Below are 60,948 nucleotides of genomic sequence, written 5' to 3'. Positions count from 1 at the left end.
GAAATATGTTATATAACAGCATGCACACTTTTTGGGGATTCACTAGTGGGAAAATGATTGTGCACAATGAAATGTGATTAGAGCATTAAATCATTGAGAAAACTACTTTTTCCCCACTTTTTTTGTAGGCAGGTCGTAATTCTGTAACTCGTCAAGGCATATACATGCAGAATGAAGTCCCCAAGTTATGAACAAAGAACTTATTGACATAACTAAATTTGATTGCCAAATTTCCCCCTTCCCTTCATTTTTCTTTGTTGCGCTTTCAGTCCTACATGGTCATATAAAAAAATCAAGAGGCAATATACGGTATGATTTCACTACTCTTCTTCTTGTAATCATCTTTCAATGGGTCTTGTCAATAGCGGTGATTGGGTGCAAGCAAAGACATTTTACTTTCTCTTGGTATTCACGGTTTAATATTGAGGTGCCATAGTTGAGGCCCATAACTGGCAAGGAGTGGGGGGAACTGCCATAGTTTTCCTCCAAATTTAGGTCAATTGTAACGAGGATGATTACATGGAACTGATTTACAGAATGTGGGGAACACCCACATATGTGCCTTGGCTCTATGGTGATGCTAGAGCGCACCACTAAATGCCCTCGACCACTCAGACAACACGTTTCAGTATGTAACAACGTGGTCGATTGTCTGAGTTGTAAGCGGAAAGCTCTTCTTAGTACAAGACCTTCCACACGAATGATTTCAATCCCAGCAAACAGCTCCTTATATAGTTTCGATCACTTTGCATGCGCAAGCACAATCAATTCATTCAGTTCAAACCCACTCTTATTCCATAATCGCTTTAAAATCATTCATATTCCATAATTCACTTCAAAATCACCCATTTCCATAAAATCGTTCAGTTATATATTATTTTCTCTAACAATAATTGTATTTTGATTATTCAAATTCTATTATGCCCATCACTAGTTCAAAGTGCACACCCACCCTATTTATCTGACCTGGCACCAAGTTCCTATTCTGTGATATGAAGAACACATTCCCAGTTCATGAAACCTTACATGTTGTCCGGAAGAGGGCCAGACACACCCCCTGTGATTTTGTGAGGCAATGTGGAAATTACCAGAGATAGCAACAGTATATCAACCTCCAGGGAGAATATGTGGAACATGAGGGTACTTTGCAGGATAGTCTGAATCATTTGTATACGACCCTCTTATTCGCAGTTACTCTGACTGGTTGGCAGATGTATGTAGCATGTAATTATAGTTACAAACATTTAAGAACTCTACACTTGACAATGACTTTCAATGCTTCTTGCACCTTCATCCCAAATTTTGATCATGTTGATTTCAAGAACATGAGACATCCTATACCTCAAGTTTGGAGAAAAACACAATACAAAAGTAAAGAAATACAATAGTGTGGTTATGTATTTATTTTATTAAGCAATTAATCTACAAGTGTAGATCAGCAAGTGAAACACCACTGGGAAAATTTCATTTAGGAATTTCTACAAATATAACAAATAAGTTATTGATTTTCCAGGTTTAGTCCAGTTGTTTTCCACCTTTCTTTCACTTCAACTAAATTTTAAAATTACACTGAATGATAGAAAATGTTATTTGCAAGCTTAGACAATTGCAGAAGTTAACTGAAAAAAACAAAAACAGCAGCACGTTGGAATGAATAAGTTGATGAAACAGACAACACACTCCCAAGTGCAGCTGTGCATTACTGGAGTAAACAAAACACTTGCAGGTAGAGGCTTGCATCCCATGAATATTCCTACTACTGCATCCCTTCACAAGCCCATGGCATCTTCTGGAGATCTTATGTCGTCTATCTTCAATATCATTTTCACCAGCTGAGTTGCTAACAGGATTTGTTGCTTCTTGCTGTGGAGAGTTTCTATGACATGTTGCTCTTTCATATCTAAAAAGAAGAGAAGTATGTCAGTGGAAAAAGCCAAAAATAAATTAATTCAACAACTTTCAATTAACTTTTTGTTGTAATGTACTTACTGTTTGTTCCTTTGAGCATACAATCAATGCCTAGTGCTGGGTTGTTTTCCTTCACCTGACGAACTTTGATCTCGGTCACAGTATGAATTGGCGAGAGGCCAGAATTCTCAGCCAGTGCCAATGGAGTGCTCTCAAGGGCCTCGGCAAATGACCTGAATGCATACTGTTCCAAGGAAGAGATCTGAAACACAAATAATGACATTTACTTGTTACATGTTATTTTATGAGAAAGTTTGTTATGCAGTCAACTCTCAATTCTACGACTCCAGATATAATGACTAGGGAACGGAACTTTAGGTAAATGAATGTTTTTTCTGGGATAAGATAGAGACCCTCGTTTTTCCCAAAATTCTGATCATAGCCTTATATGTCAACACAGCAAATTTTATTTTACATAAAAACACATATTTTCCAATTTTCCGTATGTAAATACATATCTTGCGAATTTTCATTTTAATTAATCGCTCATCGACTTCAGCTACCTCGAAATTCTCGAAGGAAAAATTTTTATTCTCCGCACCTCTTTCATATTGAGAGTGCTAGGTTTGTTTTGTCTTCGAACACGCTCGCTGGCAGACTTCTGGCACCTCACCTACAATCCTATTGGGGAAAAATATTACCCAGATGAGGCAAGCGTACAACGTAATGCTTAGCTTCGAGAGAGTTTCTGCTTTTATCATGTTCTGATTCGGTGCTTGTGCAGCAGTGTGTGTTTTCTCGTGTGATATGCCAAAAGTTAAGGCAAGTGTTTTATCTCGTTTGCAACAGTTCTGTAAAGAATATAAGGATGTGTTTTCAACTGATGGCAAAGTGTTCTTTTGCCAACCGTGTGGTAAATCTATTGCAGCTCACCAACTTTTGCAAATTACGCAGCATTTAGATAGCAACAAGCATGTTGCTGCTGCTTCATGTTTAATCGGCAGACTGGCACTTATCGGGCAACAAACTCCCATCTACTTCTGTTGAACCGTCAAAATTGTCCGCTTTTTCAAAGGACTTGTGCAGAGCTTTTGCGTCCGCAGATATTCCACTGTTCAAATTAAAGAACCCTGATTTACGAAACTTTCTCACGAAATATAAGAACTTCGAACCGCCTGACAAATCAACGTTGCCAAAAACGTGTTACGAGCAGACCTTACAACATATTCGCTCACAATGTGCGCATCAAAATATTTGGGCATGTATTGACGAAACTACAGACCACCGGTAGAAAAGTGTAAATGTGATTGTGGGAGTGCTAAATAATGACGAAACTTTCTCAACAAAAAATTATTTGCTAGTGTGTAGAGAGCTAGCTGGGGCTACACATGTAACAATAACAAGGCTTTTTAATGAAGCAATGCAGCTATTGTGGCCGGAAGGCATAAAATTTGATGATGTTCTTCTCCCGTGACAGATGCTGCAGCTTACATGCAGCTCACATTCCCTGGTCCAAACATTACTTCTGCAAGTGACTAACAATATTTTCCAGCCTACAAAGAAAGTGATAATGGAACGGGCAGTTCCTTTTGGCATCACATGTCAGATAAAAAATGGAACAAGAGAGGAGGGTCTGAAAGTTCTTGGTGGTCTGTCAACTACACCTGCACTCTTACATATGTTTTTTTTCCCCTCCTTACAAGAAACTTGTCACTTCACATTCGAAATTATTTTTTTTCTGTAAGTATAAACAACAAATGTGTAATTCTTTCTACAAACATTCTATCATAGCCAGATTGGGGGATGGACAAATATCAAATTTTTGTTACAAAATCATTGCTTTTGAAATTTCTTCTCTAGTAGCATAGTTATAGTCTACTTTAGTATTCCCAAAGTGTGCACCATGGCACCCCGGGTCTGTTGCTAAATTACAGGGGTACTGCGAAATGTTCCAATTTTTAACTGAAATGACAATTACTTGTTAACCCTTAAACGACGGCCCATCACATATAGGTGACTAGATGCTTTTGAGTGTAGTATCTGACTTTTTGGACATACTGTGACACTGATTATGTTCGGATATACATGTTTTGAGTTCTGCATGAGTCATGAGGTATGTGATGAACAATGAGCAAGGTTTAATATCATTTCGGTTATATGGGGGATGGGGTCAGCTCTCCGAAAATCACGTTCTATTTTATTTTTTTCTGGGATATGCACAGGCTCCTCTAGCAAGGGAATGAACGCACTAAAATAATCTTCCGGTTTCCTTCCCTTTTCACATGTCAGTGATAATGGGCTGGCAGCCAAGTGGTGGAGGAGGGTTCAAAGTCACCGAGAGGAGTCACTTCGCTGGGACAAAATACAACCTCTGACAACAAAGTTCTGTGAATGATCCTAAATATCGAAAGTAGACGAATTCTTAATGAAACCTACCTTACTGTCCTTCGAAGTAGTCCCCTCCCACAGCTATGCACCGTTGAGAACGGCTGTACATGTCCTGGAAACTTTGAGAAAAGTCTTCTTTCGGGATGGTGTTCAAGACCCTCATCACGTTCCGTTGGATATCCGGAATATCCTCAAATCTCTGACCTTTCAAAGCAATTTTGAGGCGTGGGAAGAGTAAGAAATCTGGAGGATTCAGATCCAAATTTCTTGCAATGCATTCCTACAGAGGATGAGAGCTGGTGTGTGAGGTACGACCCTGAAAAGAAACGCCAAAGCATGGAATGGCGTTCTCCTGCATCACCCCATCGGAAGAAGGCCAAGGTGGAAAAATTGTTGTTCCCTCCGGCAGGAATTCCTTGTTGATCATGCCATCACTGTCAAAGAAAGTGATAAGCATCGTCTTGATGCGTGATTTTTACGACTTGACCTTCTTCCGACGGGGTGATGCAGGAGAACGCCATTCCATGCTTTGGCGTTTCGTTTCAGGGTCGTACCTCACACACCAGCTCTCATCCTCTGTAGCAATGCATTGTAGGAAATTTGGATCTGAATCCTCCAGATTTCTTTCTCTTCCCACGCCTCAGAATCGCTTTGAAAGGTCACAGATTTAAGGATATTCCGGACATCCAACGGAACGTGACGAGGGTCTTGAACACCATCCCGAAAGAAGACTATTTTCAAATTTGGTAAAAAAGATCAATTTTTCTTTCTTTATTCTTATTCTAATTGATGATGGAAAATTTTGCTTTTATGCCATAGCTTATAGCCCCTAAAAGTTTCCAGGACATGTACAGTCGTTCTCAATGGTGCATAGCCATGGGAGGGGACTACTTCGAAGGACATTAAGGCAGGTTTCATTAAGAATTTGTCTACTTTGAATATTCAGGATCATTCACCGAACTTTATTGTCAGAGGTTGTATTTACGATGTGCTTGTTCACTTCCAAACAGGCGTTAGCATGTGGGAAAAGGGTTTCCAGTCTCTCTTCAGCCATGCTATGCTATGCTATCTTTGGCTTCAATGACATGTTTATCCAGCTCACAGGAGTATGGGGGGAGTGGCTGGTGGCTGTCTTTTCAGTAAAGCTTTTTGAAGGGCGAATTCATGGATTCATGAATTCACTTTGCAGGGTTACAAGTGGTCGGGTGTACTTTTGCAGTGGCGAACTGTTTGTGGGGGTCTTGTGTCAGCTTTTTATATAGATTAGTGGAGGAGTGTTGTGCCGGTTTTCCATTTCTTTCCCCTCAGACTCGGAACCCGACAATGACAACAATCCTGACCTTAGGTGTTGAGTAACCACAACTCTGACGACGATACAGGGCTGGCTTCCGGCAGCGACAGTGACTCTGAACCTCATGACATGGCAAAAACCAACTGGACGGGACCGACAGATTACTGCTTTACAGTATACAGGTACGATAATGCCAAACATATCGGGGATCTGCAGGTATAATTTTGCACATTTACGTCCTGGCGCTGCTGAATAGGGGCACACGATTTTCAAATTTGGTAAAAAAGATCAATTTTTCTTTCTTTATTCTTATTCTAATTGATGATGGAAAATTTTGTTTTTATGCCATAGCTTATAGCCCCATGAGTACTGAATAAAACAAGCTATAATTTGTAACTCTAGCGTTCTTAGTTCCAGAGATTAAAAATTTATGTAAAGCATGCGGAAATTTAAAATTCCCGCTGAAAACACTTTCGTTGTTCGTGCATTTTCCGGCAAAACTCGCTTCTTCGTCATCTAAGGGTTAATCTACACGTAGTTTTATAGAGCAACCCACAAGGAAAAAATCTCAACTTTCCTTTCTTCCATTCTGCTCGGGCCATAAGGAAGCATGGTCCACTCTACCCCTCCCCTCCTCACCGGAGTACGGTGAGTACGGTGCACTGGTCTACTTAACAAAAGAAGGTATAACTCATAACATTACAATTAGTACCCAAGATATTAAACTTTCTTCATATACAGAGGTATGAAATTTCAAATTTCCCACTGTAAACAGATCTGTATTTGTCACAAATACCAGCTCCCTATTTTAAGCATTGAAGGGAGTTAATATCTTGGTAACCACAAATGAGAAGATTTACAAATGAAACCTACTTTTGTTCAGTACAGATCACAGTATATGTACAGTGGGATCCATGAGTATTACCGTGCAAATTGTCCATGACTACTTTCATTAATTTTTCTATTACATCCTATGTGTTTTTTAGCGATGAATTTTCGTGTATGCTGGTGCAGAAGTTGTCAACAGCTTGTTTTGAGTTTTATTTTAATTCTTGAAGCTCTTATTGGGTCAAATAGAGTGCATGAACGTGGTGATGGACAATTTGCACTGTAATACTCATGGATCCCACTGTACATGCTGATAAAAAACTGTGCATTAGTAATTGGAAAAAGATGGCAAGTTAATAAAAATATATACCTATATGTATATATCTGGAAATTTGAAGTTTGTCCATCTCACCAAGAGATAACACCGGAATGGGATGGCTGAAAAGGGATCCTGCATATTATATTCTACGTGCCACTCTCGTCACAAAAAAGCTTTTGTATACTTCTTGAAAAAAAGCATGAAGAAACACCTTGCATATATCAAGAAAGGATATATACATGAAGCAAAGACATGTCAAAGTCACCTGTTTCACCCACATCAGAGAGTGAAGTCCATGGAATATAGACTTCCCAATGGTTCAGAGTGAATTCCTATTGCACAGTATATGGTCATGTATTATTTTACAACAGTAAAATAATAATTTGACTGTGCCTTTTGAAACATCCCTGGGAGGCATGATCAAATCTGCCAAGTGAAATGATCAGCCTATGAATTCCCATCAGTCACATCTGCAACACAATTTATCTTCATCCTTGAAGCAATTTCATACCACTCAAAATGTTTTAACCCTTAGCAGACGGATGGGAGATTTATATCTTCCAGCATCACATAGCAGCAATTAATGTGCCATGTATTGAAAACTATAGATGATATTTCAGTTCTGTCTTTGTTCATTAGTGTACATATGAAGTTATGATATACTCGAATTACAAAACAATATATCCATTGTTACTTTTATTAACAAGCAGATTGAAAAAGTCCTTTGTTACTCCTTGTAATATTATTGGACAGATTTTCTTCTTAATATATTTCACTTTTACATGTAATAATGACACTTCCAACATGTGACAATTAAGGGTCTAGTTCTGGAAATTGTATCTGTTAAGTTGGCAACACTGCTGCTCTTTATACATTGTAATATTTATTTTCCCACAAGAGGTATGGCCTACTTTTAATGAAACTTTTTATGGTTGTAGGAATATACCACTGCTACATTTTGTTTGTTCACTTCGGCCCACTGTAAGAGGCCAATTTCTTTTTTTAAATTTTAATTTTCTTCTTCTTAACACTTATCATTGAGTGGGTATAACTTTTACCTCTTAAAGACCTGTCTTTAAGAAAACAAAACCAATTTCATCTCTCTACAGCTTGAAAAGGTTTGCTCTGGAGAGGCTATCCAGGTACAAAATGCTTCATCTGCTAAAGGTTAATGTTAACTTTAAGGATATATTATACATAGAGGTACTTTTACATTAACAAAGTCAACTGTTTCACTCACATCAGTGTGTGAAGTCCATGGAATATAGACTTCCCAATGGTTCAGAGTGATTTACTTTTGCACAGTATATGGTCATGTATTATTCTTACAACAGTAAAATAATAGTTTGACTGTGCTTTTTAAAACATCCCTGGAGAACGGAAAAAATCTGCCAAGTTAAATGGTTAGCTTATCAATTAGCCCCTCCCCTGTTCTAAACACATCTTTTCTTCCTCTTACATGCAAAATTCCAATTATTTCCACAAAGATGGGTTAATACAAAAAAATATTTAAAAAAAAAAATGCTCCCTCACATACTAGAAATTGAACAAATCTTCCACTACAACATTGTTGAAGTTACATAATGTAATCACTTTCACGAAAATAAAGAGAAATTGTAAAAAACAATTGTCGGATATCTGAAGAAAAAATAATTTTCCAACTTCAAATTGGAAGCTTCATTTAAAACTCTATATCCCAGTAATTCTTATTCATGGGAATGGACCTTGTTGATAAATTTTAATCTTGCAATTATCAATTTCACACCAATCAAATGTTTTAATGTTAACTTTCCTAGTTACTCTTACATGCCTAATATAACCTAAAAGAAGTAACACTGATTAATGTACTAGAAGGATATGTGAACACTTTCACATACAAGAAAGACAGTGCCCATGTCAACTGTTTCACCCACATCAGAGCGTGAAGTCCATGGAATATAGACTTCCCAATGGTTCAGAGTGATTTACTTTTGCACAGTATATGGTCATATTACTTTTACAATAACAGTAAAATAATACTTTGATTGTGCTTTTCTGAAACATCTCTGGAGAGCAGAGTCAAATATGCCAAGATGAATTGTCTGCATATCAATCAACAACTCCCTTTCCTCCCCTGTGTTCTGAATACATTCTTCTTCCTTCAAGCAACTTCCCCATATTTTCATAAAGCTAGGTTAAACCAAAAATTCAATACAGTACCGCTCACATCACAAGACAAAAGTGCTGATCCCCTGTTACCAAGAATATTTTCCCTCTTAGATTGAATATTGTGTTATAATACACATGCTACTCAACTTACCTTGTCAGCTTCCAGAGACACTGCCACAGCACATGAGATTTCAGAAGCTCCTCCACCATACACTATTCTGTTGTCTTGCACCAAATTCCGCACCACACACAATGCATCATGAATGCTGCGTTTTGCCTCTTCTATAATCTGAAATTTTCAAATTTATTTTATTTCCCAGACTTCAATTAGAAAATACAAACAAAGCAATACTTCTTACTAAACTTATGTTCTCTTTCACCTGCACTGAGAACACCACTATGAATAGGCTCGATTGATTGATTTGCTGTTTTAAGTCCACTTTATGCACACTAAGCTAATCGGGACTGTATCTACAGTTTAAAGTGGAATCCGAACCACTATGTGTCTTCCACCAGTTATCAAACCCGGGACCCCTTGATTACAGGGCAACGACGGTGCCACTGCACCATCGGGGAGGCCCCACTATTAATAGTAGGGATGGGCCGATATGAAATTTTGGCCGATACCGATAAAGTACCGATATAAAATTTACCGATACCGATAACAGATATTCTACCGATCCGATATAAAATTAGAAATGGTCCTTGAAAAACCTGAAATGTTCATTGATCTCCTTAATAAATGTGTGTTTCGAGGTTACTGCAGTGCAAAATAAGTTGAATATTTAGACATTTACTTTTTAGAAAGAAGAGCATGGAGATTATCCATAAAAATTTCAACAAAATGGCAGAATTTTGCACTAAATTATAAGATATTTATCGATATATCGGATTGGTAAAATAATCGGTAATTTTAGCGATAAACCGATATGCCTATATCGGCCGATACTGATAGAGTACCGATTAATCAGTCCCATCCCTAATTAATAGGTTAAAGACATTTCTCTTACATGGCACCCACATCATCACCCTTACATGTGACAGTAGAGTGAATCTGGAATAAACCATGTATGCATGCACAGACACACACAATATTATGTTTCTTTCACCCATGGTATACAAATTTAAGAATAAACTAATGCTAATGATGGGATATTATCCTATCACTTATTTACTATTAAACTGTACTTTTCAAGTCCTTTGTGTTGTCTTAATTTATTACAGCATATTTATGATTGTACACAGTAGTTGAATATACGTATATTCATAGGCTCTTTTAATACTATCCTAACCAAATAATGATAATTTACATATTACATTAGTTAGGATATATACAAACTTCATTGAATTACTAGGTTGTGATAAGCATTACATTCCTTCCACATGCTTAAAAGTATAACAAATATAACAAAAATAATTAGGGATGGGCCGATACCGATAAAGTACCGATATAAAATTTACCGATACCGATAACCGATATTCTACCGATCAGATATAAAATTGGAAATGGTCCTTGAAGAACCTGAAATGTTCATTGATCTCCTTAATAAATGTGTGTTTCGAGGTTACTGCAGTGCAAAATAAGTTGAATATTTAGACATTTACTTTTTAGAAAGAAGGGCATGGAGATTATCCATAAAAATTTCAACAAAATGGCAGAATTTTGCACTAAATTATAAGATATTTATCGATATATCGGATCGGTAAAATAATCGGTAATTTTACCGATTAACCGATATGCCTATATCGGCTGATACCGATAGAGTACCGATTAATCGGTCCCATCCCTAAAAATAATACAACAGATGAAGACTTTAAAATGTAAAATTTTGCATGTCCAATGCATAAAACACTTTACACAACTTTAACATCTTCAAGTTATCGAAAGTACTTTTCCTTAGTATTACTTCAAAAGAATGTTATCCTTCACCTCCACTGATGTGCAAGAACAGCAGTATTAACAGGCAAAAGAAATTTTCTTTTGAATGGCACCCACATTATCATTGACAGCAGAATGAATCCGGCACAAACCATGCACAAACAAACATACATACATACATCATATTATCATATCTTTTTATGAAACATCAGTTATGGCATCCAAAGTTAAAGTAACCTAATTGCATATTCTGATGTCAACATTATCCTATCGCTTCTTTTACTATTCAACTGTAATTCCCAAGCACTAGAAAAACAATAAATGTAGCAAACTGCAGATAACAAAAATTCCTGTTCTCTGTCCCTAATTGAAGAAAACCAACATTAGAGCAAATATAAATTTCTTCACCATTTTTACAACTACAACAATGTTTTTAAAGCTCATTTAACTGATAATAGTGCAGCAATTTCCATTTACAAAAGCAATATATTCTTCCATGGACTTTATAGAGAAATACGAAAACTTCCATATTTTTCCTCTCAGGATACTCAGACTGCACACTGATATCAGTGATAAAATTTGTATCAGTCAATTCTGGACCATGGGAGCAAGTTCACCCCTATTTAATTGCAACAAGAAATCTTTAAATACGGAGAAACTAGTACGGACTTTTATCCGTGAAGCTGTTTTTTCTTTTTCGATTAATTTCAGTGGCCACTGCCACCATCCTCGTTGGAACTTGCTGTACACTGAACTAGTAGGGATATAGGGGCTAAATACAGCAATACTTACCATTTTATTTCCTCCTCTTATGAATATTGTCACTGCACGAGAGTTCTTACACTCCTCAATCACCAACATTTTGTCTTTGGTTGTGCCAAATGAAAGTTCTCGAACTAATCCAGCATGGCCCAATTTATCAGGAGATAACTCCTCGAAGCGAGGAACAATGCGACCACCTGTAGCAATAGCTATTAACTGCAAATAAGGAAAATACATTAACACTTACTTCATACTGAGCTCAGGTACAGGTAAACAAATTGCACAAAACAAAATTTAAAAACATACTACTTGTTACAAATGGGATCAAAAGCAGTATATAAAATCCAATTTTGGAAATAAAAAGGGGAATATAATTCTAAATTTAAATTAAAAACCCTTTATTACAGAAAATTAACATTTCACTTCAAATAGCACATTTATGTGATTGTTAGAGTATCAAGTTTATACCTGTGTAAAGCAGTTACTTTTGGTTCTCAAATATTTACAGAAGAATTAATCAATTTTTCAGTGATTTCCATAACTCTCAGGATAATTAAGACTTCAGAAAGCGTCTTGTCAGTAAATAAACTCTAAATTTTGTGTTTAAGATATTATTTTGCAGTTCATTTGTGGCAATATATGGTAGGAAAATTCACCTTGTCAATAATGCTGACAGCACGAAGAATTTCTGAACATTTGTGGTTCACGACCAACCTTTATGTTAACCTCTAAGAAAAATGTCATAAGGTAGAGGATATTGGTTATGAAAAAAAAGCAAAATGTGATAATGAAGATATTGGTTTATTGAAAAAGGTAGTAATATTGAATGTAACAATTTATAAGTTACATAGTCAGTATTGTTCAGTGTTTCTATGCGATTAACGTTGATAAATCTTAATATTTGTGGAAATGTGTGTGTCTTAAGGATCGAGGAAGATAAAAATTGAAACATATCTGAAATTTTGTTATTTGTGAAAGTGAAACACATATTTTTCTCTGTACACGTAGAGGTTAGTGTAATCTAAGGAGTTGTGGTTCATTACAGTGTTAAGCAAAACCTGAGAAGTCCGATGATGGGAAATTAACTTAGAACATTTACACACAAATCTAAAAGTGCGTACCAGAGGAAATTTTGGTGACCGTAACAGGACCAGAAGAATAAACAAACCCGCTATTTCTTCAAGTTGTAAAACAAAACAATAATCATTTGCAATTGGGAATGCAAAAAAGAACTCTACACAGTGACAGTAGGAAACAAAAGATTGAATCTGTTAACTGTTGTAATAATAATAAGAAAGGTGAAGATGTAGTGCTTCAGTGCTCCAAATGCAAGGAACATTTTCATCAAGGATGTGCCAATTTGAAGGTAGTCACAGGAGAAGTGATATTTCTGCGGTGTCAGCAGAAAAAGTATTTCGAGTACTGAAATGCTATCATTTGCTGAAAGGATGTTCCAGATGTTTGAAGGAATGAATGAACAGCAGAAAGAAATGAAGATAAAGGAGAGCAGTAAAGATTAAGAAATGAAGAAAAAGAAAGAGCAGCAAAGACTAGATGAAAAACACAAGGAATTCCGAGAAAGTGTTTTGAAGAAGATAGATGTAATGGAAGACAGGATGTAATGTGAAAAGGAAGAAACTAAGTAGTAGTTTTGATCTACAACAAGATTCGAAGTGAAGAGAAGAACCTGAGAAAGAGGAAGCTGAGACTGAAGATTAATTTCTTCCCACATTGGAAAAGATGAAAGAAGGAAAGTCGGCTGTTACACAACAATCCTACACATTAGAAGTTCGTGATCAAGTGCTTAAGAAGAACCGTAAGCTAAGTTCAACCAAAGACAATGTGATTTCCAAGTTCTTTGAATATTATGTCGGTCCTTATGTCGTAATGAAAGTTGACCACAATGTAGCTACCATTCAAGACCCTTGGTCGAAGAAAGTTCGTACTTCGGAAATTTGAAGAAGCTCCGTTGCAGTAGTTCCTGCAAGGTGGAATTATTAGAGCGTTGGAAGAACCACGACCTGGTCAAATGTTAAAGCAGATGAGAAGTTGGAGCTCTGATATTGAACAAATTGAGAAAACTTTAATATTGGAAAGAAAATTTTATTTCTCTCAGCTACCTAAAATTTTCTTTTGGTAACTGGAAGGGACCATGTAATGGCCTTGTCAATAATCGTGACAGCATAGTATTTCTGAACATTTGTGGTTTACGACCAACCTTTATGTTAACCTGTAAGAAAAATATCATAAGCTAGAGGATTTTGGTTATGGAAAATAAAATAAAAAATAAAAAAAATATAAAAAGCAAAATGTGATAATGAAGATATTGGTTTATTGAAAAAGGTAGTAATATTGTATGTAACAATTTATAAGTTACATAGTAAGTATTTTTCAGTGTTTTTATGTGGTTAACGTTGATAAATCTTAATATTTGTGGAAATTTGTAGGTTTCTTAAGATCGAGGAAGAAAAAAATTGAAACATGTCTGAATTTTGTTATTTGTGAAAGTGAAACACACATATTTTTCTCTGCATGCGTAGAGGTTAGTGTAATCTAAGGAGTTGTGGTTCATTAACATGTTAAGCAAAACCTGAGAAGTCCGACGATGGGAAATTAGCTAACTTACATTTACACACAAATCTAAAGGGGCGTGTCAACCTCACACCTTTCAAAATCAAAATATGCATGTCTCTATGCATTAGCTTATCACTACACTTTCCTATTTCATGGATATGTTGTTTCTACAAATGGGCCATAATTTCTTACTGCCAATAACCCTCTTTCAGTTACTAGGTCACAACAAGCATTTGATTGATTGGAATTATTTTACTTTGCTTTTCTGGCACTTTTAGATAATTGCAAAGATGAAGATGAGTGATGAAATTGATAAAGGAACACTCAAAAAGAATGTCCATGCTAATGCTGTGCTACCCACTCTGTTATGGAGACATTACATTTCCTTCGACACTCTTGAAGACCACAAAAATAATTCAACAGATGAAGATTTTAAAGAGGAAAATTTTATATTGGTGCATGTCCAATACATACACACTTTTATTCTAAGAAAATTAGAGATATCTTAAGTTACTAAAAGTATTTTTTTAAGCATTAAATACCATTATTTCTTACTAAATTTGTGTACTCTTTTACCTGCACTGATTTCTGAGAACACCAGTATTAATAGGCAAAAGAAATTTATTTTGCATGGCACCCACATTGTCACCCTTACATAATTGACAGTAAGGTGAATCCGGCACAAACCATGCACATATACACAATACCATTTATTTGCTGCTTATCACTCCTGGCATTCAATTTTTAAAATAAACCTCCTTCATTCTCTGTCACTAATTCTGATATCAACAACTGCATATTATTCTATCACTTTTTTTTACTATTCAACTGTAATTCTCAGGCATTAAAAAGTAATAAACTATGAGGAACAAAAATTTCAGTGATCAGACTTAATTGATGAAAACCAATCATCATAGAAGTTGTATTTTTAACTTCTTATGTCATGTGCTGTAACAATCATGACAATATCATAGGACTTGTGGTATCTATGCTTTAAAAACAGTAGCTGAAATACCAAGCTCTTCATGGAACATATGCAATTGTAAGTCTGACAGGTACAAATGTTAGTTATTGATACTATAATTTTCACATCAATTTCAGCAAAAGCTTGTATCAATCCATTGTGTAACTTCTCTTTACAGTTTAACTTTGTGATTGCAAATTGTTGTTCACATGAAACAATGTCTAATGATGACATCCATTTAAAAATAATTGGAAGAAGACCTGTGGTAAGACTAGGTAAAGTTGTAACAAAAAAATGTGTTTAAAGTACCTCTATCTCTGGACCTCCAACCCATCTTACAGCTGGCAAATTTTTCTGAAGGAGTAAATGGTTCGCCTCATCATCAAAACCCCACTGGCAGATTGCAAGGGTTGCTCCTGCATCCTTGACCTAGACATGAAGAAGACGGATACATCTAAAAAATGAGGCAATGGACTAGGAAGACTACTTGATTTAGCTTGCAAATGAAGTTTCTCAGTTAAAAAAAAATGTCTAAATAGACAGGCAGGATGAATAGGTATAGATCTACGTTCATAAATAGAACTTTGATATGCAGGTTACAATCATTCGAAGAATACACAAAGGAGCCAAGTGAACAAAGAATGAATTTTAATGGTAAACTGGACTTGAGGCCGAACATTAACAGGCATACAATTTACAACTCCACAGTACAAGATAACAATATAATTAGAATATGTCTATATATGGTTTTTCTACTCTTCTATCTCAGAAGGCCAACCCAGTGGGCTGTATTACATTACAAATTAATTAGCACAAAATGTTAATCATTTTTATACTGCCCATGTTGTTTGTTTAACTCTATTTCAGTCCAACACACCTAACAAATTAAACAAGCAACATTTATAGACAGCAATTTTAGTGTAATTTTTACCAGGGTTTCCCACGTTAACATCATGAATGTTTCTTTATGTCATGAAAACCCTAACACAATTATTAAGAAATTTAAGTACACAGCAGTACTTTTATTATGTTGTTTTATTAGAAACTTGCAGCTTAAAAATTGAAGGAAAACTTCATGTGTCTTGCTTTATTGGGACCAGGTTGGTATAGTGCATAATGCATGAAAATGTACAATCCTCAATCCAGAAACAAAAATTAGGCCATCCACTTTACTTTAATTCTACAAAAACAACAAAAAGTTTGAAAATGATCAAACAATAACGATATTGATGAAATACAATGAAACCTTGATTTTACGTTTTTCAGGGCCTCAAAGGAGAAAAAATTGTAATGTAGAAAATTTTAAATCATTTTCCTACATAGGGATCATGAAGAATGAATATATAATGGAGATAAATGTAAAATTCAGGAAAGTAAAATCAGGGTTTCACTGTATTCTAAACAAATTGTACACACTACTACTACTACCAAAACACTATACACCACTTCAGTTCTCAATGCTAAAGTAAAATCTTATGGCATACCTGCTGCACCATATCACTGAACTTTTCTTGTTCATATGCTCTCAGTGCTTTGTAATCCTCTACAGATGTAACATCCAACTTATGCTTAGTTTTTGGCTTAGGGGGTTCAAATGGGCATGTAAGTATTGCCAACTTTACATCCTTCATCACCTGAAACAAAAGATTATCAACATTTCAAGTACATTATCTACTTCTTATATCATTCATCTAATCAACTAGCAGTGCGTATATTTTGATTTTTGTATGAATAGCTGAAGATTGTGCAAATGTTCTTCAGAGCATGTGTAGTAAATGTCACTACAGATACCAGATAAGACTTCGTTCATTCAGAATGATATCTTGTGATTAAACAAACAAAAACAATACAGAACCTTTATTTGGTTATTGTGCTGTTAAAGCACAGCCCGAGGGGTGAGGCACATCCAATTTCTCTGGCAAGCAGCCTGCTTCCAGCCACTAGTGTCATATTTGGGTCCCACAATAACCAAATGAAGGCAATGTATTAGCCCAACAGTTATGCTTTTCACACATTTACACCACGTTATGTGCACCCATCTTCCATTGTTCGACAACAATAAGACTTCCTGTGCCAATTGTCTATAGACAGAAAGAGACAAATGGAAACCAGAGGAGCATCGCTTAAACACACCTTGTTGCCACTTTGTAGTTAAGTAACCACTTTTCTATGTCTTAAGAAAGCTAAATTGCCCAGTTTTTGTGGTTGTGCATTGTACATACATTTGGGCATCCCTGTGCAGCTTAGCCTTAGCGTGGGTTTCCCCCAACTTAGGGGGATAGTGACATTGCCATGTGGTTTCTGTTAGAAGGGTCATTGTGAAAATTGCCAACAGCTGAAACAAAAAAGCAGTTTAGTAGTGCTAAGTTTTGCAAATTGTCCATTCATTTCAGATAATGTGAGTGCTACTAGTGGCTCCCAGAAAGGGATTTCGAGTAAATAACCCTTTCTCTCCTAATTGTGCCTCTTATCAAGGAAAAAAATACTGCCATTTCCATTTTTTGGAAAGTAATATGTTAATTGCTGTAATGTGGTAGTGGGGCAATTTAATCCAACCCACCTGCCAGAGGTTAAAATATGATGATATATTTCTAATAGAAGAACACAGGCCAACTTCTAGACTTTAAACTGCGTAGTGCTGCTGAACACTAATCCAAAACTTTGTTTCAATATCTGTAAAACTTACCTTGGGCATCTGGGGATGTGAGAAGTCTTTGTCCACAACCACCCCTTTCACTAACACAGTATCTTCTAGTCTCCCGCCAACCTTTCCCTCTACTTTGATTAACTCGAAATTGACATCCTTCTTCTCCATGTCTGCTACTGCCATAACTGCATTGACAGCAATCTCTGCCATCTGCCGGTGGCATTTATTTACACTGAAAAGGGAAAAATTCTAAATAGCACACCTGGCAGTATGTAGTCCTGCCTTCGATTCAAAAGCAGCATTTGCGAAACTGCAAAATAAATACACATATATATTATAGTTATATGAAAAGGCATGAAAACTCTAATTTGCACAAAGAAAAACAAGAAGAAAAAAACAGTAAAAATTTAGTAGCTGTGCATTGACGACATAAGTAAATCAAGAGTATTCTCACCGATACATTACGCATTGGACTCCCATGCAGCTGAATGGTCAGCTCTCTTGCTTTTAATGTGTGTGGTTCCAAGTTCATCCTAGTAGACATTTGTAATTGCAACTGGCTAGATGCTGCGGCAACAGGCAATTGAAAAAATAACAGAAAAAGGTGCATTTGTGTTTATTAATATCTACGAATGTTTCCTTGGTAATGAGATTTGTAGACGACAGATGTGATTAGCTGATAACGAAATTTTTACTATTACAAAAGTATTAAATATTTGACATTTTTATTGATTTTTTTAATAGCCTAAGAATCTCCCAAGTTCATTAAAAGCAAAAGCTGGTTGAGTACACCTTGACTGCCAAATTTTCTTTTGAGCAAATTTCTGGCACATGTTTTAATTTTATTTTTTGTCATTTTAAGGAAAATTGCAGCAGTAGCTGTTCTTGTACAATGTCATTCCTCAAGTCTCTAGTCTGTGCCTTGTGCAACTACCGAACAAGTACAGCAACGAGTGTTGTGCGAGGCAAAAACTAACTGATGAGCAAGTACCACTTGAAAATCCAGTAGGATATCTAGCCACAATACACCCAATTGAAGGCTGTGTAGATCTTGACCCTCAAAAAGGCTGCAGTATGGAATTTTATATTTTCCCATTGTTGTCGCAGAATGGAGTTTTATATTTTTCCATTGTTGTTTTTATATAAGTTATTTACGTAGAGCATGCAACAATATTGGATGTAATTCATTCTCACTGTATTCTTAGTAGCTGGTACAGAGCTCTTCGTGCTACAGCCTGGGATTCAAACCAATAATCTTCAGCAACGAGATCATGAGTTTAGCACAGAACTTGCTCTTCACCCAAGGCAGCATCCTTTCAAACAGAATGGGGAGTGAAATTACCGATTAGGACGAACAAGTCAATGAAGATTTTAAACCCTCAATATTATTACATTTATGGCTGAAATTCTACTAGGGTAGGAGCAGGGTGCCATAAAATATGGATGGAATACCCACTTTCTGGCATGCACAATTACTCACATTTTTGATCCCAGAGTGGTCATAGCTGTTTCAATGAGTGGTTCCAAATTATTCACATCTATTGGAAAACTCTCAGCAATGCGATCCAAATTCTGTATTGCACATTGAGCAGCCAATTCAAAGCCATCTGCAATCCTTATAGGATGAATGCCTTTATCCAGAAGTTGCTCAGCCTGTTCCAACAACGATCCTGCAAGAACTGAAAGCACAAACATAAAACTTGGATGAGAAAATGTAACAAAAATATGGCTTCACATAATTATCTTGTATGGTACATGTACATCCAACCCCTATAAAAGCAATCGAATATCAAATTACTGTATGTACAGTTCGTAGTAATTCTGAATCTGCCATAGCAAGTCATTTAGGGAGGTTTAAATTAACTCTCCAATTTTCGGCTTCACATTATTTTCTACAAGGTAAAAATCTAAAATGAATGTGTTCAATACAATTTCACAAAATATGAAAGAGTGATTTAGTACATACACCAAGTCCCTAAAGTATCCATTTATTTCAATCAAAATGTTTGCATTTAATTGTTTGTTAGTTAATACCACGCTATTTGGAACATGGATAGGTACAGGTTCCCACGACTTCAGTCACCCAACCTAACCCTTTTGTGATTCATCAAATAAAAGATTTACAACAAACCATTCAAGTTATGTAAATAGCATCAAGAACCTTAGCAGACCTTATCAGTCCACGTTTCACATCTCCACTGAATGACTGAGTATGTTCTTGGCATGGGTCAGTCATTTCAAGTTACACTGGACTGTACTAAAAGTATTTGATTAATGAAATTTTAGTATGGTTGTGTTGAATTACACTTCCTTATACCTTATTTAGGAAGAGATTGAATACTATTTTCATTTTTGAATCTGATTTTGGTGATCAAATGCTGTATATCGGATGCATCCAAGTCCAGTTTAATACTGGTTTCATGGACATTTGGGCAAAAAACATATCCAAGTTTATGCCCTTATGTAAAAATTAGTTTCAATTAAATTCTGCAAACTATACATAAAAATACATACCAACAACGCCAGTAGTGCCATCGCCTATTTCATCATCTTGTGATTGTGACAACTGAACCATCAATTTTGCTATTTCATGATCTACATCCATCATTTTCAATATAGTGGCTCCATCGTTGGTTACAGTCACATCACCATCTGGTGATACCATCATCTTGTCCAGTCCCTTGGGTCCCAGAGAAGTCTTCAATGTGTTGGCAATTGAACGACCAGCTAGGATGTGGGACTGAAATAGTGTTGTTTTTCTTTAATACACAGAACAAACCTTGCAAGTAAGGACAAAATTATCAAATGCCTTATCAGGGTGGCTACATACAAGCAGAAATGAAATTCCCTGACTTTGCAGGTTTACCAGGGCAAATTTTGCCATTTTCCCTTGACAATTATAAATTAAATCCAAATTTTTGCAAATGAAAATAATAAACTCTCAGGCTCCAGGTATGGATTGTTTTAAGTACCTATATTAGTTCACAAGAAATTGATTTAATTTTGTCCATTATTTATATTCAGACTTATAGCTATATGAAATTAGAGTGAATTAGTTGCCTTCAATGTGCACAACAAATTTTGTAATTTTTCACTCGCTTTGCTTTTCTCATTATTATATTGATACTAGCTGATTGCCCAGCATTGCCTGGGTATTTATTTATCCAAATCTTCTATTAGACAGGAATACAATGAATTCTAACTATAGTGTAAAATGAACTTGGGAGTGTCACTACTCATCTCAGCGGACCCAAAAACTATGGATTCCACACTAATATAGATCGTTTTACGTCACCCCCTTCCCAACCCCACTCCTAGGGGTGTCTTTGAGTTGAGTGGCATTGGGAGTGTCACTATTAATCTTAGAGACCCCAAAAACTATCTATTCCACACTAATACCTGTCGTTTTACATGTCACCCCTTCCCACCCTCACCCTACGGGTGCCTGGGGTGTCTTGGAGTTGAACGGCATTGGGAGTGTCACTATTCATCTTAGCGACCCCGACACCTATGGATTCCAGACTAATATTGATCATTTTCAATTATTTTACATGTCCCACCTCCCCACCCCTAGGGGTGCCAGGGATGTCTGACCCCCCACAGTATTTCTTTCCAGATAGTAAGTCATATGTGTACCACGTTTGGTTATCGTGAATGTCACCAATTAGATTAGCAACTGTGAAGACTATGGATTCGATACTAATCTTGGTCATTTTTGACATTTTAATTTTCACCCCCACTCACCTCCATCCCGATAGGTGATGAACTTGAGAGTTGAACAGCACTCTGATTATTACTATTGATCTTAGCACCCCGAAAACTATGGATTCAACACTAATATCAGTCGCTTTAGATTATTTTTACATGCCACCCCCTCCTTCCCCCCTAGCGTTGCTAGATGTGTCTTATCCCCACAGTATTGCTTTCCAGGTTGCAAGTCATACGTGTACCAAGTTTGGTTGAAATCGCTCCAGGCATTCGAAAGTTATGCCGGAACAAACAAATACACATATACATTATATATATTGAAACTTTGTTTGGATATTTCTATGTTCCTGTTACACCCAAATTCAAGACCCATGATTGTACACTCATTTTTCGATGCATTAACAATTGTATCCTACTTTTCTTTCCTCTGTAGAGCGAACAACTTAACCATTGCACACACGGCAACATACGATAGCTGCTTGGTGCCAAAAACCCTTAAATCTCTAAAGCTGCTTGTGACTGCATGTTCTAAACATGAAACAAAGGATCATATTTCTTTACATTAACAATGAGACTTTCCTTCAGAACACACATTCACAGAATATCTCAGTACTGGTCACTAGTACTAGTCACTTTTTTTAATGTTTACACAAGCAAGTTTTTGTTTCACTTTGTCCTGATATTATTCACTATTGATAACTGATTTGTTGGCTCCAGCTGGGCTACAAAGAACCAGTATTACAACGGGGTAAGATTCATGTGCATTGTTACTTTAATATGGTGTCAAAAAATTCCAGAAACATCTTTGCAGTTGTGCAGCAGTCTATGGCTCCATTTATGCATGCTATTTTTGTTGAATGTCACATCAACAAACATTGAATACAGCAAAAAATGTCATACTGGAATGACATGCCTAACTGCAATGTGCAACAAAAATTTCAAACAAACAAAACCTAAACATTCACTCAACAAAACATCACACCACCAGGTGCTCTGAAACAGAAGATTTTAACATATTGGAACAACATATTATTTATGTGATGAAAATTCCATAAATTAAGCGATGATTCTAGATGAAAACATTTTAGGTCCTTAGATATTTCCTCAACTTCTAATTCGAATTATTTCTTCTATTTATGATTATAAAACTTTTGCATGCAGGAACTTGGCCTGCAAAGGAACAGGAAATTACACAGGATTCTCTTCTGAAGTGGGAATATCAAGATGATGTGGAGTGCAGGGCTCGAAAAATCCCGGTTGACTAAAAATTTCAGCTTGGCGACTGATCTCTTGCTGTAGTATAAGTTTCACTGTATGAAACTTTGAAGACTAAGTTCAAATTGCAGTACAGCGCAAGGTAGCAAATTATTTTTTTTTATCAACGTTGTGAACATTCTATAGAATCGTTAACAATTTCTTACTTTGTCCCCCAACCCACCCATTTCCCGCTTTCTCACATAATTTAGCGATGTTTTGAATGGTGAAGCTCAGCTTATAGACTGATTGATTTGCTTTATTTTACTTCGCTTTTTGTGCCACTTTTGGCTAATTTGCAAAGATGGTGATGAATGATGATATGATGAATGGACACTCACAAACATCCAAGCCCAGTCCGGGATTCGAAACCGGGACCCTTGGCGTCGTAGTGCAATGTGCTAACCACTCCGCCATAGGGGCTGGCTCAGCTTCTTATAGTATCCACAATTACTAGTAGGTGGTTTCCTGGCGCCTAGCTCTGAAGAAGATTTTTTGAGCACTGGTGGAGTGTATCACTCAACAGTCTTTATAGTGTTCAGCATGCCTGTGCAAACACCCCACTTCAGTATTTCTTCTTTTGAGCACACAGTGAATTTAGAAACAAATGTATGATATATATGTAATCAAAATTTTGTTAATTTCTTGTCCAAATAATAAAGTTTGATGTACCCTGGTATATATGTTTGTTTTCACAAAGCTAGTTAATTGCAATTTTCATTTTTGAAACCTTTTTTCTCAAGCATATGTCTACTACTGAAAAAAAAAACAGACAAAAGAAAGATGCAGACGTTGTAGATGAAATTCTTAAAAAGTATATTGGGGAAGACTAGAAGGGATAGAATAAGGAATGAGGACATCGGACAGACAGTGGAGGGTGGTGAAGCATCAGGACAGAATAGATCAGGCAGATAAGACAAGTTTTGGCACATGATGAGGCTGGGTGCAGAAAGAATGCTAGTAAGAGAATACAATGAACAAGTAGTGGCAATAAGGGCAAAGAGGAGACCAAGAAGTCAATGGAAAGAGTGGAGAGTGTTAGAAGAGGACAAGATTGGAACACCGTGGAAAGGGAGGAGTGGTGGAAGACCAGAAGAAAATGGAGAGTCTTGACTTCTATGCTGACCCACCCAGAGGCAGGAAACTGCAAACAAGGATGATGTTATATCTGGTCACAGCTTAATGGTAATGGAATAATGAAGACAGCAGCAGTACAATAAAAGAAACTGGTAGGAAGAAATACTAAACAGTTCCAGTTGATTGGACCTTTATCTGACTTTTCACAGAAATTCTTGTGTGCTTCATCTGTTTACCTGCTTTTTGAATTCATGCATGTGTATACAACAGTATTTCATCCACTGAGAATGTAAATGTTCTATCTCCAAATTGAGATATTTTGGCTGTGGTGTACTGGGTGACCAGAATTAAAATTACCCAACTAAGAGCCCTCTGTAGCCTGTTTGAGGCATCGTAGAACTCTGAAATTTGGTGAATCCACTATGCAGACCAGGTCCTCCTCCGTAGCCGAGCGGGTTAAGGCGTTCACTCGTCTTGAGATCGTTCGCTGCGGGACGGCGTAGGTTCGAATCCGGCTCTGGTCGGAATTTATTCGGCCTACGTATAGGGCCGGTGGCAACCCACCATCGTGAGGAAATTGGGGAGCTCCGAGTGAGTGAGCGTAATCCGGTCACGGAGACCTACTATAACGGCTGGGGATACGTCGGGCCGACCCCCCGACTATTCCAATACCGGTTGAAGATCTCCACGCTTAGAGGTGACGAATGAAAGCGTGGGAGGGAGACCGGCAGTCGGTAGGTACGCCTAGGCCCTTCATGGGCTGTTGCGCGACGGATTATTATTATTACTATGCAGACCATGGGGAGAGGATGGGGATAAAAAAATAGTTCAATTTTCCACCACCTGGTTGAAATGTGGTGCTGTACTTCCATGATGGGTTGTAATAATGACGTAAACTGCTCCAATTGGTTATGCATTGACCTTTACCTTACAATAAAGGAGATTATTTTCTCGCAACTTCCAGCCACTAACAAATGTCTTTCTAATTAATAACTGAGCTAACACTTAATGTGATTATGAGATAGATAGATAGGGAGGGGTGGCACAAAATTCCCCTTACCACAGGTATATGACAATAAATGTGAAATGTTTGCATTATCTTCTTCAGGTGAAGAATGTTGAGGACTGAAGAGAGTTGAAGTCATTCTGCTATGTGGACGCCTACATGTGTTTTGACAGTGGTGGCCAACACATTAAACAAATATTGTAATTCAGTCTATGGTGTGGGACTTTTGGGCCACCGTGTAGAAGTAAATCGGAATCGTAGTAGAATGCAGAACCAAACCTGACCTGCCTAACCTAACTATAAAAGTATACATTGAATACAATCTTAAGTAATCGCTAAAACTCTGCAGTATGTGTTAACAGAAGTAAATCGAGGTCGAATCACTTTAAATTGCATTTGTAGCATGTTGAAATCGCAATAAAAGAAAAGGGTAAAAATTTACTATTCCACAAACACACGACTTCTTCGTTTCGTCACTTTTAACATTCATACCTACTTATCTGCTTCGCAGAACATTCTTGAAGGTGTATTCATGTTTTTTTGATGAAAGTAATTTCAATTTTTCACATTACGAGTACTTTTGTATTTGCGTTGTTTCACTTCCGTAAGACACAGTATGGCATGTACACCTTTGTAGTTCATCGCATGCCGTGCTTGTGTTTTGTCAATGCAGTGTTTCCAACCTTCGTAACACAAAAAATACTCGAAGCGGAATCTTTTTTAAGCTTCTTCGCATTATTTTACAAAAAGTTTTATGAATTTCATCACTCATCCATGACAAGTCATCTTTTCGGAAAACAATGGTGTGGTTGGAAACCCTGCAATCGACAAAACACAAGCACGACGCGCGATAATCTATGGTGGTGTACGCGCCAAAGGCTATTGTGCGTCGGTAGAGGGCTGCATAGTCTGCCTTTTACCTACCCACTGCCCGCTTGCCCGCGAGGACAGGTATACCTGCTCGCCTGCCCACGGCAACGAGTCGAGTTGCGTCTTTACCCGGGTTCTTGGTCTTCAAGGCGCTCTGAGCTTACAAGGTAACTGGGCATTCAACAAGACCCGGGCGCCTGCAAAACCTGCTGGAAGGAAACAGCCCTCCGGCAGCGTGTCGCTCCAGGTGTTTCATCACCACGTGGACAGCTACAGCCAGTGTTGCCTACTTACGTAGCTCCTAAATCCTACGAAGTCCTAGGAGGAGCTCTCTCCTCCAAGGAGAATTTATATACTTGGCAATTTCAGTTCAGCGTAAGCAGTTTTTATCTTATTGCCAGGAAATGCATGCAGTATTACAGCTTCATTTATCTAAATGAATGATCGAGCAAACAAAAATCTCCTCACTGAAAACTAATTGTTTTTCTTTGCATGGTGCCTTAACCAGGCACGCAGTGGCGCAACCAGAGGGGGCAGGGTGCATTGCTCACAACCTTGGACGGAAATTAAGTCTAGCGGAGGGGTCAGGGTGGGGGTCAAACATTAAAGTACAAGTAAAAACAGGCTAGCAGAATTTAAGAGTAGCAGGGCTAAGGGGTACTCAAGATGGAATTAATTTTCATATTTTTCTTGCATTTTCATTCCAGACGGCCAACGGCACCTGCAAAGGGGGGGGGGGAATGGAGGGGTAATTTGAACCCCTTGATTTCAAATTTTACGAAAGTAGAAATATTTTATAAAATATTATACAGTCTCATCAAGTTCAATGCCGTAGCAAAGGGGTAGCGGGAGTCGGCCCTGAGCGCCGAACGATCTAAGTAAGAAAAGTTTTAAAACAGAGAATGCTATGGCGGCCCGTGATATTATTTGCTATTAATGTTGGTTTGTTACGAGTTGGATGAATTGATTATGTAATACGTCGCTCCATGTGAAAATAAAATATTGTAGATGGAAATTTTACATGCCATATGTATGTACATTCGGAATGCATTTATCATGCACTTTCTTTCTTTCAAAAACAATTTGTGTGCTTGTTTTCCATTATTAGCTAATGTGAAATTGACGTGTTGAAAAAAATATTTCTAATCCTCTGTTTCAACACAAATACGTGAGAACGGGCTTCTACCCCCTCTTTGCGTGCCCTTTTTGTGTGATTTATGAAGATAATAATGCCTTTCATGCTACTTTATTACTATTATTGTGATTGTTGTTGTTGGTACGTTTATCCAAGTACTTGAAACCCCCCCTCCCCAAACGAGGGTAACGGCAATGCCCCTGGCAGGCTACGGCCCTGGTGTTCGCAGTAGAACAGTGTGTTGTTCGACTCGCGACCTCGGCGTCGAACGTGACGTTTCAGTCCTGCCCTATATCACTATATATAGCCTACGTAGGAAATGACCGCATGGCAGTAGTTAACAAACATTCACTTCCACTGCTCATATCATTTATGATTAAACCGTATGAGTAAGAGTGATCCTATCCACGCGTATAATACAGTGACCTATATTGGTTGTTTACGATATATACTTATGGATCCTGTGCCACGGAAAACCTATTTTAATGTGTGTGTGTGGGGGGGGTAGCAACATTCGTAAATCTCATTTCATTGGTGATGTGGCTTACGAAGCTTTGAGTTCCCTTTTTTAAGTAGTGAAAATCTATTGCAGTTGGCAACACCGCAGAACGGTGTGGGCACGGTGCAGTTTCTACTCGAAGCAACTACGTCATGCAGAGGGAGGGGTCTGCAGTTGATGGAAAGAACGAACTGAGACCTACTAGGTATCGTAAGACTGCGGGTACCCGGCGGGTCTACAATGCCTGCCAGGAACGATCTGGGCAGGTGGTCAGACAAGCTGCTCAAGCGAGGGTGTTGCGCAGGTTGCATGGCATTTCAGGAGCGATGTCTTGCGAACGGGTCTGCTCCAGGTCTTGTGCAGGCCTCTGTGCGTCGGGGAATTAATTTTCAACAAAAATAATGAATTTCCGCTATGATACATTCCCACATGACAGAAAACTGTACTATTATAGTATGGGAGAGACACCTATAAATCATATATTTTGCACTTTTTTACATTGCTAATGTACTATTTTGGAATGCGGAACATTTCCTAAGGTGAAATAATGCATTTCTAAGATAATGTCACTTTCTTACATTTACAAGTACTTACTGTTTCTTGTTATTTCGATTCTGTAACATATTATGGCGGGCGATAGCGTACTGGTTCAGGGCGCGTTGTGAGTGTGTTTTGTCGATGTATGCAGTGTTGCAACCTCGTTCACCAGAAAATACCAACTTTCGTCCTGTAAATTTAAAGAAATCCGTCTCCCCTATATTATAATGTTACCCACAAAACACCTTCCAGATGTTAGACAATGCTACAGGAACTTATCACCGTAGGTAGTTCTTGTGTAAAAATGAAGAAATCTGTTTGTGGAATAGTAAATTAGTACCCTACGTTCATTTAAAATTATTCAGAGGACTCTCTCCTATAGAAAAACTTTACCTATGAACCACAAAATTGCCATTATGCTAAGGTTTACAGTATTTCTTTCGCAACAGAAAATGCATCTAAATTACTATATCGCCCACGTTCTCTTTCGTCCACATGTTTTTTCCTTTGGGATTTCCCAGCCTCGAATTTACATGCCGGCCAAAGTGGCACGATAATATATTTACCAATCGTGAAAAAAATTACAAATGATCTTAAAATCACAAACATGTAAATAAAAAAAGACTTTAGTGTAAAAATAATGTAAATGAAATTCAACATATAATTTAGTTCTGCTTCGAAATTAAGCTAATGAAATTCAAAATAACTGTAATAATTTAAATTAAATTACATTTTCTTAAAATTTGAATAAATGATAATATCGCAATTTTTATGAATAAAATGAAAATGTAAAAATACTGTTGTACTTACCTTCAAGGCATCAACACCGCTCAACCGGTTTTGTTTATCTTGATCTCGGATAATTATAAATGGTCGACCATATTCATCAAATGCTAAAGTTCCTGGAAACGAAGCCATCCTGGACTGATGGTTAATATATAATATGTTACTTTATCGATTCTAGATTGTTCCACGCCACAAAGTTTGGTTACACTAGGTCACACTGTCGCCATATTGGAAATCAGAGTTGGCAAATGCTAGCACATTTGATACTCACAGTTATACAAAATAAACCATGAAACAAAAAGGATTCACCTTTATCACTGAAATTGAACGTAAGTCCCGCCCTTCCTTGCACAAAGGGTAAAGGGGCATTGCCCACCCTGTAAATTTATTTCAAAATCTGATTAAATCTTTCACTACAGATTTATTTCACACATAGCATTTCAGTCAGAGGCGCAACCACGAATTTTTGTCTGGGGGTGGGCAAGTACCAGGATAAACGTACCAATAATAATAATAATGCTAATAATAATAATGTTAATAATTTATTATAACATTATTATTGTTATTGTTGCTATATTCTACTTTGCTTTTGTGCCACTTTTGGTTAATTTAATTTGCGAGGATGAGGATGAGTGATGATATGATGAACTTGATGAATGGACACTCACAAACATCCCTACCCAAGTCGGAATTCGAGCTCGGGACCAACATTATGCTAATAATATAATATAATAAACATAATTTACAATGCATACAATGAAATTGCGTGCGAAGCGAGCAAGAAAACTTTTGGATGTTGTAGTGGTAACATCGTTGCATGGAACAATGGTTCGGATTCCACTTTAAACTGTATGTCCAGTCCCGATTAGCCTTTCTGTGCGTAAATCAATCAATCAATTTTACAACTTATTTTATTTTAGATCGTTTGGTAGTGTTGCCCACGAGACGAGACTTTGGCCTGTCTCGTCTCGTGGAAATGCTGTCTCGTGTCGAAAATATAAGTTTGTCTCGGGACACATGATCAATCTCGTCTCGTCTCGAATTTTTAAAAGCCTGTCCCGTCTCGTCCCGTGGGCAACACTATCGGTTGGTGCCCAGGGCCGACTCCCAGCGTCCTCTAGCTACGGAACTTCATAAAGCTAAGAAAAGCAGTAATTGCGAGATAGAAAATTTTACGAAAAGTATTTTTATTTGCATAAAATTTGAAGTTGTGGCCGTCAATGTTTGCCCCCCCCCCCCCCCGAACTCATTTCCTTCCAAGGTTGGAGGGCAATGCCATCTTTAATCCGAGGGTGGCCGGAGCAAGGTAGATAGAGATTAGGTAAAGCCATCCGAAGATTGCCGATCTTGCACGAACGCGTGACGTCACCAGAGAGGGAGTGAGCTCGGCTGAAGCAGACGGCTCCTAGCATTTATATGGGAGATTCAGAGAGCGAATGTTTATTATTACTTTTAGGAGGGGGGAAATATTAATTGTCATCCTCCAAGATGGTATTGAGGCATCTTTTTAATGATTAGTAACATAAATGAAAACATGGAAAGTAGACCCATGCCCGGGCAGGGATTCGAACCGGGGGCCCTTGGCATCGTAAAGCGTTGTGCTAACCACTTCGCCATGGAGGTCAACATTACAAGGAAATAAACAGAAAATGACAATCATATGGCATCTATCTTTTAATATGCGAGAAACATTTGCGAGGAGGTTATTGAAGTAACAAATAATTATTACTAGACATTGTGATGAAAATTATTAATATATCTGAAATATCGAGAGTTGACCTTGCAGTCTCTAAATGTACTTTTAGGGTTACGCAAAACCTTTACTCAAAATTGCTAATGTAGATTTATAAGCTATTAAAATTTAGAAGTTATTCCTGTTCGAAAAAAGAAACTGCCAAGTCAAATTAATATTTCATATAAATACATATATTTTTCTTTCATGAGGCCAGGACAGTATTTGGAGGGGACGGTGGGTTGGGAAAGGCTATAGTCCCGGATCTCGATCTGCAAAGGGGCTTCCAGTGGGAAAACATCGTCCAGAAGAAGGGGCGAAATGATTCTTTTTAAATCGCTCAAGAATACAAAGATATAAGTGGACATTTGACAAGCGTAGTCTAAAACTTACAACTGAAATCGTACATGTGTGTGGGGGGGGGGGGGGTGGCTACGTGAGGTAACACAGTGGAATATAATTCACAATACTAAAATTAAAATAAATATGTGGGAACAATAGAAATCAAAATATGTTGCAGCTAGTGAAGGCGCAATAGAAAAGATGGAGGGGTAAATCATATTTTCCCGGGGCAATCATGTTTATTATTCCGTTACATACGACACAAAAATGCATATTTTGGCTAAAAGAACATTCATTCATTTATTTATTTTTGTCGTTTTACTGGGGGCAGATGAGAGAGAGAGAGAGAGAGAGAGAGATAAATTGTCGAACGAGAATAGGGGGGCGTTCCTCCCCCCCCCCGTAGTGTGGTCACTGCCTATAGCTATGCTTGAGAAGAATGCACCAATTAATACGTTATTAAATAAAACAGATACTTTTAAAACTTTTAATCAAATTATTTGTGAACTATGTTTTAAATTTAGAGAGAGCACGTACCTGTTTAATTTAATTTGGATGAGTTAACTTCTGAAGCCTGCCATTTCCGAGCTTTCTTCCGGTGTAACTGCACTGCCCTTTGAGCCCTATCTGCTGCGTTCAGGTGGCGGAACGAGCAGAATACTAATTAAAACAAATATGTGACAAATATATATAAAAAAACAAAGTGTTGAAGCTATTGACGGCGCCAAAGAAAAGACAGAAGAGAAACGTGGAGAGTGCAGTGATATTTTACGGGAAGCAGTCACGTTTATTACACCCTTACATTTATATACCATATTAAAATGTTCTGCTTTTAGATCTCGCACAATGTCTTTTTCACAAAAATGGGCAATCCCGCATTATTTATAACAATCTTGTCTTTACGTTTACTTACGCAATTACCGACTGGAAAGGCTGTGATACTTTAGATTTCTTCCGTTAGTTTTCTGATAATAGTTTTCACAGCAAGAACAAAATAATCTTATTTTAAAACATACAGCAAAAAGAAATCCAACGCGCTTAAGCTAAAACTCCATTACATTGGAAGCCTGGAGAGAACAAAACAGGGGTTCCTTCGTAACACGATTTCTTGAAAACCATTTTACACATTTGAATCAACTTTGTGATAAATTGATTAGAAGGGATGAATCTTAACAGCAAAAGTTGTAACTTTTCCACTGCTACTATATTTTAGAAGATATTCGTTGTCAAATATCTCAATATTTGCATATGGAACCAGCCTTTTCCGTGCCGAGCTTCTCGATGATGACGTCATGTAAACACGGACAACTGCGCATACGATCTGCGCCGCCGAACGAGCACCCCCTGGGCCGGAGTCGTGAAATCTGGCAAAGCTGTTACGCCGGCTTAAAAATCGAGCAACAAATCTACAGGCGCTGTGATGCTGCTCTTTTTTAAAAAAGGACATCTGCGTAAAATATTTTTGTTTTTCCAAATCTGGACAGAAGATTGACATTACGATGTAAGTGGAAAACATGCAGTAACAATATAAATATAAATTTGCCGTTAAGTAACTGGTAAGAAAAAAAAAGGCAAGGCCAACTTTACATATAATACGCAGCATGGAACTTTCCAATGATGTGTAGTTTCACCTTATTTTATTTGCTAGCACTTCGGAATGATAGTGGAAGCTCTTTAACAGTGGCGGCGATTGGGTTCCAAAACTTGCTTCTTTCCCCTTTCCTTTTCTTATTTTCCTCTTTATTCTTTTCTAATCTATTCTCGCATCTTGTTCCATTTCCTTTCGCTTTGTCTCTGATGGACACAATTATTTCAAGGAAGTGTTTACCCATGCGCAGCCATACATTCTAATGACATTCTTTCATGCATGTTAGTACAGTGAAATAAATGTGAATTAGGTTTAAGCTTGTGTTGCGAAAACAAGACACATACTTGATTTTATGTACTATTAGGCGACAGTGATAGAAAATGTGATGGTAGAGAATCTTGAAATTTCTCGTAATTTAAATGCATGTTCCTGAGAATAGTATTTTCATCGTATGAGTTTTTGACTGAAAGAGTTTACTTACTCCTTGGTGGCCATTTTTCTTAGCTTACAAGGTTTGTACAACTAACAAATCTATCTGAATGTTTGCAGTAGCGGCGATTGGGTGCCAACATTTGAGGGGCAAGAACAATATACTTTTTCTTGGTAGAAAAGGCTTAGCATAAAGAGGTCATAGTGCGGGGGGTAAAATGTGGCGGGGGAACTGCATCCCCTACATCCCGCTTCTCCTAATCGCGGCCACTGAATGTTTGGATTAAAATGCGTCTGACTACCATGCGAGAGACCCGGGTTCGATCCCCGGCGGGTGAGAACCGGGATTTTTTTTTACCTGTTCACGCGGCTCCGGCGCCCACCCAGCGTCGTATAAAGTGGGTACCTGGAGGAAACTCTGGGGGGTAAAGGCGGCCAGGGGCATGGTGCTGATCACATCACCCCCACCTTCGGCCGTAATGAAGAAAGTGTGGGGCCCTAACTCCATATCCACTATACGCCTTCATGGCGTGATGCAAAGCACAGGGGAGTACTTTACCTTGTTTTACCTTTTTATTAGGAATGATTTAAACACACACGCAAAACCAATTCTTTGTTCATTGTCCATGAAATATTCCTAGGTTATGAAAGGCTATTTTGACAAAATATCACTCATAAGTAATAAAGAAGTAAGATTGAAAAATCTGTTCAGAATTGAAGAGATTATTAGCTAAGTTGCTATTCGTTTTCTGAACTGTCATGTTACTCATGCGGGAGAAGCAATACACATGGTTACATGAACATATTTTTTGAAGTAACAAAATGATTTAGGACAGAAGGAATTCATCGAAGTTGAGCACCGTACTAGGAATAATTCCATCTATTTTTCATAGATTACTTGGGATGTATGGCGTAACAATTTACACTAGAATGTCAACCTCTAACCTGTCCAGCATACCCTGGAAACTTTATTCTTTCAGGGCAACGAGTCCCTGGCGCCTAAAACCACTGTCAAAGTAATAATTTATGAGGGTTTGTATTTTGAGTGTCAAAATGTGTGTGTTTTCACCCCTTCGTTACTTTCATCTAATCCCCATTCAACCTTATCGTCGTCATTATTTAAATTAGCAGAAAAATTACTTAAAATAAAACAAATCAACCACAACTTACTCTTCCAAAAATGGAGTTTCATGAGTTCATACCTCTTCGAAAGTTCAGGTGGTAGTTTCAATTGCACAGTGTTTCATTAGTGAGTCAAGGAAGCTAATTCAGTAAACAATGACATTGTTTTCGGAAAGTCTCAAATATTTGCCTTAGGCAAAACACCCTCTTAAAATGGACGAATCTTCTGTGGTGATAAAATGACACGTCTGGTGCAAGTTCTTTCTGTATATTATTCCCCCAATGGCATAACGCTGTCGCATTATAATGAAGACGCCCTGTGTTCGACTCCTTCCTCCTCTGGTGGAAGCACAATACACACTGGTTCGGACTACACGTTAAACTGTAGGTTTAGTCCCGATTAGCTTATCTGAGCATAAAAGTGAGCTTAAAAATAAACTAACACAAAAGTCTTCTGGATACTTCGTGATATAACTTTTTTCTTTACTTCAGCTGCATCTACAGATTCTGTTGACATTTTCTGCTGATTCATGTGGCAAAATTTATGTGTGGAACGAAGATTTCTAAATAGATAATTCTGTAGCTTTTTCCATACATAACTGGTTTATCAAAATTTATTCACTTCGGTATTGTAGTGATTATTGTGATTCCTTCTTATTAGTAGAACGAAATTAAAGTTGATATTTCGCATACCATATTGATATTTGAAGATGACAGGTATATAAAAATTGTAATGAAATAAAGAAAGGGACACTTCTGCAATTTCAATGCAGAGCTAATTAAAACTATACTATACTCTCTATCATACTTAAACCCGAAGGTGTATGGCTGCAGCAACACAAGCCTTTCGTCTGTCCCTATTCGGGGCAAGATCAAGCAAATCTTTCCCATCCTTACCGTTTTCTTTTAGATCCATCTCAACGTTATCCTTCCATCTTCGTCTTTGCCTTCCTACTGGTCTCTTACCATCAGGTTTGCCAACAAGAATCATGTAAACTATTATTTCCTCTGCCATTCGTGTCACATAGGCTCCCCATCTAAGTCTTCTTGATTAAATTATTCTAATAATAATTAAAATGTCGAAGTAATTTATTGTGCTGCTGGAGGAAGTAAAGGATAAGATGATGTTTTTATTTGCTTATTTGGAGATTATTTTAACCATACCCAGGCTGGGATTTATATACGTATGTGGAGGCCCGGAGCTTACAGCACCAAGACCTCACTCTAATCCCCTCTACACAGTTTCAGTTATAACTTCTCGCCTAGTTACATGGTGTGGTTTGTTATTATATTTTTTACCACATCCGAAGTACCTAATTTTTTCATTATGTGGTACTTTTCAAAGCAGTCTTTCCCAGTGAAGGCCCGGAGCTGCATTCCTCAAGTTCACCCTAAATTCTGATGTAATCTTGATCATACCCTGCATAATTTTGAGCCTCCTAAGCCTACATACTAGCTGCTTTTAATCATAGAAGTATTAATTTGATCACAGTTTTTGTTTCAATATCTTTAGTAATTACTTTCACTTTCTAATGACAAAATTGGCTTTTTATGGGTTGATAATATGTGAGCATTTCTAGCATAAATAATATTCACAAGTAAAATATACATGTTAAGAACACCAGAATACACTTATTTATTGAATCATTCATAAATCCCAAGTAAGGTGGGTGTGCGCAATTTCGCCATGTTTTCAATTCTGCCAGATACCTGTATTTCCAACACGTCGGCCTAAGTCGGCAGATGGTGCTAGTGTATATGTAGGTAGCGCACGCTGATCGTGTTTTGTCTCATTTTGATGGGGAGGAGCTAGACGGAAAAGACAGGCAGCCATTGTGTGTGCGAGACGTAGCGTTGTTATAAGATCGAGAGCAACAAAGTGCGGTCCTTTTGTCCAGGAAGGAGGGTTCGAAGCTATGTAGCAAGTATTGCATTGTGAAGACGAACGCTTTCTGCCTACACTGATATGTGTAGTGTTGTGTCGTATACATTGAGAGTCATATTTTCACCCCATTTGTGTAGTCATTGGAAGTGATTGCAATTTCGCCATGTATCGCATGCCTACCTTCCTATTTACAAAACTGGACTTGTATCCAAGATGGCGGCTTTCAAGATGGCCGCCGTCAAGCTCACCCCCCCCCCCTTATGACTTCCCTCTAGGCCTAATGTGGTCACACATGGTTGTTATTCATCAATTTCCACTAAAACGATTTTTACAAGGGGTGGTAAGGGACTTTTGGCCCACCCTGTATATTATGTATGTCATTACTATCTATACTTTTTTCATTATATTCATGGGGTGAAAATATGTTTGTTTTGTAGCGCGGTTTGTCCTGTCCCCTCTGTTTACAGTGGGTGGCAAAATTGTGTACAGGGTGTATGCAATTTCGCCAGTTGCAAGGTTTTTTTCTTTTGTCTTTTGAAGTACCTGATTAATAGCGCATGAACGTGATTTTTTTTCCACACATACCGTAATATATATACTATCAATTTCCAGTACAGACGTTATCATCATACTTATCAGGAATTTGTAACGGTCGTTCAAAGCTTAACGTGGCGAAATTGGGCACACCTACCTTATATGTACTTACTGAATTTGATTGGTTGGGCAATCTGGTGGGCACAGGAATTTTTGGGTGGGCGCTTGCCCACCCGTGCCCACCCCTGTCGCCGTCCCTGGTTTTGTGACAAAAGATGAAACTTCTCAGAATGTCCAGCACTGCAAAGCATGCAACGCTCTTGATTTTTTTTTTTAGAGAAAAACACATATTGAAGAGCATCGTGACACAACTTACACAAAATAAATGAATGTGCATAAAAAAATATAAGTAAGCAAAAGCATAAATTTCACCACGGTTAGTGCTAGAAAGAACTGAAAAAAGAAGCAGTTCTGGAACCATTGTATTTCCTTTAGTATTTCTCCTTTTAATGTTCTTGGATCCTTTGGTTCAAATATTGATTTCGGAAAAAAATGTTCTTGCTTTACGTTGTTTTGTGTTTACTATGTTTACAAATGAAAGACTGATCAAGATTTTTGTTCTCGAGGTAACAGACATACTTACTCAGAGACACCTTTTTCCCTAGCACATATCAGGATTCCATAAAATTGAAAAATCTCGATTCGCAAATTTTACTACCCGGATTTCGGAGACAATCCGAATTTCGGAGAGAGAACTTTAACATTTTTTTCGTTTAGAATTTATTTAGAAAGTTTCGTCTGCCTTATTTTACGATCATATACTCCGTAAAAATAAAATAATAATAATAATAATAATAATAACACAGGCCTGCGAAATTGAAGTTGAAAAATACAAGATACGTGTCCGCTGAGTTTTATGTTATTGGGTGTGCTGATTTCGAAAATGACCTCCATTTTTTTCCATCACGTCAGGATTTTTTGTACAATTGATATCGATATTTTTGCTAAAATCCTATGTGAAAAGGAATTTTCACGAACAATTTTGCATGCACTATCTGGCAACAGTGGTTTTGATCCATTTAATTCTATGTAAAATCGATGCTTGGTGTTGCAAATTGATTTATTAGCAATTGATTTTATTTTTTATAGGTTTAAATGGAAGAAAACCACTGTTACCAGATCGCACGAGCTGCCTCTGGTCGAGAGAAAAACACAAAGTTCCCTTGCGTTTACACTTTTAACATCCCATTATGGTGAAGTTTCTAGAAAAAATAATCAACGTATTATGTTCATTTGTGTTTATTAAGGTAATGTACATAAAATAGACTATTGACCACGAGGAGCAATGTACTGGGTGGGAAATAACCTTTTGCTAGGGGTCCACAGTAAAAAGTAACAACAATTAAGAAATTATGGTAATACCAAATATTTACTACGACAATTGTGGTTACAAAAATAAAATTAAAAGTTAGTATGTCCGCCGTTTGCTTCTCTCACAGCACGAAGACGATCAGGGTAGGAGCTCAGAAGATTCGCAAACAGTCCGTATCCCATTCCATGTCACGGAGGACTTGTTCCAGATGTGCAAGGAGTGTTGGCCGGGAATAGCGGTCCGGTCCGCGTTCCACTATTATCAAGGACTCATATGCGTCCTTCAGAATAGCCCCAAAATGCTCCGCTGCATTCAGGTCCGGTGATGCACCCGGCCATTCAGAACTGCTGAAGAAGTCAATGCCACTTCGCCGAAGAAGGTCTTGGTTTTAGCATTTGCCTTGAAGCAAGGTGCTTTGTCGTGAACTAACTTTTAATTTTGTTTTTGTAACCACAATTGTCGTAGTAAACATTTGGTATTACCATAATTTCTTAATTGTTGTTACTTTTTCCTGCAGACCCCTAGCAAAAGGTTATTTCCCACCCTGTATGTGTACATGAACGTTTGACACAAATTGTAAACTGAACAAACAACAAAACCAAACACAAACAAAGTTTATATTTACGTATGTAGCCTTTTGCCTTTGAAACTTCTTTTTGACGTTCTTCTTTTATGTGCAATCTCAGGTCTCTCTCGTGTTAAAATCCAAAGTAGTCGGCGAGCATGTTCTTGTCCCATCATCCTTGATATTTGCGCTCCATATCTTTAATATCTTAGTGGAACCTTTCACCCTGTTCTTTGCTGACTGCTCCTAAATTTTCGGGGAAATAGTCCTCATGTGAGTGAAGGAAATGTAGTTTGACACTCATGGAGCAACCCAACACTTGAAATTTGTCCAGCATATTCATAACAATTGCTTTATAGTCAGGATCCTTGTAATTCCCCAGAAATTTACTGACCACATCTTTGAAGGCAAACCAAGCTTCTTTTTCCTTTGTTGTCATGCTAGTCTCAAAGTCTTATCCTTCATGAGCTTACGGATATCTGGACCAACAAAGATTCCCTCTGTCAACTTGGCTGCGGATAAACCTGGAAACTTTTTGCACAGGTATTTGAAACAATCGTCATCTTTTGGAATAGCCTTGACAAATTGCTTCATTGCACCTAATTTGATATGCAACGGGGGTAACAATACTTTTTTTTGGTCAACTAAGCTGTTCCGAATCACATTCTTGGTGTTTGGTTCAAGATTTTGTCTTTTAGCCCATTCTTTCTTGACCCAATGTTGAGTCTTTGCACGGCTGTCCCACTCACAAATGAAACGTGGGAACTTTGTATATCCACCTTGTTGACCAAGAAGCATGGAGATAACTTTCAAATCACCGCAAATGGTCCAACCGTGGGAAGATATTCCACGCCGAAACAACATATTTATGGTAAATGTTCATACAAATCCACGTACAATTAATTTTTTCAAGGAAACGTGACGTGATTGACATTTTTCTTTATTTTTTTTGAACTCAGCACCACAAAATACATAAAGTTCACCTATCATTTCCCTTGTATTTTTTTCATCGCAGGCCTGTGTAATTTGCCCATCTCTACTTCACACGTCATGTACGAAAACTGTTATCAACATTACCAATGTAGGAATGCACTGGTTGAATGATTGACCCTGAGTCCCTGACGTTTGGCAAGTCTTGCGATGACTACGTAAACATTTCACGCTTCGCCACTGAGTCTTATTGGGTCAAATAAAGTGTTCGGACATGGTGATGGACAATTTGCACGGTAATACTCATGAGTCCCACTGTACGGCCGGCTGATGTGATGTATTACAGGGTTGCCAAATTGAAGATTCGGCCTCCCTCGGAATAAAGATGGCCGTGTTCATCCTTATCTTTGCGCAGGCCCGTACCCAGGATTATTTTTAGGGGGGGGTCTTTTGCCCCGTACTATGGCTTCTTAATACTTATCTGAAAAGAGAAAATAACTGTCCCTGCTCCCCCTCCTCCCCAGTTGTGGCACCCAATTACCGTAGAAGGCTATGGTTCACCACAAAAAGAGAGAGAGAGAGATTGTCACCTGGCAGCCAGTAACAGCGATTGGGTGCGAAAACTGGGGGGCAAGGACAATTTACTTTATCTTAGTAGATAAATTTGAGTTCGAGTTTTTGGTCCACACTTATGCACAGATAGACTAATTTTGACTGGACCTACAGCTTAATGTGGGATTTGAATAACTATGTGCCTCCACCGCATCTGGATAGACAAGGCTTAGCATTAAGAGGTCATAGTGCAGGGGCAAAAGTGGAAATAGTGGGGGTACTGCCCCCCGCCATGCCCCAGCCATGCTCCTCCAATCACCGCCACTGATGGTAGACTTGCATCAATGGTTATGAAACTAAAAGTACCCAATATCGCAGACTACAGACTTCTGGAGATTGCCTCTCTACACAACAAACACATTCATTTATGCAAGGACAAAATTCAAATTTTTACAAGTTTGAAAAATCGTAGGTGTTATATTCGTAGCCTTTCATAGGTTCACATTTAAAAATTTCATGATTCGAGGTGGGTGGTCTTGGCCCCCATGGCCCCTCCCCTGGGTATGGGCCTATCTTCGCGATTATCCAAAAGTTGCCGAAAAGAGGAATAAACCAAATCAATCAATCAGTCAATCAATTTACGGATAATGATACAAAAATAAGATATGCAAATATCTCAGCGATATTTGTTCTGGTTCTTGAGAAATTCACCCTGACACTGGGATGCACTTGCAATACACCTTGCATCAAAAAGTGTAGCAAATTAGACGGTGCTATACTGGAGCGGTTGTGTGGTCATGTGGTACGTGTTAACCAATGAAACGAACTTTTCAAGCAACGGACAGGTCTCCCTTATCGCACAACGCGCTAGCAACCTTGCGTTCTGACGTCACCGCGGAGTGATTTCATTGTTATGCTAAATGCCTAAGTTGTTTAGGTTAGGCTTGTTAGGTTTAGTTCTCTTAGCATAAATAATACCTTTGCAGTGTTTTTATGCCAAGAGAATCAAACCTAACAGACCTAACCTATGACGTCAGAACACGAAGTTGGTTGCTCGTTGTGCGATAAAGGAGACCCGCAGAGGACAGACATTTATTGAATCTTCTGAACTCAAACACCACTTTTCATTCGTAAGGCGTCTACTTGGTTCAACACACTCTCCTTGCACCAGCGTGCCAGGGTACCTGCAGCGAACTAGGTCTGGCTAATACACCTGCATAAATGACTGAGGGGAACACTTTATTTATTGAATTAAAGAGTTTGCTAATTATTATCGTTTTATATAAATAGTACACATGTCTAAATTTCCTACTTTGATATTTTATTTTTACAATAGCATACTACCAAGGACGTATTTAGGGCGGGGGTCCAGTTGGTCCAGGGGGTCCAGGTGGTATTTAGGGGGTCCAGGGGTGCGGTCCCCTCCCAAAGACTTACGAAGTACTAAAATTAAGTAATGAAAATATTAGCATTTGTTGCATAATCGATGGTATTAATTTCCTTTGAACTTTTTAGAAGGCAAGAATTATATTGGGATCATACGGCTTTAAATGATATTACAAAGATGATTTATGTACACTACTACTCAATATGCATAAAATATTAATCAGAAACTTACTTTCTTCAACTACATGTAACATCATTTTTGTTATTCCATAAATATTCAATTATTCATCTTTTTCACATTAATTTCATTGCCAGGGCACTTGTTTTTATGTAAATTATTCCGATCTTAACTACAGGTAAGCTACGTAATGAATATGCGCTATTATATCTTTATTCGTATACAGTCGTTTTACCTATTCGTGTAATAATAATATAATATTAACTTATGTATTGTAATTAATATTAATTTTATTTAATATAGTAATTATTTTAATTTAAACATTATTATTATTATCGTACCACAGGGTACGATAATAATAATAATAGGTCCTAAACTGTTTAACATGTTTGTGAATGACATCGCAGACAGGGAATTTGGGTTTGAATTATATTTGTACGCAGATGACTGTCTCCTGTACTGCGCGTCAAGCAAATTAGAAAAAGTAATTGCAAATATTGAGGAAAATATGCCCGAAGTTCTTGAGTGGTATCAATCTAACATGTTGAAAGTGAACGAGTCTAAGACGCAAGTATTAATACTGTCCAGTGAAAATAATAACAATACGCTAATTGACAACATTAAAATAGGAAATTTCAATATAAAACCATGTGAATCTCTAAAATATCTCGGTATGTACCTAGATAAAAGTTTATCCTTTTCACAACATGTAAAAAGAATGTGTTCACGCGCAGCACCTAGAATCAAGCAGTATCAATTTATCTGCAAATATGTACACCTTGCCCACAAATTAGCGTTCTACAAAGCATTTATTAGGCCGTTACTTGAATACTGTTCCTCTGTACTTTATGGGATTAATAGAAATAACACCACGAAACTAGAGAAAAAGCAAATTTGGGCAATTCGTAGCATAAGAAATACAGCGCACACGACCTCACGTGCAAGCAGAGAACTCCAATTACCCACGCTGGAATCCAGACGAAAATATGCATTTCTACTAAAAATTCACCAGGCAATTAACAAGCACCACCACTTATTAAAGGACAAAGTAATGATATCTAGTAATATACATTATCCCAATCTGCGATCCAACAACACCAACAGTATCCGAGTACCAAAATGTAACAAGGCAAGATACGGATCAAAATCCCTGTCATCACTGGCAAGTAAAGCGTGGAATCAACTACCTGTAAATTGCAGAAAAGAGAGAAATTTGGCCAAATTTAAACAACAGATTAGGACATTAATCTATGAATACTGACACTGTGCCTATTCTACCTCATTTCCTCCTTCATAAAACGTAGCTGCAAGAAATGTTTATTTTAGTCTATTTCTTATATTTTTCAATTATATAAATTTATAATATTCCATTTTATGTATACTTATAAACAAATAGCGTAACGGTATATTAATTCATGTAGGGCAAAAAGCTTTTTTTGTAGTTCGGAATCAATGTAAAAAAAATGTAAGCTTAATTGTAACCCTACTTTAGTAATAATAATAAATAATAATTCCTGAGACACTTGGTTCGGACCCCCGCCCCGAAACATATTTCTAGATACGTGCCTGCATACTACGAATATTTTGAACTCAACATTCACACATGTTTGCAGGAATGTATAAACTGTGCTGTGTACAGCACTGCATGAACTAAATTTGTAGTGTTATAACATTGAACTCTGTATAACTTGAACGCCGCCGATGTTGATTGGCTTTGATTCACTTTTGCGACCAGTTCTTCCACGTTACAAGAGAGGAAAACCTGCAGTCCCATCAGCTAGTTTGTATTTTCTAGTCTTTTTGCTTTACTTAGAACAAATAGAAATGTGATTTCGCTATATTGATGCATTCAGTGTTGTAAATTAATGTCCTTTTAAGTGTTTCTTCGCTGCCTTAACAGTTGTCACGTGTTTTTTCGAACAATTTGTCCAGTGTTACGAGGGTTGAACATGGTAGGTCCGTCCGTGTTAGGTGTTTGGATGTACAAATTGACGAGAAAATCGTTCGATGTCCACTTTTCTCGTAGCATTTTAAACATATGTAGGTATATGCTACGCCTAAATGTATTTATACAAAATTTGATGGCGGTAAATTAATGTTATGCCGAAATCTTATCAGTGTGTATACACTCACAATGTAGGCTACTATACACTGTTCTAAATGATTAAACTTTACAATAACCGAGTGTAACTTTCACAACTTAAAAATATATTAAATTAATTCAGTCAAGGAGAGAGAAGCTAACCCCTAACCAGATTCTCCAAAGCGAATTAAAATAATTCAACTATGAATAGATGGTCGTAAAGCATTAGTTTTATTCACATGTTATGCTTACGAGTAATTTGTGTATTTTTTTTACATGCCTATAAGGTAGTGGTTTTGGTTACCAAATTTTCAGTGTGCACAAATTAATGGTTGTTGTGCTTTGAGGTATGTTCATTCACTTCTAAAATGCCAAGGAAATATTCTTTTCTCAGTACGTCAAGAGTACATATGGGTTTGGACATTTCTTGATTGATTAGTTTGGTTGAAGGTAAACCGGGATATTAAGAACCACCAAACCAAATTGCTATTTCATTGAAGAAATTCATCAGGAGCTGTTCAAGAAAATACAAACAGGATGCATTCTGGAATGTATATTTTCTAGTTTACATTAATGACAACACAAACGAGTAGGAATATAATGCAAAGGCAAAAACAACAATGAATTGAAAGGTAGGTTACTGTATGGTCTCAATTGCCCCTTTGCTGGGTAATAAGGACCACAGCCAATGGGGTATCAATGACCGGTCCGCTTTTGAATGGTACGTCCTTCTCTTTCGAAACACAATAATCTTGAACTACGTCACACAAGTTTTGTTTGTTCATTCCAAAACCCCACTGAGGAAACATAATGAAGCACTCCTCTAATTGTGATTCTTCTGCAGCTGTTAGTGCATAAGACGTTCCAGGATGCGCTTTTGATTTGATACAGCCGCTTACCAGTTCCTTATGGTGTTTTCGCACGTCTGCCTTTTGTCTGGTTCCATTTCACGGTCTAACTACGCAGCTTACACCCCATTTGTGTGTTTCTTCTTTTTCTTCTTCTTCTTCATGCCCCTCACCGGTTGTATGGTAGCAGTCCTGGGCAAAGGTCTAAAAACATTGATGGTTTGAATATTCGCGCACTATTATGAACATCACAATAGTTTGTTACACTTCACTTCACTCTCATTATAACACTGCAATGGTGAGGGATGATATCAAAAACGAAGTTCACACTGTCGAGCAAAACCATAGTAGTAGTGGATCACATAGTAGAAGGTGAAGGGGATGAAAGTAAAGAGGAGGAGATAGGAAAAGGAACCTTTTTTCGACGGAGTCTGTGATCCATTTGTGTGCAGAGTACTATTTACACAAACAAAAGAGGATCACAGGCCATGTGCACGGCTGGTGCGCCTGCCGCTTCGCATTTCTTTGCGCTTTTTACGAAATTCTAGCACACGGTCCTTAATGCCCCGTGGTCTTTAATATCCCGGTTTACCTTATATTACTTTGCCTTTCTGTCACTTTTGGCTAATTGTAAAACTTAGGATGAGCGATGATATCATGCAATTGATGAAAGGACGCTCACAAGAAACACCCATGCCCAGGCCGGTGTTCGAACCTGAGACCCCTGGCATCGTAGAGCGATGTATTCGACGTTTCGATTGCGGCGTTTTTTCCCTATCCATTCGCTTGCCCTGTATGCTCTATATTTGAAACTAGGTTTTGCAAATTGCAATGCACACACTCTTTGTCGTTTTTTTTTTAATTTCTAGATTTCGTTTTGTTAGATGTTCGTACATGCACTTGTCGTATCTTTAACTTTTTCTCATTTATGAAATTTACTCTCTATTTAAATTTATATAATTGTCTATCGCGGTCGGAAAGTAAAACTAACAATTAAAGTGTCCATAATATAGGCTATGCATTTATAGTGAACAATATTCCATCCAGCGTAGATTTATCAACGGGTGCTGTAGAATCGAAAGAAAAAATACCCTACCTCTACATCTGATGTGTGAGAAGTACTTTTCGTTTTTCCGTACAACAAAAACAATTTTCAATTAGTAGCAAACACAATATGTATATTAAATATTTTTGTCACTGATGAAAAGTAGACTACATTTCCCCCTCAGTTGTTACATATTTTCCTCTCTATTTTGTATTTCCCCAATGTTTGAAACACATTAAGATTATTTTAACGTAAATAGGATTCTCCACTGTAACAAATTCATGTGTGTGTGTGTGTGTGTGTGTGGGTGTGTGTGTGTGTATAAGCTATACACCAAAGAGCGTATCAGCCAATCATATTTAAAAGGTTAGAGCCAATAAGATGCAGCCTCTCGCGTAGTGCTGGAAGTAGTTTGGCACTTTGCGCATGTGATACGTTTCGGTGGGTATTCGATAATTGAGGATTCTTGTAAATATACTCTTTGGTGTACACATATAAATAAGTTCCACTGTAGGGTCTTAACATTGGCTTACTCTATGTATTTTTGAATTTGGCATTTATTACGAATATTCATTTGTTCGCATGGTTTCTTAGCAGCAACACAACATCTTATTCTTGAACTAAACACTTCGTTCAGCAAGATTTTCCGTGGTATCGTGCACAAGCAGACTGCTTTGCAAGTAGCAACATGACATTTCTTGGTGTTACCTTGCATGGTTATCAAGATCACTTCAAGGAATGGATGAGACCCGATTATGAAGAGCCTAAAGATCACAGAGCTTCAGTTGACAAAATGCTGGCCGATCCAAACGTCAGGGTCTGCGAAGCCGTAAGGCACGTTGATATCTACACACAATTCGTTGATGGATTTCCCTATGGCCAATTTGATCGGCTGAAGCGTATGAAGAGTAGAAGCTTCGTAAAACCGAAAGGTAGGTGTTCTGTCTGAATCGCATCGGTTAGGTTAGGTTAGGTTCTGTCCTCCAATTGGGACCTTAGATCATGTAATTCAAGATTTCCCCCCAATATTGTCTGGAAGTTGAAACATAACAGGATGGTGCACGAAATGCCATATGATTTGTTATGTAATATTATGCATTTTTGCTGTTTTGGAACACATATCTTTTACCTCAGAAATAGAGATCTGGAATTTAAAACACAGTCATAAAGATGTCCGGAATTTTTTGGTTGGAAGGGGCTATGGAGCTACAGCCCCGGGCCCCCCATCTTCAATGGGCGAACACTAGGGTAAAAACTGCTCTGGAAAGGGCCACAAGATGAAAAATCTAAAAGTTATAACTGAAATTGTATTCAGGCAATGAGGGAAAAGGGGGGGGGGGAGGCTCATGATGTTCTTAGCTCTGAGCCTCCACATGTATATAAATTCGGACTTAGCCAAGAACTACATAAACATATTAAATTAATGTTTGGTGGTTAATCTGGTGGTAAGATATCAAAATACCAGTTCATAGGTCTCATAAAAGATTCAATTTATGAAAAAAGGAAAATAAGAAAGAACCGATACCTTCTCTGCATGAAATAACGGAAGGTTTATACAAGCTAGTTAATTTTAGAATTAATGAAGTTTCAGGGCATTTCATATTTTGAATAATATATGTTAGTGTCAAAGGTTAATTATATGAGATGTGTTTTTCTTTTAAAGTTCACACTAAAATTAGAATCGTAAATTGAGTTTCTAATAATCAAAATTCATAATCTAAAGTATATTGTTATTATATATGGTTAACGATGCACAGTCAGGACAAAAATTGCCGTTGTTAGAGACTCAGTAAGAAACGAGCTGAAATTCCTACAGTTTACCTCTATTCTGAAAATCAACCTTACGTCGTGTATTGCTTCTCGATTTTTATCATCACCAATATTATTCACAATAAATTAATATAAATTAGAGGAATTTTAAGGTATGTTTTAATGTGTATACCAATGGCAATTTCGTACATTCCATGACAATCTGTATCTGAGTTGATGGTCTTCATGCAGTGATATGGAGTGATACCGTTGGTACATCGTATTCCATTGCTAGGTTAAACGCGTAGATGAAAGGTACCAGTCCAACATTTGCTTCATTATTAATTTAGATAAAAAAAATCTTAATCAGTATGGCCCATGATCGCTCAGCCACCCTAAATAATCGAAGCAAGTGGGCAAAGTCAGATTTTGTCGCTGTGACTTATTACATTGGCACGAAAGTGTCATATCTACATCTTCTATCAAAAATATAATTAGGTTCGGTAGCCAATGATTTTGAAAGCTTGTGCTCCACCTTCTGGCACACCCCTCGACCTCTTGAAAGAGGAGTTGTTCAAAGTTCAACAGCCAGAGAGAGAAAAACGGAAGAGATTAATTTTTCCGCGTTAACCTTGCCAAGAATAAAATTAGCCGTAAATATTTGCACAAACGTGCAAAATTGATTGAGATCTCCATATGATGCGTTTTTGTTCGACGCGCCGCTCGTGCATAACGACTTTCATTATCTCACCCAGAAACGTAAAGTTCTGTTCATCCCGGTCCCAAACATGGACGTTCCTTTGCGAGAGGAGGAGGAAATTAAAAGACAATGTTGCCAACAGCTGCTGATAAACATATTCTATTTGCTCGTCGAGATGAAACAGACGGCCCTTGTTCTGATAACCGCAACAATATTAAACTCCTGGAAGGGACAATTCTTCTATATCTCCCTGTTTGCCTTTTCCACGCAAGCCAGATATTGCGAAGAGCACTTTGGCTGAAAATCTAATTGAAGACCACCGTCGTCAGAGGCCTCAAAAAGTGATCTACCTCTTTCTCCCCCGCTGTCTGATAATTAATGCCCGTTTTCCAATTTGGCACGAAGGCAAACACAGCTGCAATAAAGATTCGTAAGCGAGTACTTGCCACGTTATCATAATGCACATGTTAAAAATGAATCAGCCACTTTCTATGGGGATGTGGATCGTTGGCTGGAAACGCTTAGCAAAATTTGCTTTAAGTTCACCTTGGGCTCAGATAGGCTAATCGGATGAGGGAATATAGTGAATATTGTTCACTGTGCTAGGAATCTAACCCAAGGTCCTTAACTATGAACCGATAGCTTTAAGCTAACCACTACGCTATCGAGGAAGCCAAACAACGTATTATACACGTATAAATGCAACTGAAAGAATACGTACATTTGCACTTCTTGGTACCAGTTCGATGTGTAAAATATTATAGTAAAAAATATTGCATGTTAGTTCAGTGTCCTAAATAGTTTTTCAATAACATAATAAAGTTAGTACTTGAATACCATAAAACTTGAATAGATTTAATATTCAGACGAACGTACAGAATTAATTCAAGCCAATAGTCAAACGAAAATATGTGTAAATAAGTAGATAAATATAATGCTGGACAAAAAAAGAACAAAAAAAACGGACACCTTAATATTTGACATCTGAATTGCAATTACTTATGAATTACGCTCTCAGCAGCTTGGTAGTTTTCTGTAACTGTCGTTTTCGTTCTAATTTAACTTATTAATGTATGTAGAAGATCCTCAAAGTTTGTTTTCTGTTTAATATATTTCCAATAATTTAGTTAGCCTTCGAATCAGAATTAATGCGTTATCACAAAAAATGCAAGTGTCTGATTTTTTTATCCAGCAGTGTACATAGATTGATTGATTTGGTTCATTGTACTTCGCTTTCTGCTACTTTTGGCTAATCGCGAAGATGAGGATAATTGATGATATGATGAAATTAAGGAAGGGACACTCACAAACAACACCCATGCCCAGGTCGGAACTCAAACGCGGGACTCCTGTCATCGTATCCCGCTGTGCTATCCAAAAATAAAATAAAATTTATTGAAGTTTTATAAAATTCAAGTTAACGTTCATACGATAATATAGAACTTATTCAATCTTATAGTATTCAAATGGTAAAAGCACTATCTATGATGGTCTCAAGAGTAACGTGAACCTGCCTATAGGTTTGTAGTTATGCCAGTTGCATGCAACACATTTTAAATAATGTATTTTAAAGAAGGGGTTACCTGCAGTGTGTTTAAAATGTATACATATAATTATTCGTGTAATTATTTGCGTCTATTAGGTTCTATTTAAATTTTAAAAATAAATACTTAGGTTGTTCATTTCCTTAAGTGGTCCAGATTTTCATTTCCTCGCTGAAACAGTCCTACTGTAGATTGCATGTCGTTTCATTCACAGACCCAGCAGATATGTACCGAGTTCCACTTTCACGCGGCATGGAGTATGGCTGGTACTTAAAAGATGAGGACTTCAACCAGGCCGAATGGAACAAAACGCCTACCAAACACCGCAAGAAGTACGCCGAACAGACTAGGTGAGTAAGCATAACAGCAGCAGCAGTATAGTTGTAGTATGATATTAGAACGATTGTGCTCCATAGCTATTTGTATTAAGCAATCTTTCGTTTTAAAATAGAGCACCTTGAACGGGAATCGAATCCTTAATATCTTTAATACAGACAAGTCGCTAGCATAAACAATTGACTTAGTCGTACACAAAAACACACGCACTTACCAATAACTGCAAGACATTCACTATTCGTATGTGTGTGTATAATATGAATGTATCGGAAAAATGGCAGATAATTTAAGGGATCCGATATTTCTAGAAATAGCATGTAATTTAGTGCCAAAGTAATCCATTTTTTATTTTTTTTATCTCCGGTCTTTAAAATTAAATGTCTAAATATGTAGTTTATATTCCAGTAGTCTGCTTACAGACATTAATTAAGGAAGTGAATGAACCACTCAGGTTATTCGTTGAACACCTGCAATTTTGTATCCGATCTGTAGATTATTGGGATCGGTAAATTTTGTCACTACCTACAATAATCGCCAAAAATTATTGTATTGTTGCTAATAATAAAACCGAACTTAACAGGCCTATCTTAAGGTAAGGTTTTTACATTATACTAGCAAACAAAATACGTATAGTATATTTGCATGCTAGTAATTCACTTTGGTCCTCTTTTCTCCAGATACATGGAAGATATGCTGCAGACAAACAAACATTTCTTCCTCTGATATTATGATGGACTGGTACCGGCAAGGGCACGAAATTACTTGTGTGTGGGCAGATATTATCATATCATTTCAATTCTTGAAAGTAGAAATCTTTAACTCATATTATTGCTATGTAGGCTTTTCTTTCATTGCTTTGTACTTGACTTGCAAATGGTGAAATTTTTATTTAGGAGCGTTACTGTAGTGTAAATAAGTTAATGTGCTGTGATATCGTATTGAATTTGACAAAAAAGTGTTTCAAACAAATACTGCTATTGAATGTTGCAAACAATGAAATTCTTATTTAAGAACTCTATTGTAATTTTATTGTAGTTCTGTGATTTATTTTTAAATTGTTCACAGAGGCTCAATTTATGGTAGTTTTGGCACTAAGTTTAGTTTACCTTTGCATCCCCTTAAAAACGATCTTACGAAATGGAGAGCTGGGTGGGATCCAAAGCGGCATGATTAGTCCATGGATCGAATTAGATTGCCTATTTGTCATCCAGATGTTGAAAACACAGTCTTGGCGATAACAACACGATTTAGTATATATATATATATATATATATATATATATATATATATATATAAACTAAAGTTTTAAGCTTAAGTTGCAATATGCGTAAATGCGACATATTTGAGATATAGCTAAATTAGTAACATTGACTCCCATTCACAAACCGGGAAAGCACCTAGTTTTACTTCTAAGTTTCTTTGAGTTCTTGTTTCAAATATCAATCTTTCATCCCGTCCGTTTCAATGGTACCGAGACAAAAGCAAGTTACGATCTCGTCTCGAAATTCGAGGCGATAACGAGACCATACTCTCCATTACTTGTGGAGTCGAGACCGAGAAGAAGACAGACCTCGGCAATACGGAATCGACACATACTGTACGAGACACTCGGTCCCTATTGAAATTTTGGCAAACTATAAAAGTATTAAAAAAATCACGTAAATCTTTATTCACATGTGTTAAGCTAATATCTACCTGATTAATTATTTATAGATAGGTCATGGTTTTTTATTATTTTTTAAAAATTAATCCTTGAGGAGTACAGGATTCGTTTATCGCAATTGTGAACTTAACTCATTAGTGGCAGATGTGAATCCGTGCAGCGGGGTTGCACACGTTCAGGATAATATTCTGTTTTCGAGGATTCCTAGTGCCGAATCCAACAAGCAAACGTTGTTGGGAAAAGTTGTTAATCTAAATCACTTCTATATTTTGTGAAAAGTTTGTGTAGTGACACCGTATAACGTCGTCGTTTGAAATCAGGGGGTCCCCGGTCCGTTACCCGGTGGAAACACACAGTGGCTCGGATCCCACTTTAAACTGTAGGTCTAGTCACAACCTGCCCATAAAGTGGACTTAAAACCAAAAACAAAATCGTAAATATATAAACACGATATGTGATTAATTAATACCATTACCAAACGAAAGTGTCCAAGAGAACTTCGCATTATCGTACGTAGATATAGTAGTGATTTCTTTTTATATCAGTCAGTGTTGTATTTCACTATTATTTTCATGTGTCTGCCATTTTTTAAGGGATGTAGAATCAAACGAAGGTTAAAATCCCCACCCTCCTCCTTGCCGGTAATATCACTGCAATTGTCATATGTATGAAAGATATACTTGTTTCGAATTCGTCGTGAAGATGGTGTCATTCATCTCTGGCTACCAACTTCCGCATGAAGAGTAAGCATTATTCTACGATGGACGATACTGCGCTATATCTTGACAGCTGTCACTCAGTTTGACATGTTTGTACATGTCCAAAATGTACTTATAATTGACATTTAATCTCTGATGACAACATTCAATATTTGAAATGGAGATTACAAGGTTTAATGAAAATGATATGTAAGAATACCTCTCCATGTTAGCACTTGGGTGCTCAAACCGCGGCTCGCAAGTCTCACTAGACTTTGACCCTTTGTATCGAATTTAGGCGAGTAGTTGATGTGACAGACTCGTATTTCGAACGTCGTGGGCTCAAACTTCGTTGCCGGCTATACTTAGTAAGCTATTGTGGTGGTTTTCTATCAGTCTTTCCAGGAGAATTCTGGGTAGAATGTTGATTGAAGATAATTCAGTACTCTCTCTGTCCAGTTCTCCCGAAGATAAAGCACGCCAGATAAATAAAAAAGGGATAAAACATAGCACTCTACTGACAAAAGTATAGCCTCCTCCTGGCAAAATGTATTGGCACGCCACTGTTGAGATTATAGTTGTTGGAAGCGGTTAAGCTATACAGACCTTGCAGATCAGAAGAAATGCTAGTAATAAACTCATGGTAAATGCGTCTGCACAATCTCTATTAAAAGGAGCGTTACTGGCCATATCTAGTTCGCTGCACATTTTGACTATTTACATTCACGTGTCTAGTTGGTTACAAAGTACAACACCGAGTCATCTACTTCCTTGATTTGGTGTCACGTTTTTGGTGTTTGCACTACGTTCAGGAGCGGTGTACAGTGTGGTGTATGGTCATGTGATGGATGCGTGCTAACCAATCAAATGAACGTTTAAAGTAGCAGGCAGCATTTGTTGGTTCTTCTGAACTTTAACACCCCTATTCTTGAGTACAGCGTTTACTTGGTTGAACGCAATTTCCTTGCACCAGTCTGCCACTGTGATACACTTACACTACAACTATAGTGTCAAAAAGTGTACCGAACACTTACGGTATTATACCTTTACCCAACACCGGAAATAAATTGAACTTCACTGTGAGAGGCCTTTAAAGGATTCATTGAAAAGCAAAATTAACGAAATTGAAACAAACAGCAAAAATAAAAATATCAGAGATTTATATAAAGGTGTAAATGAGTTTAGAAAGGGGTGGCAGCCTAAAGTAAACATGATAAAAGATAAAGACGGTGATTTTCTAGCTGACCCAAGCGATATTCTAAATAGATGGAAGAACTACTTTAATGACCTTTTAAATGTCCATGTAGGAGATAAATCAGAAGTAAATGAAGTACAGACAGCAGAACCTTTAGTTCCAGAACCTAACTTGACTGAAGTTAAAGATGCTATTAAAAGACTAAAGAAGAACAAAGCACCTGGCATTGATTTAATACCAGCTGAATTAATTAAATATGGTGGAAATTCATTAATATGTCAAATTCATAAATTAATTTGTTTAATATGGAATAAAGAAGAAATCCCTTAACAGTGGAAAGAATCCATAATTGTTCCTGTGTTTAAAAAAAGTGATAAAATGAACTGCAATAATTACTGTGGAATTTCTCTACTCTCAACAACATATAAAATATTATCTAACATTCTTTTAACAAGACTAACCCCATATGCTAATGAAATTATAGGTGATTATCAATGTGGATTTAAACGTAACAGATCAACTACAGATCAAATTTTTCACATCAGACAGACACTTGAAAAAAGTGGGAATATAATCAAAATGTCCATCAGCTATTCATTGATTTCAAAAAAGCATATGATTCGGTCAAAAGAGATAAATTATATAATATATTAGTCGAGTTTGGAATACCTAAGAAGCTTGTTAGTATGATAAAAGTATGCACCAGTGAAACAGAAAGTAAAATTCGGGTGGGTATTAATATGTATGACAAATTTACAATTCATGATGGGTTAAAACAAGGAGATGAATTATCTCCATTGCTCTTTAATTTTGCCTTAGAATATGCTGTTAGGAAGGTAAAAGAAACTAAAGAAGGGCTAAAATTAAATGGTATGACTCAGTTGTTAGCATATGCAGATGATGTAGACTTACTGGGGCATGATGTGGATACAATTAAGAATAAAGCTAAAATATTTTTCAAAACTGCTAAAGAGATAGGTTTGGAAGTTAACAAAGAGAAAACTAAATATATGCTTATAGGCAGAAACCAAGTGTTAGGTAATAATCAAAATCTAATTATTGATAACAACTCGTTTGAACCAGTTTCCAAATTCAAATACTTAGGAGTAATATTAACAAATGAAAACTATATTAAAGAGGAAATAAAAAGTAGGCTTAATTCAGGAAATGCATGTTACTTCTCTCTTCATAAACTTTTGTCTTCTCGTTTAATATCTAAGAAACTAAAAGTTAAAATATACAAAACAGTAATTTTGCCTGTAGTATTATATGGATGTGAAACTTGGTCCCTTACATTGAAAGAGGAACATAAATTGAGAGTATTTGAAAATAAGATCCTTAGGAAAATCTTTGGACCTAAAAGGGATGAGGAGACAGGTGAGTGGAGAAGGTTACATAATTTAGAACTACATAATTTGTATTCATGTCCAGATATTATTAGAATAATTAAATCAAGAAGACTTAGGTGGGCAGGCCACGTGGCACGAATGGGAGAAGAAAGAGGAGTTTACAGGATTCTTGTTGGGAAACCTGATGGTAAGTGACCTGTAGGAAGGCCAAGACGAAGATGGAGGGACAACGTTGAGATGGACCTAAGGGAAATCGGTAAGAGTATATAGATCTTGCTCAAGATAGGGAAAGATGGAAGGCCTGTGTTGCTGCAGCCATGAACCTGCGGGTTTAAGAAGGCTAGGGAGTTAGTTAGTTAGTTATTTACCTTACACATTGGTTCAAGATGTCAAAAATTTGCAGAAGACTTGGTATGGTTCTATTAAATATTAGTTAGATATTTCATTTTATTTTCTGCTACTTCCGATTACTGACTATCATACTTATATCTGTCTTACATTTGTCTTTTGCGCCTTTGATGGCGTAGTGATAATTTCGTTGCGTTGTAATGAACGGGTCCCGGATTCGATACTGGTGGAGGCACATAGAGGTTCGGAACAAGGTGCGAAATCCTGGGGGGACGGAGGGATTTCCCCCCACCAACAATCTTCGTATCAAAAATCCCCCCACCAAAAGTTTCTGGGTGGGGAGAGTTTTTGTTATAACAAACAAAAGATAAGCAATTACTTTTAATTTCAAATATACTTTACTAAGAATAATATCGAGAACACACAGAAATTAGTGTAGTTGTGAGTATTGAATGCATTCTCTCTCAAGAGATTGTTAACAAATCTACATCAATACGCACAATAAAAGTAGAACATGAATGCAAAACAATAATAACTATGAAATATAATTGATTTATGTTAACATAAAGCACAAACTGAAAAGAATTTACACATAATAAGACCACTTCAACTATTTCATAATTTATTAACATCTTTAACCAGTTAGTAAAGGAATTTGTTAGCTGCTTTACAATATCCGACATGTACAAAAGTAACAAATTAATTTCCTTTATGTAAATGATAATAATATATTTCTAATTGAGTAATTTATATTTACTTTTAATAACATTACAAATATGTATATCGTATAATTTACACATATGTTTGTTGGGGAGGTAGGTTTGTAGATTAAGAAGTTTCTTCCCCCACCAGTTTTCAATGATTTCGCACCCTGGAATCGAAGACACGAGAGGAAATAGGAGCAGTGGAGAAGATCGGGGTGGAGACAAGAGACGAGAGGAGAGGAAAACGAGGGGAGAGAGGAGGTAGTTGCGTTGTCTGAGCGTCAAGAATTGATTCATTGATCAAATTATCAACATGAAACAATCAAAAACATTTTAAAATTGCGATTTAATACATTCTCGGGGCAAAATGCCTTTTGGCTTTATAATCATCTTTGTCTTTATAATTTTAAATACATAATTCTTTGTTTTATCCCTTTCGCGCATTTCACACATATCTATTGTGCATGTGGCAACCCTGAAATTGAGCCTAACTCTGTACGCTACCCACCAACGCCTTGTGCAAGTTGGGTTGCCTACTAATCTGTGACAAAATTATTGAGCCCTCTGTTTACGTACTTGTAAAATTGTACTTCGTGGGAGGAAAGAAGTCAAATACAGGGTGGGCACAAAGTCGCCTTCCCCAATAAATGAACAAATCAGTATTTTGAGGAAAGCGACTTTGTGCCCACCCTGTATATCTCATTGGAAAGCCAGAAGCAAGATAAATTGATTTTAGCTCTATCTGTTCTCTATTCACACAAAAATGTTCATAAAAGTTTAGTTTTTTCGTGTGTTTTTATATAAGTCGAATTCAATTGTGTTTAGCTTCTTGTAAACCAGTCGTAAAAATATGACATTTCTTGTGATTGAAGCTTGTTTATGTGGAAATATCTCAGTCATATATAATGTTGCTATCATTTGTGGAACAGCCACAATTAATGCTTAATAACAGTGTTGCAATCTCGATAACGGTTAGCCCAATGGCGATGCAAAGGATATCCAAATGATGAGCATGGAATAAAAAAATCAAATTTCCATGCCTCATCTTTTCATATTCTGCAAATTGAAAACGACAGACAGAATTGTTTCTCTTGACAACCGGCTCGCGCGTTTTCCTTCTCGTTGCTACGACGAAGTGCGCTTGCCGAAAGTTTTGGTTACAAAGCGAATTGTTGTGCACAGGGAAGCATTGTTCAGATACTGTAATTGACGAATGCAAATTTGCTTTTATCACTTTTGTGTTCCTACCATGAATTATTGCCTGAACTCGCACACATACATAAGATCTCTTACATGCACTTTTTCTTTCCTGTTTTCCTTTGTTATGAAGTTGCTGTACATCGCAGGCACCTTATTTTTTTTTATACAGAGGAGACTGAGAAGCCAGATGTCACGGGTTCGAATATTTGTTAAGATCTTTTATCGCCTTCATCAAATCGTGCTCTTCGTTGCACTTACTCTGTTGAAATGAGCGACATAAGATACAGATACGGAGAAAATAACGTTCGTATAAAGATTAGAAAATGTAACAAAAACTAAAGTATACAAAGAAAATGTCTTTCATTCATAATATGACAAATTGTTTATTCATTATTTAACACTGCTACAATGATTTGGATCGGACCAACGGAACGCACTTCCAGTATTCCCACAGCGTAGACCGTGTAGCTGTAGCAAGGCGGCAACGCTGTGGAAGTCACCTGCAGCCCGCGGAGTCTGAGATTGGCCGCATCTCGTCATCTGCGCGTTTTCCGTATTAGGAGTAGTCAATAATAATTTATATCTGTGGTCATACTTGAGATACATACGTACATTAAACTTCTGGATTTGGATCAAATACAGTAGAGCGTCGATTATCCGAACGTCGGTCAACCGAACGACCGCTTAACCGAACTGTGTACTCGCTCGCACCTGTTACTCTCCCACCCTACCGTCCATCATCCATGCGTATGTAATATGTACATATTTTTGTTTAATAAACTGTACCAGATACTATATATTCCTACTAAAGTTGCCTTTGTACGTTACTTTGTAATACTTAAAGAGATGCCTGTTTTTATGAATAAATTTACTGTACAGTACTTCTTTTTGGCAAATAAACATGTACAGTTCGATTATCCGAACAAACCAGTTTTCCGAACACCCATGTCCCCCAATTACTTCGGATAATCGACGCTCTACTGTATGTCATGTGAACGGCTTTTTACAATTTCATTGAATTTGCAATTATGCATTTCAAGATTTCACGTTTGCCTAAAATTTCAATTTTTGAAGAATCTAGTGAAGATCTTCATTTGACATTTTCAACAGAGGTGCCAAAATAATCAGTATTTAAGTACAAAAAATCTCAATTTTATATCAGTAGTTGATTATGAACTGTATGATGTTAAGTTCCCCGCTCTTGCAGAATTGAAGAAAAACTACACTTTTTAGTAAATTTTTCATTATAATAAGGAAATGCAATGAAGAATAATTTTCAGATGACGCTTATTAAAAAATAGATACTTGAAGCTTTCCAATGAGGTATATTTGACTTTTTTCCACCTACAATACAATTTTACAAGCACGTAAACAGAGGGCTCAATATTCTTGTCACGGATATGTCGCTGTCCTAAGACTTTTGAGAGACTCTGTAAAGAAATATTGTCTTCTTTCCTAGTCCAATATTATGTACTTTGCATCATCTTGTAACTACTCTATAGCTGGTTCTGTGTTTTGTTTATCACTGTTCTCAGCATTACATATCAATAAGAACACTTCATCGCACCTACCCCCCTCCCCTTTCATGGTCAACCTGAAAAGGTACAAAGATCTGAGTGACAATAATTAAATCAATCCCCGCAGCAGAGGAACGGTCCATCGCGGGGCAAAATTGAGGAGGAATCCTCGAAAATTAAATTCCAATGTTTCCCTGGATTCCTCGAAGAACAGTTCCTCAGTCTGAGCCTTATTACGATTCATGTCTACAAGAAACTCAGGACGATCCCGGATGTCTTCTGCAACTTAAGACCTTAAATATGTCTTTTTAGTCTCAAATTACCATGAAATTACCAGGAGAATAGGTCCTCCAGTTGCAACCCCATGCCTCGCTGTGCAAACGGAAGAGAAATTCCGAATGGGAGGGAGGCCCCCTTCCGCCAGTATAATTAGAACCTCGACAAGAAGCGCCACTTCTTTATAATTCCGAGCAAGTGGAACTTTAATTAAGACGCACTGTGTAATCTTCCGCTACTTTTCGACTTCCGGAGGAAGGATTTTAAAGGATCTTAGCGGAGGTCCTAGAATTTTCCATTTGACTTTCGAGTACACTCCCCCTCCCCGACCTCCCTCCAACCGATTTTCGCTTTTCCCGGGTCGACAAGACCGTTGTACGAAGTAGAAGTGGTTTCATGAATCATTAGGTCTATGTAATTGTAAATGAGTTTGCACGCAACCTTACCAACTCTTCTCATTTCCATACTTTACGCAGTGCACGTTTAGCCTTTTTAAAGTCAACCTTCCTAAAATATTTACCTCCTGGCAATGCGGTAAGAAAATACTAAACTCGGTCCGCATTCGAATATTCTTCATTTACTTGCTTATTAAATGCATAATACGTCTTCGTAATGTGGAACAGACGCCTCATTGGCCCATCCATTTTAGTACATATTTCATCGTCTGTTACTTTGGTATTTAGAAAGACATATATTTACTTGTTTAGATAGGGAATTATTATTATTGTCAATATTAGTGGCGAGTATGGGAAGTAATTTCGAGTATGATTCAAGAAAGATTATTGCACCACCTACTTTAAGTCAATTAGGCTTAATGATAAGAACATTATCTATAGGTTTTAGAGTTTTATCCCATCATCTCACCACCAATGGTTCCAGGTTCGAATCGTGGCATGTGAATGGGTGTAGAGCACCTTCAAAACCGTGGAGTGTAAGGAGTGACCTTCTGGGAAGGCTGCAAATAACTCAAAAGTGAAACTCTCTTTTACGTAGTACACCCTGAAAGCAGTGTAGAATCTGGAGGATTTTGCAGGAACCTGGACACTGGGCGCACGTCATGCAAACATTGGAACTTACCCCGGGTTCGACAAACCTTCAATTGGACTGGTCGTCTCCTGAGGACCTCGGGCAAAGGACAAGTGGACGGTACCATGTCCTCGAACAGCGTCCACTAAAGACGTATCTCCTCGGAAGTCGAGCACTTTGAGTGCTGAATCATAAACTCACCACCGCCGGGTCTAAGGTATGACGTGGGTATGAGTGTTCCATTGTGAGTGTCCATCCATCAGTATCATCTATATTCATAATCCATTCTCGTCGTGGGTATTGCCTAAAAAGGCAAGAAAAGTGCCAGACTGTATCCAATAGAGTTATGCCATGTATATTTTATTGTACATAACGATAGGGTGTACGAATGCTTTTGCCCCTCATAATGTGTCATTTTTTGAAACATTATAAGTGTCTCTTATATGCAACTTTCATTAGGGCAAAAATCACTCAGTAATGGTGCCTTGTATTGTTGCTCATTGCCAGTAAGGCCAAAGACTTCTAGAACACTACTATATAAAATTTTCCTTTGTACATTCACTGTGTATCTTCCAATAGCCTTATAGGGATGCATATGTATTACAAAGAAATTGAGGACTAAAAGTGGTAAACGTTGTAAGTGCCAAAAGCAAAACTGTTGGGAAATCGCATCGTTCAGGATATCAGCCCGAAAGAACGTTCACACTAGTGCCTCTTTACACGCCCCTTGAACTACTTAGAGGGCTACCAGCCAAATTTCACGTTTACCACATTATAAAGCATGGCACATTTCACAGTTTAACGTTGAAAACGGTGTTTGAATTATTGTGACACTTACAACGTTTACCAATTTTAGTCTTCAATTGTCAATCACCCTGCTAATTAATTCCCTTTGTTTTGCACAGTGAGAGCTTCAAGAATTGAAACAAAACGTTAAGCAAGCTGCTGACAGCCTATGTACACTCACCCTCAATTAATACTCCGGCAGTTTGTTTCTTTATACACCATATTTGCAGAAGATACAATTCAACTTACAAGTGTATCAATATACGCTGTATAAAACAGACCCTATTACTAACTTCATTGACCCTGTACCAGCAATTAAAAAAAATTGTGGATAATTTGTCGAGCAATACTTGTGCATTCCACTGTACACTACCCTCGCGTAGAAATGCAGCAATTCACTTCTTTATACAGCTTTTTTGTCCAAGGTGCAGTTTCGACCGACACTGTTTTTAAGTAGACTTTTATATTGCTTCGTGTATAGTCTATGATTCTTCCTAGTGAAAGAGAAAACTTTTGTAATTCATTTTACAAAAGAAAAACATTAAAATGAGTGCATCAAAAACGCGCTCTATAAAACACAGTACTACTCATTTCATTAATTCTACTTCACATCAACTAGTTCTGCATGTTACAACAACCATCACAAAAATTATCAACATTGGCATGCTGCACCATGCCATTACCAC

The 60,948-nt window shown here is 37.4% G+C and overlaps 2 protein-coding genes across 2 annotated transcripts; one reads left to right on the top strand and one right to left on the bottom strand.

The window, feature by feature from the left end:
- Positions 1–1,388: 1,388 nt before the first annotated feature.
- Positions 1,389–28,830, bottom strand: CCT5 (chaperonin containing TCP1 subunit 5). Its single transcript, XM_083137816.1, has 10 exons — positions 28,605–28,830; positions 20,223–20,448; positions 19,189–19,387; positions 17,748–17,940; positions 16,546–16,695; positions 15,371–15,490; positions 11,554–11,739; positions 9,034–9,171; positions 1,990–2,170; positions 1,389–1,900 (listed from the first exon to the last, which is right to left on the bottom strand). Exons 1-10 carry the CDS (start codon positions 28,710–28,712, stop codon positions 1,770–1,772), a joined length of 1,632 nt encoding a protein of 543 aa, XP_082993942.1. The 5' UTR covers positions 28,713–28,830; the 3' UTR covers positions 1,389–1,769.
- Positions 28,831–45,785: 16,955 nt separating this feature from the next.
- LOC145987377 (uncharacterized) lies at positions 45,786–50,449 on the top strand. Its single transcript, XM_083121893.1, has 3 exons — positions 45,786–46,103; positions 49,379–49,514; positions 50,178–50,449. The coding sequence occupies exons 1-3, from the start codon at positions 45,860–45,862 to the stop codon at positions 50,221–50,223; spliced, it is 426 nt and encodes a 141-aa protein (XP_082978019.1). The 5' UTR covers positions 45,786–45,859; the 3' UTR covers positions 50,224–50,449.
- The last annotated feature ends 10,499 nt before the right edge of the window (positions 50,450–60,948 follow it).

This window comes from Lepisma saccharinum, chromosome 1 (assembly GCF_977018435.1).
Source record: "Lepisma saccharinum chromosome 1, izLepSacc3.1, whole genome shotgun sequence".
NCBI lineage: Eukaryota > Metazoa > Arthropoda > Insecta > Zygentoma > Lepismatidae > Lepisma > Lepisma saccharinum.
Note: the sequence above shows the minus strand (reverse complement) of the source record. Positions and strands in the feature narration are given on the sequence as shown.

Bases quoted from the DNA above. Each gene is read 5' to 3' on its own strand.
- CCT5 (XM_083137816.1), bottom strand. From the start codon at position 28,712: ATGGCTTCGTTTCCAGGAACTTTAGCATTTGATGAATATGGTCGACCA. The intron at 20,449-28,604 runs GTAAGTACAACA...ACACTATTTCAG, and splicing joins GCGGTGTTGATGCCTTGAAG to TCCCACATCCTAGCTGGTCG. The intron at 16,696-17,747 runs GTAAGTTTTACA...CTTTTGTTTCAG, and splicing joins CACATCCCCAGATGCCCAAG to GTGATGAAGGATGTAAAGTT.
- LOC145987377 (XM_083121893.1), top strand. From the start codon at position 45,860: ATGACATTTCTTGGTGTTACCTTGCATGGTTATCAAGATCACTTCAAG. The intron at 46,104-49,378 runs GTAGGTGTTCTG...TTTCATTCACAG, and splicing joins AAGCTTCGTAAAACCGAAAG to ACCCAGCAGATATGTACCGA. The intron at 49,515-50,177 runs GTGAGTAAGCAT...TCTTTTCTCCAG, and splicing joins AAGTACGCCGAACAGACTAG to ATACATGGAAGATATGCTGC.